Below are 60,948 nucleotides of genomic sequence, written 5' to 3' on the forward strand. Positions count from 1 at the left end.
AGTAACAACAAAGAGCAGCAAGAACGGATGGTGCTTTGGGTATCAATGTTCAGGACAATTATAACGGGAGGTATGACAATCCAGGGAGAAGTACAGACTAACACACTCAAAATGCTGGAGGAACTCGGCAAGTTAGGCAGCATCTATGGAAAGGAATAAACAGTTGATGTTTCGGGCTGAGATACTTTATCTGGACAGTACTGATGGAAGTGCCTCGGCACGAAACGTAGACTGTTTATTCCTTTCCATAGATGCTGCTTGAACTTGCTGAGTTCCTCCAGCATTTCGTGTGTGTTACTTTGGATTTCCAGCATCTACAGAATCTCTTGTGTTTATGAAAAGTAGTAAGTGCGAATGATTAGGAAAATGAAGTTTTAACGACCTAGAAGTAATAATGGATAATACAGTAATTTTCTTTTATGCGGCTTTAGCAATTTAAAAATACATTTATTACCACACATTATCTATGGTCAGAGTGACTGAGCTGGCTCCCAGGCTTTGTGGATGTTGCTTTGTAAACCACCATTTGAACCAGCCTATGAGTAGGACTTTCATTTGAGCAAGCCAAGAGAACAGGGAGAGTGGAGCCTAGACCTAATGGAAATGAGTGGACGGGGACACACACACACACACACACACACGCTGAGCTGAGCTGAATGCAGTTTATGCTCTATCCATTTGAGAAAATAACACTTGGGTACTAAATGCAGGACAATAAAAGTGCATAATATCCTCATAAATGTATCTCTCATCTAGTTTGAAGGACAATTCATTGCCAGCTGCTGCTAAATGTCAGAATGTGATATGAACCTGATCTGAAATGGATATTTCACGTACAGTGTGGCCTTCTAATAACAAGCTGAAGGTGGGCAATAACATTATCATGGTTAATAGCAGTATAAAGGAACGTGGTCTTTAAAAAGCGACTCAGGTAAAGCCAAGATCCATTTAGTTCCTTAAACAAGAACAATGTCAGAACAAGATTTACTTGTAAAGGAGAGCCTGGCTATTGGTCTCGTTAATTGTTGGGCTGATCAGATTCAAAGTTGCTTGTCGGCCCCTGTGAAATACAGTGAGTATGATGCACACAATACATTCACAAATAAGCTCAGTCTTTAAATAAAACCAACAAAACCCCACTCACAAACAGCCATGGGAGATTCTAACCATTCGCTTCTGCCCCTAATCCCCAGCTAATACTAAGCACAGGAAGAATGAAAGGGGCTTCCCATACGTACAGCTGGGAGGAACCACCCTGTTGAATAAGGTTGTCAACATGTCTTTCTCATTGTCCATTCTCTGACATCCTACTCAACAAGGCTTCTGACATATCACCCCATGCAGTCTCCTAGACATTAGCTGGCCTGTAGGGCCTTCTATTGGTTTGTTGCAAATGATATTAATTTCATACATTGAAATTGTAGCAGTGGAAGCCAGCTATCCATCATCACATGTTCACCCACAAATTGGACAGCTGACATTTTCCAAACGTGTTAGCAATCAGAAAGAGAACATCTGCTTTTAGAAATGAACGTGGAACCTCGTGGTCCCTGCATCTCAGCAGTTTACCTTATTTAAATATTTTTTTTAGAGCTACTGCTCGGAACAGGCTCTTTGAGCTACACTGCCAGCAACCTCCAATATAACCCTAGCCTAATTATGGGACAATTTATAATAACCAAATAATCCACTAACCAATACATCCTTCAACTGGGGAGGAAACCAGAGCACCTGGAAGAAACTACACATTCCAGGGGGAGGATATACAAACTTCTACAAATCACTTGATGAATTCCCAAACACCAAATCTTCTCCCTCAGTGTAACCTAGCCACTGTTCACTCATTTCACAACATGTTAAGTCTTGAATCAGGCACATAGGGTATACTTCGGGCACAGTTCCACCATAACAATCAGACCTCATTCAATATCCTGGCCGCAGTCTGTGTGATTAAGTAGAATTAGTTGCAGGGCCAGTCCAGCATCCATTTTGGTTCATAACACTTAGGCACTACATGCAAGACAATAAAAATATCAACATCCTTCTGGCAAATTAATCTCAACTGGCCGAAAGGCCAGTCTACTTCCACCCGCTGGTAAATGAACAGGGTCATTTATGAAACGAGTCTGAACTGAGTATGGCTTTTAGTAATGGCGTACTGCAGTGCTGACTAGATTCCTACGATGACAGGACCAGCAACACAAGGGAAGTTCCACCTACTGGAAATTATGCTTTTAATAACAGATGTATTGCGGTGCTGACTAGATTCTTACAATAACAGGACCAGCAATACATGCGCAGTTCACCCACCTATTGGAAATGATGCTGTAAGTTCTTCAAAACTTTACTTCCTCAAATTAGAAGGAACAACTTTTTCCACACAGAAAGTTGCTAATGTTGAATAAATGGAGTTCACATTCCAGTTTCTATTGAGGCCCAAACGACACCCCACAGAGACTCTGCTCCAGATCTCTGGAGGCACTAAGGCCCGACTCTGCACTAATAGAACGGAGATCTTTTTCTATATTTGCCAGATGCACTGGGTTCTGCTCCTCGTTCACTGACCCACCGGGATGCTGTTCTATAATCCTGAAACTGAGATCCCGCTCTCTGTCTTTATTCTCAGTGAAACTCCCACTCCAGAGTATCTGAAGTGCAGAGTCTTTGTGGATCCACAGAGACTTGGCACTTTATGCACACCATCGCTCCCAGTAGACAAGACTGGTGATACAGGACAGGCATTGTTTCATAACCATCAGGACTCAAGCATCTTGTTTTGTCTTCCCACTTCCTTTACACAAAAATCACCCAAAACTTAACTTCTGATAAGCAGAGAATACCCTTCGCCAAACTGTGCGCACACCACAAACACTCCAAACAATGAGCTGGAATAAAACCGATAGCGTGTGATCAGTGTAGGGATTTAATGAGGGCCTGGCACACTTAATTACAGTAACACAAGCTCAGACCTTGCTTAGATCTACTGCAAACTAAGAAGCTGATACACGGCACTCAGGAAGGGCACAGTTCCTCGTTGAATCAGGACAGTTGAGAAGAGGCGAAAGATATCACCGAAGAAGAAAAACAAGTCCCTCTTAGCACCAGAGACTCACAGGTAACCCCATCTCAGAGAAAGATTATAGGAGTCCCAGTCTGCGAGCAGAGGCAGGGTACCCGCGGTAGGTTTATACCTTACTCCTGAATATAGGCTTGGCCCCCGGGCCGCAGTATTCATTGTAGATGAGCTTGAAGAGGAACAGGTGGAACAGGGTGATGAGTGACGCCACACTGAACCAGAAGAGGAAGGGCAGCCCTGGATACTGTTCGGCCATGTGATCCTCATGGGCAAGGATTGCCTTCAGGTGCAACGTGTGCCTCAGCGCCTGCAGGTGAGTCAAATCGGTTGAAATGTACAACAAGGGAGTGATTGGCCGAGTCACCATGACAGGAAAGACGTGCCCCTTAAGTTCAGCAGTCAGCTCCACCGGGTCGTTCATGCAGCCTGCCTCACAGCCATAGAGTTTGACTTGCTGCTCCTGAGGTTTGACCGAGACGTGGAGGAACGGCTTGTCGTCTCCGTCCAGCAACACCGCCAGGTTGATCAGGTCCTTGTTGTAATGAATCCCTCGCAGCAGGTAGCTGTTGTGCAGAACCGAGGGGTCAGCCTGGAACTGGAGGTGGTTTTCGGTGAACTGGAGCCCCCCGAAGCTCATCACCATGCCTTGCATCATGCCGTGGGCGCCGGCGGCCACCAGACTCTTGCAGCCTCGCTTCTGCAAGGTGAGCTGCCACAGGCTGGACAGCTGCAGCAAGTGGGCCACGTCGGAGGTCTGCTCGGGCCACAGGTTCTCCGCGTGCATCGTGGCGTGGCCGCTGAAGCAATGATCGGCATAGTTCAGGCTGGCTTCCAGCCTCTCCCGTTCCTCAGCCCCACTCTGCAGGTCCAGCAGGGGGGCCGGCGACGTAGAAAGGACGTAGAAGAGCGTCCTGTTCACAATCACGCTGGAGGGAGTGTGCGAGTCCGTAATCTTCTTCATCTCCACGCCTGCAAAAGAAAGAGGCAGCTCATCACAGATATTTCAATGTTATCGGGCTACACTGACTACTACGACAGCTGAATTTCTCACACAGCATGACCCAATCTAGAAGAAGCAAGAGGAAAGAGGAGAAATTGAAAAAGTGGAAGCAAGGGGGACGGAAGAGAACAAAACCAGAGGGAAAAACAAAAAGATGGCAGGGGCTGTGAATACATTGATGCCCCAAGTCCAGGTATATGCCAGTTCTGGGAAAATCTATGCAGAAATATACTCTACCTTCAACTCAATCCCAAACAATAAAGTTCATGCACAACCATCGAGGGTTCTTTAAGTGTAGGCCTTAAATATTCTAACAAGCCCCCTCAAAGGAGGGCCTCCACCTCAACACCCTGGCCAGCAGTCCAAAGACGCTGGTGGAACTGTACCAGCCCAGCTGAAACTTTCTGGGTCGGTGCTGTCTGGAGGTGAATCGTCAAATGATGACGTGAACCTATTGCATCACGAGTCACATTTATTCCGGGAGGAAGCAGGACAGCTCTCCGCCAATGGGGGCATCCAATCTAAACCGTGGGGATGGGAGAGCTGTCTGGGTTGGAGAGTCTCTCAGGGTGTGGGTTGGGAAGAGGAAGAGCACAGACTGGTGCAGGGAAGGATGTGACAGGCCTTGGTTTAAATTATAGGAAAGGTAGGAACCAGAAGCCTAGGCATTGGTTTTCCAAGCTTCACATCTTTGCACCAATCTAATTCTGAGCTTGTAATGGTAGAGCAGACTTGATGGGCCAAATGGACTAATTCTGCTCCTGTGGTCGTAGTGTTTTTCCAGCCCTGGTTCCACATGACAAGTCCAATACAAATATCATTGTATTGCTCCTTCCATTGAAGCCAGACTGATTGGTCAATCAGAGAACTTCCCTGTATGGGTCAGAGTTATAGTGCCTTGAGAAAGTATTCAGCCTCCAACCCTTTGTTTAACAAGTGTTACAACCAAGGATTTTGTGAATCATATGCTCCTTTTTTCACAGTAGAGCCCAAAAACCAGGAAAAATTGTAAAGCATGAAAAACTGAAATGAAACAGTTCAAAAGTATTCATCCCCTTTGCTCAACCCATTGTTGAGCCACCTCTCACAACTATTACAGCTAGTCTTTTTGGATAAGTCTCTATTAGCTTTGCACAATGTGAACGATCAGGTTTTGTCACTAGATTCTGGAATGGTTCCAGAGAACCCCATAGCATGGTGCACAGTATAGGATTTACACCACATGTACTGCTTAGTGCTGAGGCCAAAAAGTTCCACTTTAGTCTCATCCAACCACAAAACCTTCTTCCACATCTTTACGGTATAGTCTAAGTCTATGCTTTACAAAGTCTTCAAGGGCAAGGACAGGCATTTTTTTTAAGCTGTACGTGTGGCTTAAATCTACTACTGCGCATCAGCCAGGTGAAATACGGTGGAAGAAGCATCATGCAACATCTCGTATACCGTCTGGGTAGTCTCCAGCCCCTTGGTATGAACATTGAATTCTCCAACTTCTGGTAATTCCCTCCTTCTCCCTTCCCCCATCCCACTTTCACTCTGCCTCCTCTCCAGCTGCCTATCACCTACCTCATGGTTCCGCCTCCTTCTACTACCCATTGTGTTTTCCCCTTACATTCCTTCTTCACCTTTCCTGTCTTTCCCCTCCCCCACCCCTTGATCTTTCCTCTGATTGGTTTTTCACCCTCCCCCCACCTTCTTTATGGGGCCCCTGCCCACTCCCTCTTCAGTCCTGACAAAGGGTCTCGGCCCGAAACATTGACTGCTCATTTCAATGCCCGACCTGCTGAGTTCCTCCAGTTTGTTTGTACATGTTGATTTGACCACAGCATCTGCAGTGTACTTTGTGTTTATCAGGCTTTGGGGATGTTTTGCAGCAGCAGAGATTGGAAATCCGGTCAGGATCGATGGAAAGATGAATGCTGCTAAATACAGGGTGATCCTGGCTATCTTCTACCAGAAAGCTTAAACTGGGAAGGCAGCTCATCTTTCAGCAGGACAACGACCCAAAGCACACTGCCAGAGCAACTTCAACCAGAGTGGCTTCAACCAAAGAATATTGATATTCTTGAATGGTCCAGTCAGAGTCCTAACCATAACCCGATCAAACGCCTCTGGCAAGACCTCGAGGTTGCTGTGCACTGCCACTCCCCAACTAACCTGGCACAGCTTGAGCAATGGGCAAATCTTGCTCCATCGCCTTGTGCAAAGCTAATTGAGATTTATCCAAACAGAGATATGGTTCAACTAAGTACTGAGCAAAGGGGGATAAATAGCTTTGAACTGCTGACATTTCAGTTTCAGAAATTTGAGTTTTTCATGCTTTATAATTTTCACTTTTTTTTTGGGCTGTACTGTGGGGAAAACAAAAGAGATGCATAGGTTTCACAAATTTTAAAAATCTCAGTTAAATTGATCAAAATCCCTGGTTGTAATACTCATTTATGTGAACAAAGGGTTGGAGGTTGAATACTTTTTAATGGCACCATATTAATGAATTCCAATAGGAATAAACCAACTTGATTAAAACTGTTCTCAGCAAAAGGGCCTCTTTTTTTTATCCAAAAATAAATTACTGGAGAAGAGATGGAATTAGACTAAAGCATCGCAGGGCATGGCCAATTCTGGTCCCTTTTCTCTGTTCCAGGGCAACATTGCAGATTAGGTGCCTGGCAATGAATTATTGAAGCTGTCACAGTGCAGCCTACCTGAGTTCATTAAATCGCCCCACACCTTCTGGTGCTCTTGGTAGAGTACTTCTGCTCCCAGTCTCAGCAACTCCGACATTTCTGTTTTTGCTGCCCTCCGCAGTTTACTGAACGACTCTTCCACCTTTGTCAAGTCCACCAACTCAAGGGTGTAAACCACTGAAAGCACGTGTTCTGTAAATTCAGACTTTGCAGCCACTTGCAGCTTGGGTGCCACTTTCTCCGTGGCCACAACCACCAGAATGGTTTCCCTCTTCTCTGTCAGTACTCTGCCGGCTAAGAGAACAAATTCCTGGTTGTTCTGCTTCTCCAGGCTGGAGGAGAATTTGCTTCCCGTGACGGGTGGTGCGCTGACTTCCAAGACGACCGACCTGTCACTAGGGTTGGAGATGTGAATCCGCTGCAAGATCAAGTGGGGCCGGCTCCGATGAACAATCACATCTTCACGAAGGGTGACACACTCCCAGGAATTGTGCGATGACCCAGTTTGGATGCACTGTAGTAAGTGAACCATTCCCTCCTGGAACTGGATGAGCGCAGCTCTAGACATTGAGCGAACGTTAAGTGATTTCAGAGACACCAGAGGTACATAGTCTGTTAGGTGAACAGCTACAACACCCGAAGAGGCAGGAGACGATGCCACCCAAAGCTGATTAGAGACAGCATCCACGATTAAATGACCATTACCAACCACAGCTGGGCCAGATAACTGTCCTGGGCTATTTCCATCAATATGACTGATCATGGCATTGCCATGGTCCACAGCTAACTTCCATTCTTGGATTTCTTTCTGAAGACAAGCGTCTGTCACTGTCTTGGGATCTGTTGAACTGGGAAACAGCTTGAATCCACCTTCTGAACTCAGGTACCAGTAAAAGATTAGCAGGACCACAAGACCTGCCAGCATCCTCCTAGCCCAACTGCTAGACAGCAGCATTGGTAGCCCCTTCAAACGCTGCTGCAACCACATCTTGAGGCTGCTAGTTCCTTCCCTTTGCCCTATCCCTTCCAGCCTCCAATCAAAACTATCCACTACTCCACCGTCTCTGTGATATCTTCCTGTCAGCTCTCAGGAGAGAATATATATGAAAAATACATCAATAAACCTATTTTTGTTTTCTCATTTTAATTTCCCCTCAACTCCACATGACAATTATGTTCCACTTTTAAGGACACCCTAATAATGCCAGTTACAGTATTACCATCCCTTTACTCTCTTCTTAAAATAATTTAAGTGCTTTCTCTGGATTAGTAGGTCGAAGAGAACGTGCCCTTGGTTATTTACACCTACTGCGATTTAAGCCCTGATCTACTCCCCCTTCCATATATTGCATGTACAAGAGAAAGTCTGCTTTTCCCCTGTCCTTCTCCCTCTTCTCTCCTTTCCCGGCTCAACCCCACTCTCAATAAATCTCCATCTGAGTTGCCCTCAGCGTTTAACTGTGTCTCTTTCTCACTCTCGTCTCCAATATCTCAATACCACCTATACCCACTCGACCTCGCTATTTAAACTGTCTCAGCGAAACTATCAGATTTCACCTCGAATTCTATTCACTTCTGTTCCCCTTCCTGCTCCTGTTACTCTCGAAGAAACAATGTCGTCAGTCGGATTTACTGCCATCGGTGAGATTCACGCGGAAGTGCCGCGATATGGCCGATGGTTTGCGACAGCAGTTCTCGAGAGCGAATCGGAGGCCGGATGAAAACCGAGCGCGGTGACCTCACCGCCAGGCCCCGCCCCCGCACGCAAGCCCCGCCCACATGAAGTTATCCCGCTGGTCCGCTGTGGGAGTGTGTTCTCTCCGGGCCGGTACCAGGTACCTTTAAAACAAAAGGATAGGGATTTTCGGACAAACTGATACAGGTTCTTGAATAAAATGTTGAGTTTTACTGTGTGCCGCGCTTCCGGTCACAGGACGGTGACCAGAGACAAAGTGCAGTGTCTAATTTAAACGAGAGTGACAACGGTGGAACTGAAATCCGTGATTCGACTGTTAACTTCAAAACATAACTCATCCCATGCTATCTCTCACAACTTTTGACTTCCAGTTTATCCAGAGATCTATCGATACCCAGCCTTAATATTCTGTGCTGCCGAGTAAACATGATTTTATGTTCTGCAGTATTCCTAGGATTTTTAACCCTTTGGAAGAAATGTTCCCTATATTCAGTCGTAAATTCAGCACCTATTATTCTGACCTGGAGCTTTAGGCTCTTCAGACGAAGAAACGACCTCCCGTCTTCTATCCTTTCAATGCTCTTCATGTTTTTAAATATATCCAGAGCGCATCTATGTGGTGTGCAATCTGCTTTTTGGGCAGCCTACATGTTATTTCATGAAACACAGCGTTAATAAGACCAAATTTAATGCTTCTTACGAACTGTGCTTGGGAAGGTCTTAGCTGGTAATTAAATTAAGAAGGTATTAGTAAATTGGATGAATGGACAAAACTGTTACAAATGGATTATAGTGTTAGCAAATGTGAGGATTTGGATTAAAATATGTAGAACAAAGTATATAATGAAATGCTAATATCGCTGCAAAGAACTTAAAGGATTTGTGTACGCAGATAATTAAAATAAGGTGGGCAGGTGCAGAAGGTGATAAAAAAAAGTTTAATATACTGGAAATAGAAAATAGAGTACCAATATAAAATAAAAGCCCTCTTAGGCCAGACATGGAGCACCGTGTAGATGTAACACAGTAACACCAGGAAGTCTAGCCTCAGGACAGAGTGGTGTCCATTTAAAATAGAGATGCAGAGAAATTTCTTTAGCCAGAGGGTGGTGAATTTGTTACCACAGGCAGCTGTGGAGGCCAGGTCGTTGGGTGTATTTAAGCAGAGTTTGATAGTTTCTTGATTGGACACGACATCAAAGGTTACTGGGAGAAGGTCAGGGAGTGGGGCTGAGCAGGGGGGAAAGGCCTCAGCCATGATTGAATATTGGAGCAGACTTGATGGGCCAAATAGACTAATTCTGCTCCTATGTTTTATGGTCTGCAAGGGTTAAATTATAAGGTGCTGCCAATGGCACCACCTTCTTGACCATTTGAGATTAATTAAGAGTCTGATTTAGGCCAGTTAGAAGAGTGGGCTAAAGATGGCAGATGGAGTTTAATGCTGATAAGTGTGAGGTGCTACATTTTGGTAGGACTAATCAAAATAGGATATACATGGTAAATGGTAGGGCATTGAGGAATGCAGTAGAACAGAGTGATCTAGGAATAATGGTGCATAGTTCCCTGAAGGTGGAATTTCATGTGGATAGGGTGGTGAAGAAAGCTTTCGGTATGCTGTCCTTTATAAATCAGAGCATTGAGTATAGGAGTTGGGATGTAATGTTAAAATTGTACAAGGCATTGGTAAGGCCAAATTTGGAGTATTGTGTACAGTTCTGGTCACCGAATTATAGGAAAGATGTCAACAAAATAGAGACAGTACAGAGAAGATTTACTAGAATGTTACCTGGGTTTCAGCACCTAAGTTACAGAGAAAGGTTGAACAAGTCAGATCTTTATTCTTTGGAGTGGAGAAGGTTAAGGGGGGACTTGATAGAGGTATTTAAAATTATGAGGGGGATAGATAGAGTTGATGTGGATAGGCTTTTTCCATTGAGAGTAGGGGAGATTCAAATAAGAGGACATCAGTTGAGAGGGGGCAAAAGCATAGGGGTAACATGAGGGGGAACTTCTTTACTCAGAGAGTGGTAGCTGTGTGGAAGGAGCTTCCAGTAGAAGCGGTAGAGGCAGGTTTGATATATCATTTAAAGTAAAATTGGGTAGATATATGGACAGGAAAGGAATGGAGGGTTATGGGCTGAGTGCAGGTCGGTGGGACTAGGTGAGAGTAAGTGTTCAGCACGGACTAGAAGGGCCGAGATGACCTGTTTCCGTGCTGTAATTGTTATATGTTTATAAACAACAGTGGAGCTGAACTTCGTGCATCAGCATCTGATCAATTGGTAATCTCAACCATATAATACAGCCCATGCCCTTCTCCATAACTTTTTATTCACAATATATCCAGAGATCCATTGACTCCCAGCTTTAACAGCAGCATTATTATCGTCCTGGTGCATATTATCATCCCTCATTTAATGTAAACTCACCTGACTTCCTATCACATCCCCTCTCTTCTGCTTTTCTCTGTCTCTTAGTGGTTTACAGTTCTGGTGAAAGAACATCGCCCTGAACAAGTGACGGTTATTCTTTCTGCTGATGGCTGCCTGGGCATCTGATGAGCATTTCCACCAGTTTCTGGTTTCGCTTTAAATTGTGAAGAATGACTCTGCAGACAAAGATCAGAGACATCAAGCATAGGTTTATTAAGAGAGGTTACTTCTGACTAACTTCACTGAATTTCATTAGAAGGTAACAAGGAGAGTTAATGAGGGCAAAGTGTCTGATGTAGTCCACGTAGTACGTCTTTGAAAGGCTTAGGATGACACAATAATGTGAGGATGCTGAGTGGCGCAGTGCAATAAAAAGGGCCTTGGGATACATCATATATCTATAAATCCTTAAAAGTAGCAGGATAAGTCAACAGAGTTGTTAAATATATAGAGGATGCATTCCTTTAAGGCCAAGGGAAATACTGTAAGAATAGGGAAAAATACCCTGGAATTGTATACAACATTGATAAACACAGAACATAGAAATCTACAGCACATTACAGGCCCTTCGGCCCACAATGTTGTGCCGACCATGAAACCTACTTGAGAATCTGCCTAGAATTTCCCTATGGTGTAGCCCTCTATTTTTCTAAGCTCTGTGTACCTATCTTAAAAGACCCTATTGTATCTACTTCCACCACTGCTGCCTGCAGTGCATACTTTGTGTGAAAAACTTAACCCTGATGTGGAAGCTATGGAGAGGGTGCAGAGGAGATTTACCAGGATGTTGCCTGGTTTGGAGAGCAAGTCATATGAAGCAAGGTTTGCAGAGCTGGGACTTTTCTCTTTGGAGTGTAGATGAGAGGGGACTTGATAGAGGTCTACAAGATTATGAGAGGCATAGATAGGGTGGATAGTCAGTACCTGTTTCCCAGGGCACCAATAGCAAACACCAGAGGGCATATGTACAAAATTAAGGGAGGGAAGTTTGGGGGAGACATAATGGGTAAGTTTTTTACACAGAGGGTTGTGAGTGCCTGGAATGACTTGCCAGGGATGGTGGTGGAGGCTAAAACATTAGGGGTATTTAAGGTCCTCTTGGACAGACACATGAATGAAAGAAAAATGGAGGGTTATGGGGTAGTGTGGGTTTAGTACTTTTTTAAAGGATTATATGGGTCAGCACAACATGGAGGGTTGAAGGGCCTGTACTGTGCTGTAGTGTTCTATGAATATCCCCTTGGTACCTATTTCCAAGCACTTTAAAACTATGCCCCCTTGTATTAGCCATTTCAGCCCTGGGAAAAAGCCTCTGGCCATCCACACGATCAATGCCTCATCATCTTATACATCTATAATCAGGTCACCTCTCATCCTCCTTCGCTCCAAGGAGAAAAGGCCGAGTTCACTGAACCTATTCTCACAAGGCATGCTCTCCAATCCAGGCAACATCCTTGTAAATCTGCTCTGCACTCTCTCTGTAGTATCCAAAATGATCAGAACACAAATTCTGTTTTGCAATCCTGGCCCCCAATCAGAGGGAAAGTATGGTTGTACTGGAGAGGATGAGATTTACATAAATATTGCCAGGAATGGAAAATTGTGGGCATAATGAAATACCTGATGTGGCAGAATTGTTTTCTTTGGACGGTGGAAAGTGTGGGGAGAAATGACTGGTGCTGTAAAATTCTGAGTGGTTTAGATATGGAACATTACACAGATGTGTTTCCTTAAGCAGAGGGGTCAAAAAGCAAGATCTTTAAAGACTGGTAGAAGGATTACGGGGATGGTGAAAATAAAGAATTTGCTTGGGGTCTGGAACTCAATCTAAAAGGGTGTGTCCGAGCCAAAAATCTTTTTCTATCTGCATTGTTGCACGTTGATTGTGTTTATTATGGTAGTTAGTCATGTGGGTGGGGTGAGGCAAAAGGGAAGGGCTTAGTTACATATTCGTGCTTTATTCTGGTTGGTTTAGAACAGGGGACCGCTTAATTACATTGGAAATCGCTCAACTCCACTTAACTTCGATTGTCCGCTTAAGTATGTTTAATATCGCTAGTTTTAGTTTCAATATTGTTTGTTTCGTTGCTTGCTAATAAAGGATCAAGTACAGCTCTTGGACATTTTTATTGGATTGGATCAGGGTGACTCCCAGCGCTTGGTCTCGAGCCACAGCGTTGGTTTGTTTGGGTACCCGCTCAGGGTGGGAGAGGGAGAAGTTCCCGCTGTAGAAAAAAATTCCTGAGCTGGAAGACCAGCTGAAGTTGGATCTAGGCTGAATGGTCTCCTGTGTTGTCAGTTTTTGGCATTATATGGAAGAGTGGTAGAACTCCGTCACTCATGCTAAAAGCAGTTGATCCCAGATTAATTGTTTGTCTTAAATCTGCGTTTTGTATTGAAGGTAAAATCGAAGCATAGACTAGTCTTGGATTCACGAAATTGGGGAGCAATCTGGAAGGACTGAACGGTTTTCACTTGCTCCCATTTTCCTAGAATACCTGTGTTAATCCTGTTAAGGTTAATTACAGGTAAATTTGGATATTTTGATTTGGGGAATTCTCGAGGTTCAGCAAAGCCGTAATAGGGGTTAGTTAACACCCCATGCTATGGGCGCGTGTCACTTTCAAAGCCTGTCTAGAATCAGCAGTCTCTATCGAGGAATTTGTCTGCGAGTCTGTAAACATGTTCGCTGGGCATGCCCCGTCCATCTGTGCAGAGGCTGGGAGTGAGTACGTGCGCGGGGTCAGCCGCACGGTTCCCCGTGGAGGAGGGGCTGGCCCGGCTCGGCGCGATGATGTGATGGGAGGGGGCGGTTGCTGCATCCTCGGCTAGGTAGAGCGACAAGAAAGAAGCAGGAAAGAGAAAGAGGGAGGAAGGAAGGAAGGAAGGAGTGCGCGCAGGGCAGGAGTGAAGGCGGCGATGGGTCACACTTGCAGAGTTTGCCGGCTGATTCTGACCCTGCCGGTTCTAACTCTGATTTCATTCTCCCAGTTCTCCGGTTGCAGCGGTGAATCCAGGAAAGGTCCGATCCCGAAAGGTAATGGGTTAGGGAGAGGTGAGAGAGTGTGGGCTTGGAGAAACTGGGGGAAGAGTCAGATTTGAGGGTGGTGGTGGAAATTGGGGAGGCGGGGACCAGGGAGGTCTGAGCGGGAGTCTGGAGTGCTTAATGGAAACTTGAAGAGTCCGTAGGTCGGAGTCGGTGGGGGAAGGGAAGAGCAGAGGGAGATTGGAGGGGTGTAGGGATGCGGGTACAGATGTGAAGTTTTCCATTTCAACGCGAGGGGTGTAGTCCCTCTGTAGCTGTCTGGGTTTACTGACGTCCTTTTTGGAGGGTGGTGGTGCTGACGTGGAGGGGGGCGGGTTGGGGGGTGTGAATGGGTGGGCCCCGGCAACACGGTGTAGCCGACAGCCAACGCTAGAACCGCTGGATTTGTGGATTTTGGGATCCGTGTCTTCACTCTTAATCCGGTTTTCACTCTTCACTGCCCCCAGTCTCCCGAGGTCCAGGCCCGAATTCTTCACATTCTTTCCTCGTCTTTGACTCGGCGAAACGGCGATTCCACTCCCGGTTGGTCGCACCAAAACGATGTCTTCACAATATGTCGTATAAACCCAATCCGTTTAACTAAAGTCTTCCCAATATATCAAGGCATTAATTAAACAGACTGAGAAAACATTCATTAAAATTCTGTTTCTGTAGAAAATGACGTTTTCTTTTCTGCCAGTTGGATGTAAGTCTCCAGGCAGCCAGACTTGCTCAGATGGCAATTAGTTTTAAAGAATGACAATTTTAAAAGTAATGAAAGAGAATGGGAAATATATCAAATGGGCAGTAATATGCCCTTGTGAACAGACGTGTGGTTTCTGAGCTCTTCCATCAAGGTGGCTGAATCCTGGGGGCAAAAGAGTCTAATTTTAAAAAAGCCTCCTGTCATCAGAGGAAGTCAGTAGATCTGGAGCCCGGACTATGAGACATTCACTACTCTTGAGAATTTTTCACTGTTGTTTGTTACACCATTGAATGAATTCATGAACACCATTGTTCAGTCTGGTGTACAGACAGAAAGCAGATATTCTGCAGGGAGTTGCATTTCAGGATTTGGTATTGCTGCACAGCCAGCAATTGTTTTCATCCCTAATTATCTTCAAAGAGTTGGTGGTGCATTGCTTTAGATGTTCTAGTGAAGGACCTCCTGCGATGTGTTGGGTAAGAAGTTCCAGGACTTTGACAAAGTAACTGTGATGGACTAGCAATATGCTTGCAAGTCAGGATGGTGTGAGTCTTTGAGGGGAGTTGGTACGTGGGCCTGCCCTCTTTCATAATAGATTGATGGCATACTCAGTCAAGTCCTGCTTGATGTTGAAGGCGTCATTCTCATATTGCCTCCAGAATTCAGCTCTTTGTTCTGTGTGTGGACCAAGGTTTAAAATGCAGTCCAAAGCCAAGGGATCTTCGCAAAACACTGAGTAGGTTACCAGTGGTGAAACTCTTCTTAGAGGCACACTTGGTGATGGCTTCCGTCAATATGCTGATGATTGAGACAAGACTGATTGGGTATCAGTTACTGTAGATAGAAGGGAATTGTCCTGCGTGTTGTGACCGGTGTCGGATAGATTCCAGGGTTGTAACTATATAGCAACATCTTGGCTGAAGCTGCAACTAGTTGTGTTAATGGACCATGTTAAGGATCTGGAGCTGCAGCTTGCTGACCTTTGAGTCATGAGGAGGTGACGGATAGGAGCTACAGGAAGGTAATCAACCCTCAGTTGCAAGAAACAAATCTGGGTGACTGTCGGGAGAGGGAATGGGAATAGACAGGTGAAGCAGAGTACTCCTGTGGCCTCTTCCCTCAATAACAAGTATACCTCTTTGATACTGTTTGGAGGGAAATGACTTACCAGGGGAAGCTGATCTCTGGCACTGAGTCTGTCTCTGTGGCTCAGAAGGGAAAGTGGGGGGGGGGGGGGAAGAGGAAGAGTGCCAAGGTGGAAGGAGGAGCAGAGAGCAGATTGTGTAGACATGAAAGATACACCTGGTTAACATGTTGTCTCCCAGGTGCCAGGCTCAGGGATGTCTTGGATCACAGCATTCTTAAAAGGGAGTGGGTGAACAGCTGGAAATCGTGGTACATATTGGTACTAATGTCATGAGTAGGAAAAGGGAGGAGGTCTGGATTGGGTGATACATAATGACGCAGATTTGATTAGGGAGTTTAAGGTAAAAGAAACCATAGGAGACTGTGATTATAATATAAAAGAATTCACTATGCAGTTTGAGATGTATCAATGTTACAGTGGAGTAAAGGGAATTACAGAGGCACGAGAGAGAAGCTGGCCAAACATGATTGGGAGGGGACACCAGCAGGAATGATGACAGAACAGCAATGACTGGAGTTTCTGGAGGCAGTTCAGAAGGTGCAGGATAGATACATCCAAAGATGAAGAAGTATTCCAAAAGGAGGGTGATGCAACTGTGGCGGACAAGGGAAGTCAACGGCAGCATAAAAGCAAAAGAGAAGCCATACAATATAGCAAAATTTAGAGGGAGGTCAGAGCTTTTTAAAAACCAACAGAAGATGACTAAAAAGCCATTACAGGAGAAAAGATTAAATATGAAAGTAAAATAGCCATTAATATTAAAGAGGATACAAAAAAGTTTTTTTCATTTATAGTGTGCAAAGAGTAAAAGAGAGATGAGAGTGGATATCAGACCACTGGAAAATGACACAGGAGAGGTAGTAACAGGGGACAAAGAAATGATCGATGAAGTAATAAATATATTGCATCAATCTTCACTGTGGACAACACTAGCAGTATGCCAGAAATGTGGGAGAGTTGGAGGGAAGAAGTGAGTGTGGTTGCTATCACTAAGGAGATGGTGCTTGGGAAGCTGAAAGGTCTGAAGGTAGATGGACTACACCCTAAAGTTCTGAAGAGATTGTGGAAGCATTAGAAATGATCTTTCAAGAATCATTAGATTCTGTAATGGTTCCGGAGGACTGGAAAATTGCAAATGTCACTCCACTCTTTAAGAAGGGAGGGAGACAGAAGAACAGAAATTATAGGCCAGTTAGTCTAACTTCAGTGATTGGAACGATGTTGGAATCTTTTAGTAAGGATGTGGTTTCAGGGTGCTTGGAGGCACTTGACAGAATAGGCTAAAGTTGGCATGGTTTTCTTAATAGAATATCTTGCCTGAGAAATCCGTTGGAATTCTTTGAGGAAATAACAGGCAGGATAGACAAAGGAGAGTTGTGAACATTGTTTATTTGGCTTTTCAGAAGACCTTTGACAAGGTGCCACACATGAGGCTGCTTAACAAGATAAGAGCCTTTGGTATTACAGGGAAGATAATAGCATGGTTAGGAGATTGGCTGACTGGCAGGTGGCAAAGAGTGGGAATAAAGGGGCCTTTTCTGGATGGCTGCAAGTGACTAGTGTTCTACAGGGGTCGGTGTTGGGACCGCTTCTTTTCACGTCATATGTTAACAATTTGGATGAAGGAATTGATGGCTTTGTGGCCAAGTTTGCAGACAATACAAAGATAGGTGGAGGGGCAGGTAGTGTTGAGGAAGCAGGGTGTTTGTAAAAGGATTTATACAGATTGGAAGAATGGGCAAAGAAGTGGCAGATGGAATATAATGTATGGAAAAGATAGATAGATACTTTATTGATCCCGAAGGAAATTACAGTGTCACAGTAGTATAAGTGCACAGATTTACAAATATTAGAAGAGATGTAAGAAGGGATAAAAAAAATAAGTTACTTCAAAGAGTGTAACAGGAGGGAGTCATCACTTCCCCTGCTGTAGGTTGATTCATTAAAGAACCTGATGGCCGAGGGTAAGAATGACCTCATATAGCACCCTTTGGAGCAATGCAGTTGCCTGAACCTTTTACTAAAAGTGCTCCTCTGTTCAGCCAAGGTGGCATGCAGAGGGTGAGGAACAGTGTCCAGTTTGGCTCTTATAACAGAGCCAGCCTTGCTAATCAGTTTATTGAGCCTGTTGGCATTTCCTGTGTTGATGCCATTGCCCCAGCACACCACTGCATAGAAGATTGTGCTGGCAGCAACAGACAGGTAGAACATGTGAAGGAAAGGCCATCAGACTCCTCAGGAAGTAGAGGCAACTCTGGCCCTTCTTGAGCACAACCTCTATGTTTGTGCTCCACTTAAGTCTGTCATCCAGATGCAGCTCTAGGTACTTGTAGGTATTCATCACATCCACATCCTCACCATCAATAGTAACAGGGAACAGTGCAGCTCAGTCTTCCTTAAGTCCATCACCATCTCCTTTGTCTTACTGATGTTGAGCTGCAGATGATTCAGCTTGCACCATTTCACAAAGTCCTCCACCAGGGTCCTGTATTCATCTTCCCATCCTCCCTTTATACACCCAGTGATTGCTGAATCATCAGAGTATTTCTGCAGATGACATGACTCAATGTTGTATCTAAATTCCAAGGTATACAGAGTAAGCAGGAAGGGAGGCAATACAGTCCCCTGTCGGGCCCCAGTGTTGCTTATAGCCATGTCCGACACAACTCTAAAGCCACACAAACTGTGGTCAGGTGGTTCATTATCCAGGATACAATGGAAGTGCCAAACCTCCATTGAACAGAGCTTTTTCCCCAGCAGTGGGGGCTGTATGGGTATTGAAAGCTCTTGAGAAATCAAAAAAGTCATGACCCTCACAGTGCTGCCCTGCTTATCCAAATGAGAGTAGGCTCTGTTCAGCAGGTAGATGACAGTATCGTTGACTCCAGTGTGCTCTTGGTTGGCAAACTGCAGGAGATCGAGGGCTAATCTGACCAGGGGTCAGAGTTGAGACAGGACCACCCTCTCTAGGGTTCTCATGATGTGTGAGTTCAGGGCCGCTGGATGGTAGTCTTTCAAGACTTTTGGTTTGCCCTTCTTGGGTACCTGGACCACACATGAGTTTCCCATGCAGTCGGGACACACACGGTCATGCACTTTGGTAGAAGGAATATGGATATTAACTATTATGTAAGTGGGGAGAAATTCATGGAGTCCTCATTCGGGATTCCCTAAATGTTAACTTGAAGGTTGAGTCAATGGTTAGGAAGGCAAATGCAAAGTTAGCATTAATTTCGAGAGGACTAGAATGCAAAAGTAAGGATGTAATACTGAGGATTTGTTAGACGGTGGTCAGACCGCATTTGAAGTACTGTGAACAGTTTTGGGCCCCTTATTTAAGAAAAGATGTGCTGGCTTTGGAGATGATCCAGAGGAGATTCACGGGAATGAGCCCAAGAATGAAAGGGTTAATATATGAAGAGTGTTTGATGGCTCTGGGCCTGTACTCGCTAGAGTTTAGAAGAAGGGGGGGGGGGAAATCTTATTGAAACCTATCGACCATTGAAAGGCCTAGTGGATGCGGAGAGGATGTTTCCTATAGTGGGGGAGTCTAGGACCAGAGGACACAGATAGAGTGGTTGCGGAGAGGATGTTTCCTATAGTGGGGGAGTCTAGGACCAGAGGACACAGATAGAGTGGATGTGGAGAGGATGTTTCCTATAGAGGGGGAGTCTAGGACCAGAGGACACAGATAGAGTGGTTGCGGAGAGGATGTTTCCTATAGTGGGGGAGTCTAGGACCAGAGAACACAGATAGAGTGGATGCGGAGAGGATGTTTCCTATAGTGGGGGAGTCTAGGACCAGAGGACACAGATAGAGTGGATGCGGAGAGGATGTTTCCTATAGTGGGGGAGTCTGGGACCAGAGGACACAGTTAGAGTGGATGTGGAGAGGATGTTTCCTATAGTGGGGGAGTCTAGGACCAGAGGGTACATCCATTTAATACAGAGATAAGCAAAAACGTCTTTAGCCAGAGGGTGGTGAATCTATGGAATTCATTGTCTCAGATGGCTGTGCGGGCCAAGCCATTGAGTATATTTAAAGTGCAAGTTGATAGGTTCTTGTTTAATCAGGGTGACAAAGGTTACAGGGAGAAGGCAGGAGAATGAGGTTGAGAGGGATGATAATCAGCCACGATGGAATGGTGGAGCAGACTTGATGGGCTGAATGGCCTAATTCTGCTCTTATGTCTTATGGTCTAACTGATATTGTCAACTACTGTAGTGTTTGCTGTATTCAGTGTTCTCTGCTGTTTTCTAATATTACATGAAGTGAATCAAACTTACTGAAGATTGGATGGAGTTTGTCAGCTTGGGTCTGAATTAGTCTCTTCCTAATCAAAAGGCCTGCTTGCAGCAGAGCGACAGGGGCTTCGGCAGTCTCGAGCAAGCTGAGGAGGTCTGTTTGCTGGGCGACAGGCCTGTTGTGATCTCCAGCAGTGTGAGAGGGCCTGTTGGTCGATGTGTTGCAGGCTGAGGGGACAGCTCACTGCTCTACAACACTGCTGGGGCATGCTCTGTTGTTCGACGGTCACAGTAGGAAGGACTGGTGTTGGGAGAGTGCCAGCTGTGCGTTGGTCGGGGTGCGCAATGCAATGAGGAGGGTGCCGATTGGAGCTTGGAGTCAATCTGACTACAATGGGAGTGGTGTGGAGAGCACATCGGCCCTGCATTGTTACGTGTTTTTGCAGTTGCGTGAGAGATGTGTCCTGTGATTTGAGATACTGACCATAGTGGGGATGTTAGTTAGTTTGCAGTGGGGACGGTCAAAGAACAGGCTGCGAGTCAGGAAGCAGGGTACATGGGGGAGGGTATTAGGAGTTGTAACTCTTAAATAACCAGACTGTTTCATTGCCTCTTGCAGAGAATCTCTTGGTTTTCACTGTTGCCACCAAGGAAACGGATGGATTCAAGCGCTTCATTAGATCTGCAAACCACTTCAATTACACGGTTAAGGTGATGCAATTTGTAACTGAAAGTTCAACTGCCAATGAAAGTAGCCCAAATGTTGTCAGGGGCTTGACTTTATTTTTGCTGCATGTTTCCCTATCAAACTAACTCCTGTAGTTATTGAACTTAATCTTATAATTTAACCCAGCAGCGTTACTGGTGTTAATTTCAAATCCGAGGTTCAACAAACTGACCGTGCTCCAGCCAGTGACTGAGATGCAGTCTGGTGCTTTGCTGTGACAGGAGTTTTTGGGTTCTTCATTGCTTGATCAATCCTGACTTTGAACATTGGGATCTGTCAGTTTCAGTGAGTTGTTTGCTCATGATTCGGAGTGATTTAACTTTATAAGTGCATTAGAAAGGAGGTAGGATGCAATCCTTTGAACAATATGGCCAATTATCAGGATACAAGATCAACATAGATAAAACCCAACTACTTTCATGTAACTATAGCCCACCAAGAGAAATTGAAAGTAGATATCCTTGGGCAAGGCAAACAGAGTCTGTCAAATATTTGGGCATCATTATGCCAAAAGATTTGGCAACACTATCAGAATGCAATTATCAGCCTATATATAAAAAAATTAAGGAAGATATAACAAGGTGGAACCTAATTCCTTTTTTTGGTCTCTGTTTTTTTGAATCTACTAAAATAAATATACTGCCCAGACTATTATGTCTTGTTCAGACCCGACCAATAGAGATGAACAAAAATCAGTTTAGTGAATGGAACAAGATGCTATCAAGATATATATCTAGCAAGGTAAAAGCCCTAGAGTTCATCTCAAAACTTAGCAATTGACCAAGGAAAAGGGGGTTGGGGCCTACCTTCTCTTAGAGATTATTATTTTGCAGCACAGTTGAGAGCTGTGATATGCTGGTGTAACCCATCATATGACGCTCAATGGAAAAACATTGAAAAGAGGATACTTCCCATGACCATACAGGCAAATTTGGCTGATAACAACCTACAAAATTACATAAATACTATTGATAACCCATGGGTGAAATGGACTCTTAAAATATGGAAAACCATTATAAAAGAATATAAACTAGAGAGAGACATTGTAATTCTTAAATGCTGTGCATATGACTCAGATTTTACATTGAATAAACTGGATACTAGATTTAAGGACTGGACAGCTAAAGGAATAACAGCTATTTGCAATATAATGAAAGAAGGAACATTGTTCAGTTTTGAAATGCTCAAAGAGAAACACTTGTTAGAAAAATAAGACTTTTTATTGGTATTTACAGATGAGACAGTATGTTAATAAGACAGTTAAAAATGTAACCAAGGCAAGTACATGCCTGATAGAACTATTTAGAAAAGCATATAATTCAGATAACGGTAGTAGAATCACTTCAAGCGTGTATAAGGGGTTGTCAAATCTTAAAACACATTCGACTTCATACATTAAAACAAAATGGGAGAAGGAAGGAGGGATAATTGTATCTGAGGAAGAATGGACAATAATATGGAGGTATCAATGGAAGTGTACCAGTTCACTGAAATGGAGGGAGTTTGGATGGAAAAACTTGATAAGATATTTTATTACACCCTCTTAGAAACCCCTTTATGATAGTAACATCCCTGTTTGCTGGAGAAGTTGTGGGAATCAAAATGGAAACCATTATCATATTTTCTGGGAATGCCCTGTTATCAAAGACTATTGGAGTGGGATACATAATGCCCTACAAGATATCTTTAAATGTGAAATACCATTAGAGAGTAAGACCATATATTCTGTATTTTGGGCATATACCTCAAGAATGGTTGAAAAGAGATAAATATTTAATAAATATACTGCTGGTGGCTGGTAAAAAGGTCCTTACCAGGGAGTAGTTATCACAGGAGAGCCCAACTTTAAATGTATGGATGGAAGTTACAATGGACATTTACAAAATGGAGAAGGTAACTGCATCTATTAATTATAAGTTGGATCAATTTGATTCATACTGGGGAAAAATGGTTTAACTACATAACACCTCATAGGCCTGATTTTATTCTCACAAGTCAATGAATATACTATAAAAAAAAGATCACTCCCTACTCTGTACATAGTTTTCTTATTTTGATTGTTCTTTCTCTCCTTTCTATAAGTGTATACCTCAGATAATTATTATGTGGAGATTTGAGACAAATATGATTATATGATATATATATATATATATATATAAATATGTGCAGTATCTGAAATGCATCTTATGGAAATGTTTGATGATAAACTTCAATAAAAAATAAATCACAAAAAAAAGAAAGGAGGTAGGGGTAGACAAACCAACTCCTTAAACCTGATTGTGGCTAGTCTGCTACATTTATGTCATCTTCTGCCCTTTCGCAGTTTCCCAAGACTCTCCAATATCCTTAAATCTATTGATCTCCGTTTTGAATGCTGTTGATGATCAAGTCTCCAAACCTCTCTATGGGATAGAGAATTTCAAAGATTAACCACCCTTTGAATGAACAATTCTCTCTACAATAAACCTATCCACTATTCTGAGACTGTGACACCCTATTTCTATACTCCTCTCTCAAGGGAATATCGTCCATAATCTATCTTGTGGGCTCCTGCAGGATTTAGTGTGTTTAACTTGCGTCACCTTTCGCTCTAAACTCCAGAGGGAAAAGGTCTAGCCTGTTGAGTCTCCATAAAGTACTGACCTACTGTCTGAGGAATCAATCTCGTGAAACTTCACTGAACCCTCTCATTACAAATGTGTCTTTTTTTAGGTAAGGGGGCCAAAATTGCTCACTGTACACCATGTGTGGTCTCAGTATGGCTATAGATAATTGTAGTAAAATATCCTTACTCCTCCAATAAAAGCCAACGTGCTATTTGACTTCCCAATTGCCTCCTACACCTGCATTCCAGAGCCTTAGCTTGTTGTTGGGCTATTTAAAAAGTACAAATGGACTGTGGGAAATTTCTTGATGATTTCACCTCTTGGTCTGTTTTTGTATTTTTAAAGTATTTTATTTTACACCAAGAATGGAAAAAATGAATTCTAAAAAATTAATATGTTGTTTTCTCCAATTACGGTGTGCCCCAGTTGTTACTGTGCCCAGTAGCTGCAGAAAACTCAGAAGAATTGTGCATTATTTCTTTAAGGACACTTGACTCACATATAGCCCGAGCAGAGGGGCGGGTTGTGAAGTTAGACGGGCCTCTCAATAGCTTGTTGCTCAGACCTGTGAATGGCTGCCTTGGTCAGGCACAAGAGCCGGGTGTTGAACTTCGTGGAAATGATTACAACTCTCAGAAAATCAGTTCTTTCAATTTCCCTCCCCAAACTGAGAGCCATGAATAATAATTGCACGGAAAGCTAATAGTCTTCAAGGATGATGGGTAACAGGCTCACACAAATGCTCTAGCCAGCCTTGGCAGAGCACCCAGCCCCTGCACCTAATAGGGAGGCCATTTCATCCCCGGCAGTTTTTTTGGGGGGGGCGTGTGAAGATGGGTGTTTATTTTGTATTTACGTTGTTTCTCTTTTTCCAGGTGTTGGGTCTGGGGGAGGATTGGAGTGGTGGAGATGTGACTCGTACTGCAGGAGGAGGGCAGAAGGTTCGTTTTCTGAAGGAAGCCTTGAAAGAGCACGCGGATGCAAAGGACCTCGTCATTCTGTTTGTGGACAGGTACGGCTGGCTAGTGTGGGCTTCCTTCGTCCTCTTCCTCCTTCAGGCCGAAATAAATGGTTCCGTACCACCATTTCTAAGATGAACAGGGAATTACCACCGGTGTCCTAGGTGAAATAAGACACCTTAACTGGCGTCGCTAGAGCCAATTATCTACTGTTGTGTATTTTCACTACCTGCTCACACACTCTGTGTCCAAGTTGTCTGCCATGTTTCATACTAAGCAACACTAAGAATACAAAAATAAACTTAGCGTAAAGGTCTATTAGATGTCCTAATCATGTGAAAGACACTGATGGATTACACAATTTCAAGGATCAACAGATAAGAATCAACACCATATTACATGCCCATTAGGAATTTGCAGGGACATATCCATCAGGATGTGACAACATTAAACAATAATAAAGAATTATATAAAAAGTTCGAAGTAAGTTTATTATCAAAGTACATATACGTTGCTATATACAACCATTTTCTTGCAGACATGCGCAGTAAATCCAAGAAACACAGTCAATGAAAGACACAATATGTGAGGACACAAACAACTATTGTGCAAAAGACAATGGAATAAACATTAAATATCATGAACATGAGATGAAGAGTCCTTGAAAGTGAATCCATCAGTTGTGATGGGGCAAATGAAGTTATCCCCTTTAGTTCAACAGCCTGATGGTTGAGGGATAATAACAGTTCTTAAACCTGGTGGTGTAGGACCTGAGGTTCTTGTACCTCCTTCCTGATGGCAGCAAGGTGAAGAGAGCGTGGCCTGGATTGTGGGGTAGCATTGGTTCTTGATTATGGATGCTGCTTTCCTGTGACGGTGACATGTAGATGGGCTCCGTGGTGGGAAAGGCTTTAGTCACGATGGTCTGGGCTGAGCATTTAGATGTTAAAGTATAGATATGGAATAAAATTGCATAAATATTTAAATACAAGCATGTATTTACAATGTAAACAACAGTATAAAAAGTGGTTAAAATTGTTCATAGTGCAGATAGAGGGGGTGACTAACTAAAATGGTTGATCAGATTAACTGACTGAGGGAAAGGAAACTTTGAAGATGGTGTGAAGTTTTTGTTTTACTTGCCCTCTTTGCTGTTTGCTCTTGCAGCTATGATGTGATATTTGCTTCAGGCCCCAAAGAGTTACTGAAGAAGTTTCAGCAGACAAAGCACAGTTTGGTCTTCGCTGCTGAAGTCTTTATCTGGCCCAATCGTCACCTCGAGGTCAAGTATCCCCACGTGCATGATGGTAAACGGTTTCTCAATTCTGGAGGTGGGTTCACTGTTTGTGTTTTATAGAGTTTTGCTTCTGGGTGAAAGGGCAGTGTATAAGATTTTATTTGTCCCCTTGTTTGTGTAATATTTAAAGCAGCTTATGGTACATCTGTGTTGTTCTCTGTAAAAACAACTTGTGAATGTGTAGAAATAAGTCTGCATGTACTCATTTTCACATGCATATACAGTACTTGTGCAGAAGTCTTGTTTACGTTAAGTGCCATTGAGCCATTGTTGACTCATGGTGACCCTATGGATAGTTGCCCTAAATGAGTTTTCATCATTGCAAAGGCAGCTCATTGTAGATAATGTTGTGTTCATAGCTGTCCTTATTCTGTCCATCCATCTGATTGGTGGCCTTCCTCTTTCCATCGTCCTTCCACCTTGCCGAGCATGACATTCTTTACCAGGGAGCTGTTTCTTCGCATGATGTGCCCAAAGTCTGATAAGTAGAGTCTTGTCCTTCAAGCCTCCAGAGAGAGAGAGACTTGGTTTGATCTCATTGAGGACCAATTCGTTTCTTCTGTGAGAGGTCCACGAGATGCATAGTATTTTTCTCCAGCACCACAGTTCAGAGGTGTTGATTCGCTTCCTATCCTTCTTTGCTGTCCAGCTTCCACATCCATATAATGTTGTTGAGAATGCTACTGCCTGCACAAGTCGAATCTTTGTATGTAGAGATAGATTCCTGTTCCCAAGGATCTTCTCTAAATCCTTCACGGCGGCTCTGCCAACGGCGATTCTTCATTGGATTTCTTGACTGCTTACTGCTTCACTGTTAACCATTGATCCAAGTGAATTGAAGCTGTCGACCACTCCACTTTCCTTTCCATCGCGAATGAAGCTGATTGTGCTGCCATCAGTCATTATCTCAGTCTTCAGGTTAAGGTGCAAACCCATCTTGAGGTTATGTTCCTTGATGTTGGTTCGCAGTTGCTTTCGGTCTTAGTTTTCAGCCAGTATTGTCGTGTCAAAGGTTATTGATGATTCTGCCACCAACTCACACTCCTCGATTCAACTCATATTCTCCTGCTCCTCTGAAGATTTGTTTGGTGTACAAATTAAACAGGCAGAGGGAGAGAATGCAGCCTTGTCATACCCCTTTATGGATACTGTTTTTCCTTGTTCCATTTGTACTGCTACTTGATTGATATAAAGATTGCACATAAGGACGATCAGATATTCTGGTACAGCCATGTGTCTTAACGTGATCCATAGTTTGTCATGATCGATGCAGTCGAAAGCCTTGCTGTAATCAGTAAAGCACATATCGATGTCCTTCTGGTGTTCTTTTGTCTTCTTGAGAATCCATTTCACATCCCTAATGATGTCAATTGTTCCACTTCCTTTCCTGAAACTGGCTTGAACTGCCGGAAGCTCCTGCTGTAAATAAGGTTGAAGTGTTTTCTAAATGATCTTTAGTAAAATCTTGCTGGCGTGAGGAATGGGAAATGAGGAATGAGGATTGTACTGTGGCGACCCACTTTCTGCGCAGGCGAACCGGCTCACAAGTAGCCAGCACGCGGGGGGAGACTTTGGTAATGCACCTCTGACGTCATTTCCGCCTGGAGAGGGTGGGCGCTAGGGATTTAAATGCCAGCGCCGCAAAGTTTGAATAAACTAGTCTCAAAATGACTGCATGTCGTTATTTCAGCGCTGTGTGTAGCACATCGCTACATTGGTGACCCCGGCGGTCCAAACGGGATTTGGACCAAAGATGATCGACTCTTCATCTGTTCACGCAGTTTCGCTAAAATTGCCGACTTTCTGGACGCTGCGACCATGCGTGTGGTTTAGCCAAGCAGAAGCCCAGTTTCAGATTCAGCAGATATCCTCTGATTCCACGCGTTACTACCACATGGTGAGCTCCCTTGACCAGGAGACGGCCGCCCAGGTTGCGGATTTCATACAGTTTCCCCTGGAAGAAGGCAAGTATGAAGCATTCAAAGCGCTGCTCATTGGGACCTTTGGCCTCTCACAGCGTGTGAATGGGGTGCCCGCCTGCTTCACCTGGACGGTTTGGGAGACAGACTGCTGTCAGCATTGATGAACGAAATGCTGTCCGTGGCTCATGTTTGAGCAAGCATTCCTAGAGCAGCTGCCCGAGGACATACATCTGCTGCTGGCCGACACAGATTTCAGCGACCCCCGGAAGGTGGCGGCCCGGGCAGACGTGGTGTGGAAAGCCAAGAGGGAGAGTGTGGTGTCCGTCGGTCAGATTACCAGGCCACGCGCCCAATAGCAGACCAGACCAGGCCCGGCGGGGGGCGCACATAACACAGAGGCAGGAGAGAGGAGGCCAGTGAACTGTAGTGTTTCTACCACCAGCGGTGGGGCACAAAAGCCCGCAGTTGTCGCCCGCCCTGGAAGGGCCAGGGCCAGCTGCCGCTAATGACTATGGCGGCTGGCCACCAGGACAGCCTCTTGTACGTCTGGGACAAACAATCGGGACACCGCTTCTTGGTCGACACCAGAGCAGAGATCAGCGTCTTGCCCCTAATGGGGTATGACACCCACAACAGGAAGCCAGGACCCACCCTGAGGGCCGCAAATGGCTGCACGATATGGACCTATGGCACCCGCACAGTGCAGCTGAAGTTCACGTGGGACTTCACACTGGCCGCGGTGGCCCAACCACTCCTGGGGGCAGACTTCTTGTGAGCTCACAGACTGCTGGTCGACTTGCAAGGGAAAAGACTGGTACATCCCGAGACTTTCCAGACGTTCTCCCTGGGTGAAGCCAAGTTGCTGGCCCTACACCTGGACTCCATCACGCTGTCAGACAATAAATTCACCAGAATCCTGGCGGACTTTCCATCGATTCTGGCACCGCAGTTCACGGCAGCCATGCCCAGACACGGGGTACAGCACCACATTCCGACCAAGGGACCAACCCTCCACACCCGTGTACGAAGGCTCCCCCTGGAAAAGCTCCGCCTGGTGAAGGAGGAGTTCAAGAGGATGGAGGAATTGGGGATCGTACGGAGGTCCGACAGCCCATGGGCCTCCCCCCTGCACATGGTGCCCAAAGCAGCTGGGGGTTGGAGACCATGCGGCGACTACCGCAGACTGAACGAGGCTACGACACCGTACCGCTATCCCGTGCCGCACATACAGGACTTTGCAGCAAACCTGCACAGGGCAAGAATCTTTTCCAAAGTAGAACTCGTCCGGGGATACCATCAAATCCCGGTGCACCCTGAAGACATCCCCAAAACAGCACTCATCACCCCGTTCAGCCTGTTCGAGTTCCTCCGAATGCCGTTCGGCCCGAAGAATGCCGCACAGACGTTCCAGCGGCTAATGGACGCGGTGGGACGTGACCTGGACTTTGCGGTCATCTATCTGGATGATATCCTTATAGCCAGCAGCTGTCGTCAGGAGCATCCGTCCCACCTCCGCCAGCTCTACTCCCGCCTGAGTGATTTTGGCCTCACGATCAACCCAGCCAAATGCCAGTTTGGTCTCGATACCATCGACTTCCTGGGCCACAGGATTACCAAAGACGGGGCAACACCTCTGCCCACCAAAGTAGACGCGATCCACCACTTTGCCCGGCCCAACACAGTTAAAGGCCTGCAGGAGTTTGTTGGTATAGTGAACTTCTACCACCATTTCCTCCCCTCAGCAGCCCGTATCATTCGCCCTTTGTTCACCCTGATGTCGGGTAAAGGCAAGGACATTACTTGGGACGAGGAGGCCGCGGCCGCTTTTGTTAAAGCCAAGGAAGCCTTGGCAGATGCCGTGATGCTGGTGCACCCCAGAACGGACGTTCCAACTGCCCTCACGGTGGACACATCCGACACAGCAGTTGGTGGGGTGCTGGAGCAGCTCATCAAGGGGCGCTGGCAACCCATGGAGTACTTCAGCAAGCGCCTACAACCACCCAAACTCTAGTACAGTGCTTTTGACCAGGAGCTGTTGGCAATGTATCTGGCAATCTGGCATTTCAGGTACGTCTTAGAAGGCAGGCCGTTCACCGCATTCACGGACCACAAACCGTTGACCTTCGCATTCACGAAGGTGTCCGATCCCTGATCGGCTTGCCAGCAGTGACATCTGTCCTACATATCCGAGTACACGACGGACATCCAGCATGTCTCGGGAAAGGACAACGTCGTGGCGGACGCACTCTCCAGACCAGCTGTCCAGGCCCTGTCCCTGGGGGTGGACTATGCAGCACTGGCGGAGGCGCAGCAGGCAGACGACGAGATGCCCAGCTACAGGACCGCAGTCTCGGGTTTGCAGCTGCAGGACTTCCTCGTAGGCCCAGGTGAGAGGACCCTCCTGTGCGACGTGGCTACCGGCCAACCTCGCCCCATCGTCCCGGCAGCCTGGAGGCGGTGAGTTTTCGACTCCATACACGGTTTGGCGCACCCATCTATCAGGACAACCATCCAGCTGGTCACCAGCAAGTTCGCGTGGCACGGACTTCGCAAGCAGGTCAGTGAATGGGCCAGAACATGTGCGCAGTGCCAAACAGCCAAGGTGCAGCGGCACACTAAAGCCCCACCGCAGCAGTTCGAACCCACCCACCGGAGGTTCAACCGCATTCATGTGGATATCGTGGGCCCCCTACCAGTGTCCCGAGGAGCACAGTACCTCCTAACTATGGTAGACCGATTCACGACGTGGACAGCAGTGGTCCTGCTCACCGACACATCTGCCGATTCCTGCGCCCGAGCACTGATCGCAACCTGGGTAGCACGCTTCGGGGTACTGACCCACACTACCTCCGACAGAGGCGCCCAGTTCACCTGCAGCCTGTTGGGAACTCAGCTACACCACACAACTGCCTACCACCCACAGTCGAACGGACTGGTGGAACGCTTCCACCGTCACTTGAAGTCGGCTGAGAGGCCATCTTTGAATTCTGGTGGAATACTCTGAAGGTCATATTTTGGTACTTTGGTGAAGGCTTTCACTTCCTCAACTTTGAGCTTGTATATTCGTGGTCGGTGGTCTGAGTCACAGTCAGCTCCAGGTGTTATTTTTGTCGACATCATAGAATGTTTCCATCACTGACTTCTCAGATATAATCTATTTGGTTTCTGTGTAATCCTTTGGGAGAGGTTGTATAGCCTGCACTTGTGTAGTTGGAAAAATGCCTTTGAGATGAACAAGTTGTTGGTTTTGCTGTTATTTCTGGTACCTAGCACATATTTCTCAACTTCTTGACTATCGTTTCCACTCACAACTTTTGTGATCCAAGCTCCCATGTCTATCAGTGTATCTTGTTTGCACTGTTACGAATGTGCCGCAACTCTGAGGGGCCGAAGGATACAAAGTCGCCCCCTCCTTTCTGAGAATCGCAAGATCGCTATTAATTCGGGTCTGGGACCCAGGAAGTGAGAGAGAATCCACAAGGTTTGGAATGTGTCCTGGCCTCAGCGAAACAAAACCACTGATAACGGCCATTGTCTCTTGGAGACGGAATTGTGTATTGAGTACTGTACTCTTCATTGAAGCCCCTCAGGGACAACCAGAGTGGGCTGGTTGAGGGATTGCATCATCCCAACCTGATTGATATCTGAGACCCCGTGAGTAAGGATAAAAGAGGGTCTGGGGAACAACCCCTTTAGATGCACCAGGAGAAACGCTAGAAATTCCGTGACAGCGTTTAAAAGCGACAGCCGGTGGGGGCTCGTGTGCGTCCTTCCCTTGCCTGGGATTGGCGGGCTCGCCACGGAAGTACGGCTTAGCTAAAGAAGAGGCCACGAGTGAACGGCCACACCAACGAGACTCCGACGGATCGAAATCATCAAAGGAAAGCCGGCAAGTATTTCTCCCAAAACTCTCTCTCTCTCGAACCATTACAAACCCAGCTGTCCCCAAAGACTGCAGCCTGCATGAACCGAGTGACTGTTATATTTCCATCGGACAATACATTATCCCCTGGACAACAATAGAGCTATTTCTTATTGATTATTATTATACCTGCACTTTTAGTTTTAGTATTGATGACATATATTATCTGTATATTTGCTTTGATATTTTTGTGTATTTTTACTAATAAATACTGTTAAAAATAGTACCATCAGACTTCAACGGACCTCTCTATCTTTGCTGGTAAGTGACCCAGTTACGGGGTTCGTAACAGCACATTCCATCAAGTTCAGCCTGCATTTGCTGATAGAACTGATCTAATCATCTTCCTCCGCATCTGTTGGTGGTGCATAATTTGTACAATGGTAATGTTGATAGATCTTCCTTATAGACAAGTTGAGATTAGGCAACCTCTAACTACATTGTATTTCAATGTGGTTCCAGCTGGTTTCTTCTTGACGATAATGTGACACTGCTCCTCCTGTACACTTCCAGCATTGTATATCCAGTGTTGATTGGACTGATTATATCCCATACCAGTCCACTTCAGCTTGGTAATTCCAAGTAGATCAACTTGCAGGCATTCCATTTCATCTTTCACTATCTCTGGCTTTCTCTGAATCATACTGCGAACATTCCATGTACCTAAAATCAGCATGTCTTTGCAGTCTCTGACCCTCATTTCGTGCCCAGGAACATCAGCAATTGGAAGTTCCGAAGGCTTTACTCCATCTGCATCTTACATCTCGGTCTTTCTCTGGAAAGCTCTTCCGCAGTAGCTTGTTGAGTGTCTTCTGACCTGGGGGTGGGGCTGTCTTATCTTCCAGCCCTACAGCAGTTTTTTGTTTTCGTTTTACTGTAGTTATCCATAGGGTTTTCACGACGAGGTACGGTCTTTCTTCCACACAGATGCTGCTGCTGCCCAGGTGGGTGGTTTGTCTTGAGGCTGATTTATACTACGCCGTAGGCCTGATTTTCACTTTTATGTAGGCTCTACACTGTAGCGAGCATGTGTTGGTGTGCGCCAAAACGCTAGTTGGCAGTGGGGTTTCTGAGCCACTGTATTGAGTTTCTTCGTGAGAGACATGGATGAGGAAATGCATTTCAAGCATTTTCACGTGTCATCTGTTTCGCATGGGTGTACAGACATGGCGGAGAAGAAGCAACCGGAAATGCGTAAGGGGAAATGTGATGCTGCCAAGCGGACCAATCACAGTTGTTGCGGTCTGCGTTGCAGCGATGCTTGAGTTTTTTTGGGGAGGTGCATGCCACCCTACAGCGTAGGGTACGTGGTACCTACACATACATGTGGCGCAGAAGTATAAATCAGGCTTTAATCTGACACCTGAGCTGAGATCCATCCATCATGGGAGACCCTGCCAGTAGATGGCCTTGCTGTCAGCATCATTGGTGCCCACAGCCCCTCATGGCACAACTAGCTAACAAACCATGTGAAAGGTCTTGGGCGTATATGTATATATACATATACATATACGAGGGGTGATTGATAAGCTCGTGGCCTAGGGTAGAAGGAGATGAGTTATACAGCTCTCGTTACATGCACATGCAGGTCAACTCTTTGAGTGATTATGCAGAAAGTTTGAAATTAATAACTCATCTCTGTCTACCTCACGCCATGAACTTATCAATCACCCATGCTGTGGACACTTTCTGGAGGTCCAAGATCTGTATGCTGCATGACTGCTGGACTAAGTGTGTAAATGAGTGTAAATGTAGGAGGGGACTATGTTGCAAAATAAAAATGCTAGGTTTTCTAAAATTGACTCCTACCTTAGGCCATGAACTTACCAATCACCCCTCGTATATATAGAGCTAGGGTGCACGGTAATGTTGTAATTTTATATATTGCACTGACTGCTGTCGCAAAATAAAACCATGACATGTGAATCTGATTATAATATGGATGTCTGTTGTGGACTGAGAGTGGGAAGAGGGCAGGGAGAGGGGGATCATGGTTGGGAAAAGGAGAAAGGAGAGGGGAGGGAGAGGGGAATCATGGTTGGGAAAAGGAGAGGAGAGGGAGAGGGGGATCATGGTTGGGAAAAGGGGAGGGGAGGGAGAGGGAAGCATCAGAGAGGCATTCTGTGAAGATCAACAAACCAATTGTTTGGAATCGAATGACCTTGCCTAGTGTCTAAGGGCTAGGTGTGTCTGCACCCATTCCACTCCTCAAGCCCTACCCACCCCTGGCACTCCTCTGCCACCTGTCTCACGCCCCTCCCACAGTGCTCCACCCTCACCATTCCCAACATCCTTAGCTCCCGCCAGATTTACAAACTCTCTACCCGCTCCACATTGACAAACACAGTACTGTGCAAAAGTCTTAGGCACCCCAGCTATACATATGTGCATAAGACTTTTTGCACGATACAGTATATATGAAAATGTATTGGTTCATGTCTATCTATCTTCATGTGTATTCACGAATATTTATAACTCTACCACAGCACTTTGTTCTAGTTCCTCTATAAATTCACTTGTGAGAAGGGGAGAATTACAGTACAAGGATAACATGCAACTTCATTTCTTTTCTGGGAATTTCAGGATTTATTGGCTTTGCTCCTAATGTTTACAAACTTGTGGAACCCTGGGACCTGCAGGACAAAGATGATGATCAGCTCTTTTACACAAAAATATACCTGGATCCAAAGAAGAGGGTGAGAACCAGTGTTCCCTCTAACTTTTTTGTAGACTAACTGTTGCTCTGAGTGGGAAATTTTCACATGGCCTGAAAACTGCATGGCTCTTTAAAGTTTTTTTTGTAACTTGCATGCTATAAATACTTAGAATGAAAATTGACAAATACTTATGATTTTATTCATTAATTAAAACGTATAAAGAAATGCTGTAAAAAAAAGAGGAATTTTTTCATGTTTCATAAACTTTTTCTCATCTGTCTTTATTAAAAATCCATTGTTTGTAAACACTATCCAGATTAGTTTTGCACCCAGATGAAAGATGCATCTTTAATCCTCTTTAGATCATCAGAGTGTTTCAGTTCTAGTCTGTTTGTGGATTTACATTTGATTGAATTCTTAAGACTGAATCCAAGTTTGCAGTCAGCACAAGAGCTTTGAAATATTCCAACAAAGTCAACAAGAATTGAAAGTCCTTCAAATTCATCTCTTTTCAGCACACAGTTCAACATTTCAGTGAATGTCTTAATTGAACCAGTCTTAACTTTCTCAGAAGTAACAGATTTAATATCGCGGCATTGCTATGATATTTTTGAGGCAACACTTTTGTTGTAGTTCATCATAGTAGCTGAGTATTCCTTTAGTCAGTTGTACAACCTTCTGTTCTCCAAATTCAGAATTGGCTGTGTTTGCAATAACAACAGGGTCACAAGCTTGCCATTCTCTTAACTCATCTGTTATCCAAGTGATAACACACATGTTGAATGAATTGAATAATAGGTGCTGTATTGACATCAAATTCTATAGATGCAAGCAGATCTTTTACTTTGTCACTTCCAATAAACTGTATCGCCAAGCCCTACTGTCTTCCATTCTTTCGAAATCTATGTTAATATAATTGTTTACCCTGCAATTAATGTGTTAAAGGAATATAATCCATAAATTGCATTCTGTGTTTATTGTTACAATTTGTCAGTGTTGTAACTTGAAACATTGACAATGTAAATACATTGAAGCTCTAAAATGTTTCAAAGCAAAAGTTGTGGTATGTTTATTATTTTGAACTTAAGAAATAGGAGCAGGAGTCGGCCATCTGGCCCATCGAGCCTGCCCCACCATTCAATAAGATCATGGCTGATCTGTCCATAAACTCAGCTCTATCTTCCTGCAACACTTAGGTTTTTACATAGTAAGAGAATTATCTAAATGTTTCTTAAATATATTTAGTGAGGAAGCCTCAAACTGCTTCCCTGGGCAGAGAATTCCACAGATTCACCACTCTCTGGGAGAAACAATTTCTCCTCATCTCTGTCTGAAATCTTCTCCCCTGAATCTTGAGGCAATGTCCCCTAGTTCTAGTCTCACCTACCAGTGGAGACAACTTTCCTACTTCTATCTTATCTACCTTTATGGATTACATTCATGAACACATTAATTGCAGGGTATTTTGCAATTATACTAACATAGCTTTGAAAATTATATTAATATTATATAAAAGAAAATTCGATCTGCTTATAACAAAGGCTATGGGTGCAGGAACATTCCTGTTACTGTGTGGTCGCACAACTAAGAGGAAATAGTGGCTGGAACTAAAGGGACTGAATATCGAATTCAATGGGTAATTGTGGAAAAGTGTCAAAAGTCTAGAGGCAGTAACTCTCTTTACCCGTAATGCAATATCTTCCTGTGCTCACTTACCATCTTTCCAATTTTTCTCCAGGCGAGTTTGAATATTACCCTTGATCACAGGTGTCGGATCTTCCAGAATTTGAATGGAGCGTTAGGTAGGTGAGGGTTGGAATTCTGACCCCGTTTTTTCGTGTTCATGGCATTAGCCATTGGTGAACTTAAGCAGTCTGAAGACATCTTGCCCTCTTGTTGATTGTGATACAAAAGTTAGGATTCAGTGGACAGATAGGATTTGGAAAGGCTGCCAGTGAGAACTGGGACTGCAGCTGTCACTGACTGTGGTGCACTCTATCCTCTCAGTATTTAGAAGGTAAAACATACTGGGGACATTGGTTGTCTCCTTAGGGACAGATCTGAGTACAGACAAATTGCTTTGTTTTGGTTATCTTTTTGACAGTTTTGCCCCTTTTGTTTTAATCTTCCAAGATACTATCTTCTTTCATTCTATTAATTTTTTAAAGAATGTGGGCATTACTGGCAAGGCCAGTATTGTTTGTCCATGGCTGATCTCCTCTGAGGAGATGGGGATGAATGCTGCACTGTGTTAGACCATAAGATGTAGGAGCAGATTTGGGACATTCGGACCATTGAGTCAGCTCCACAGTTACATCACGGGCGATTCATATTTACATTATTGAGACACAGCGTGGAATAGGCCCTTCCAGCCCTTTGGGCCGTCTTGCCCAGCAACCCACTGATTTAACCCTAGGCCAATCACGGGACAATTTACAATGACCAATTAACCTACCAACTGCTGCGTCTTTGGACTGTGGGAGGAAACCCACACAGCCACTAGGAGAACGGACAAGCTCCTAACAGGTGGGAATTAGGTCAGTCTGACCCACCATTCCATCGTGACTGATATATTATCCCTCTTAACCCCATTCTCCCACCTTCTTCCCATGGCCTTTGACACCTTTACTAACCAACCTCTTCTTTAAATTTATGCAATGACTTGGCCTCCACAGGCGGAGGTGGCAGTCCTCATGGCGAAGGTCTCACTCTTAGTCCCATTGGGTAGGGGGTTCCAAGGTTCGGGAGTAATGATGTTGAGGGAATGGTGATACATTTTCAAGTTAGAATGCTGTCTGACTTGAAGGAGAACTTGCAGCGGATAATATTTCCATGCTCTTGTCCATCTTGGCAGTAGATTCCACAAGTTTGGGTGGGGGGAACTTCGTTCATTAAGCAGCCATCTTGAGATTTTAGTTGGTACTCATCGCTTCACAGTTGGCTCTCGGCGAGGAAAGTGTATGATAGAATAGTAGAAATGTAACTTCAATGGAATTTTTTTCTTAAGCCTGAAGTTTTTACTTCATGTTTTCATCTTGCAGTTTACCTTTAGTTCTTATCTCCCATGCTCTTTCTCATGTTGTCTTTGTCTTTGATTGGCAGATGAAGTGGTTCTGAAATTTGAGGAAGCTCAAGTGAGAGCACGTAACCTGGTGTACGATTCTCTGCCGGTCATCATCCATGGCAACGGGCCCACCAAGGTAGGGACGGGGCTGAGGTTGTGATATTTACTACTGATCTGAAGGCCATTTGGTCTCTCTGGTGTAAGTCTAGCATCTTCATCTGTGGCATCCAATTATTAATATGTTTAGACTTTTTCTATAGGTTATTTATTGTCCATGACTAAGATGAAGGCAGTGCGACTAGAGATTGAACTCATTGTCACTGGGGACAGTACTGAAATAGGAAGCGTACCATGCAGATAGTTTATCTTCTGCTCTCTACTAAACCTCCCAGACGACCACAACCTTGTCATTGGGTTTGGAGGCTTGTGCGCCTCAAAGACCCAGAAAGCTACATGGAGTCGGGGCTTCATGTGTTGCAACATTTTGGTCGGGTCACCCCACGCCAAACAGGTCAAAGGGTAGAGGCCAGACTAAGAGTGGTCCACCGGTCCTCCAGGTTTGGGGTTCAACTCAGACTGGTAAAGCAAAATTGTTACGGAAACAGCAATGACGAAAACTTCTACATTTAAGTGTGAAGGTATTCCTGAGTCTCCACCTGGGACTTGCATGACTGATGGGAGTGAAAACCGAGGGGAAGCTACTGACATGATGAAGGAAACCCTGACCACTGCCAGAGATGGAGGACCTTCATTGCTGCCCTAAGTGCAGGTGGCGTAAGGGGCAGTAAGTTTCTACCAGAGAGAAAGTGAGAGCAGAAGATTAATACATCATTTAACTGGGGAAAAAATGCCTGACAAACTTTAGATTATTAAAGATCTGGCTCCAAATGGATTACTCTAGTGGGGAATAGAAACTTGGATGACAGGAAAGGTACTAGTCTTCACAAAATAATGCCACTGGACTGCTGAGCAATAAATAATGCTCCAACCTTTGAAAAGGAGATGGAATTATTCCAGTGAACCATAGACAATATATTTGGCTTAATTATTTTCAGAAGATAACACAACAAAACACCTAAAGAAAGAGAATGTGTTAAACAATGATCGTGTCTGATTTCCAAATGGAGGATCTTGGATATAAATAAGGTTGAAAGAGTACAGAGAAAACTGACAAGGATGTTGCCGGGTCTGGAGGACCTGAATTATATGGAAAGATTGAATAGATGAGGACTTTATTCCTTGGAACGAAGAAAGTTGAGAGAAGATTCGATAGAGGTGTTCAAAATTGAGGGGTGTAGATAAGGTAAATGCAAGCAGGCTTTATCCACTGAGGTTGGATGGGGCTATAACTGGAGGTCATGGGTGAAAAGGGAAAAGTTTAAGGGGAACATAAGGGAAAACGTCTTCATGCAGAAGGCCACGAGAGTGTGGAATGAGCTTGCAGTGCAAGTGGTGCTTGGATCAGTGTGTGTGTGGATGGTAGGGGTAGGGAGGACTGTGGTCCAGGTGTAAGTCGATGGGAGTAGGCAGTTTAAATGGCTCAGCACAGACTAGATGGGCCAAAGGGCCTGCTTCTGTGCTGTACTTATCTATGACTCTATAAATAACTTCATTAGATATCCATAGAATAATAGCACAGACTAGACTAGTGCAGAGGATTTGATATATTTGGACGTTTAGAATTGCACAAAAGGAGTAACATATGGGAAATTTACCAGGTTGGGAATCATGAGCTGGGTAGTGGAACGTTGTGAAGGATGGCTCCCGAAACTTCTCAGACTTGTGGAGTCAGAAGTAGTGCCACATTCTATCTGTCTAAGCAACACTGATACACTGTAGATAATTTAGACGAGGATTGAGGATATAGGGGTCAAGGTTTTCAGATAATAAATTAGGATTAAAGTATAATTAGTAATTAGAAAGAGCCACGAAAAGTAGGAGGATTGTTAAATGGGTGAATCAATGCTAAGTGTAGCCCTTTTATAGTGAAATAGTTCATTTTAGTCGGACATCTTTGGACAAAAGATAAATGGGACTGATTTTTCAAAGAACCAAGTACAGGTCTGAGTTGGTGAATGAGCTCTCTCCTTCTTGCAAGATCTGTGTAATTCTATAAATGATAGCAGTAACTTCCCTATCTCTCGATTTTCTGTCATATATCTTTGCAGTGTTTCTTTACTTTGTTCAAATTTTGAGTTTATTGTCGTTCAACGATAAACACATTATACTGTTAAACGAAACAGCACTCCTCCGGATCAAGGTGCCCAACACACAACGTGTAGCTCACACACCATACATAATATCAATACAAATAAATTAACAAATAATAAATAAGATATATTCCAGAAGATTGACATTTAGACGAGATTGGCATTGATGCAATTAACTAATGATGTCTGTTTCTTCCTCTTTGTTCTCTCATTTACTGTTTCTGTCATTTTCTCTGGCAGTCATTTACCCTCTATTATTCCTTATCTGCTCCTTGCCCTGATGCACTCACTCTGTTCCTTTCGCTTTCACTCTTTCTTTTTCTTTCACTCTTTCTTTTTCTTTCACTCTTTCTTTTTCTTTCTCTCTTTTTCTTTCACTCTTTTTCTTTCACTCTTTCTTTTTCTTTCACTCTCTTTTTCTTTCACTTTTTCTTTCACTCTTTTTCTTTCACTCTTTCTTTTTCTTTCACTCTCTTTTTCTTTCTTTTCCTTTCAATCTCTTTCTTTTTCTTTCACTGTGTCTTTTACTTTCTCTCTGTTGCCAATTCACTGGGATGTCACTGTTCCTGCCTGTCGTTCAGGCACTCTCCCCACACCTCTCACTTGCTCATTTGCTCTGTCCTTCTCAGACTATTTTTAATTGTTTTTTTTTACATTTAAGATGCAGCTGAACTATTTAGGGAACTACATTCCGAAGGTTTGGACCTTTGAAACTGGCTGCACAGAATGTGATAAAGACAACATAAGTTTGCCAGAAAAGGTGAGGTTTTTGGAGGGCTGGTGTACAAGGTAAGGGGCATTATGTAATGTGCTGTTCTTGTACTAGTAATGTGGAACATTGCTTATTCACACAACCTTTAATGCATTTTGGCTGTCAATCCCTTACTGGCCTGGAGAAGGAGCTGCTGAGCTATATTCTTGAATTGCTGCTGTCCTGGTGAAGGCAGTTCCTGAGTTTAGGCCCAGTGATGAAGAAGGCCAGCAATTTATTTCCCATGTTAAAATGGTGTGCAACTTGGTCGAGAGCCTACAAGGAGTGGTGTTCTCAGGCACCTGTTGACCTTGTCCTTGCTGGTCGAGGTTGTCGGTCTGAACGTGCCAACAGAGTAGCTGGCCCGATTTATTTCAAGTGGCTCAAATGGTTCCGTTTATTATCAGAGAAAGTCTACAATACGCAACCTGAAATGCTTGTCTTCACAGATATCCGCGACAAACAGAGAAACCCCAAAAGGATGACTGACGGAAAAGCATTAGAACCTCAAAGCCCTCTCTCTCCACTCCCCCTGCACTAGCAAGGGGCGAGGATCGGCATCTTCCCCTCCCACACGTTTCACCAAAAAATTGTCAGTGCCCGCCACCCACCAAGCAACAGCAAAGCATCCAAAGACAGACCGTGATCTGCAGTCAAGAGAAATTATTGTTCATCTGGCAGTTTGACCCACTCTCCTTCCCCCTCCCGAGGTGAGGGAGGGAACTATTTGTGTGCATGGGCTCCTGCTGCAAAAAGCCAGCTGGGACAAAGAATATTTCCCCCACTTCATTGTATCCACTTTGCTCGGTCCAGAGCCTGATCACATAAAATCAAACCCAGAACAGAACACTTAGTGCTCTGACCTTGTACCCTGGTGTCCTGACACGCACTTGGGACCAGCAGGCCAGTTTGTCAACTATTTTGAAACTTTGTGACCAATTCTGTGACTTTTCTCCTGTTTTTATTCAGGGCAACAAATTTCCCACTGTCCTCGTTGGGATCTTCATTGAGCAGCCCACTCCCTTTGTAGGGGATTTCTTTGAGCGTTTAGCGAACTTGAACTTCCCAAAGGAAAACCTTCAAATCTTCATCCACAATACAGTGAGTGTGGGTGCGGCAGGGATAAAGGGAGGCTGGAATGAGCGGATGAGGGTTGTGGGTGGTCTGGATGGGTGGCTGTACTGACTTATCTTTTAGTTAGTTACTCTACTGCCAGTGCCTATGAACTGCTAGAGCAAGATTAGTTCCAGAACACTTTCAAATAGAGGCCAGTGAAGGCGACTGATATCCTAATGAGTTCAAAGTCTGACCTTTAGGAGAAATAACTAGAGTAGGGTTGTCTGATTTTGATTTGTTCTGAGACATTCTTTCCTTGTTAATAGCAACCTGAGTATGAGAAGTATGTGTGGCAGTTCGTAGAGGAATATGGGATCAAGTATCAGAATGTGAAAGTGATTGGCCCAGAGGAGGAGATTGGCAATGCAGATGCTCGCAACATGGGACTGTGAGTAACAAACAGTGTGGGGAGAAACCCAGAGTCTTGTGCCCTTTAGGATTTGAAGGCTGTCTACTCAGGCCTGGCTCCAGAAGCCCAAACCCGCGTCCAGACTATCGTGCACGCCGCCAAACGCGTCCTCTGTTCTGAGCGAGTGAGGCACTCGAGGTACTGACTTTTCAAAGTGATGTCTCGCTGAGGCTCTGCCTGCCTTCTCAAGCAGATGCAATTAATTTTCGAGCTCTTTGGAAACGATAGAAATTTTCCTCACTGTCCTGGGACGTGCTTATCCAACACATGTTCTGAATATTTTTGGTTTGATGTTTCCAAGAACACGCCTTGGACAAATTTGCTGCTATGCTTCCCATACGACATTAACGCTTATGCACCCTGACGTAAGCCGGTAGTCCAAAGGTTACTTGGGATGTGTCAGAATCATTTTAGGGGCTATGGAAGTGTGAATTTTTTTGTGGCAAGTTTTACCCTAACTGTGCACAAGTGAATGAGAGAGTACTTATTTCCTTGGGGCATGAATCTGTGTGATTTGTTGGTTTATGTGTATATGTAGGTGTGTGTGTTTGCATGGTATTACTGGATGGACGTCTTCATTTGTGTCCTTTTGTACATGTGTTGAATGGAAGATGTTTGAAATCAGCTGAAAGGCAACAAGCTGCAGAGGCCAGGAATCAGGAATGCAACAGGAAAGTGCTGGAAGAACTTCAGTTATTAGCAAAGTATGTATGCAGTACGCAACTCTGAGATTCTTCTTCAGATAGCCACCAAACAAAGAAAAAACATGGAAGCCAGTTCAGAGAGAAACAGTGAGCTCAGCCCCCCCAGACGAAAAAGGATGGCAACACGACCATCAACCCTAAACCACCCACCCCTGCACGAAATACAACAAGAACATCAACCCCCAACACACACGCGCACACACACACACACACACACACACACACACACACACACACACACACAACCCCCCCCCCCCCCGAGAAAGAATGGCCACAAACACAGAATATAAAGTCTGTAAGACTGGAAAAAACAAGTCTATACTTAGCAGGTCAGGCAACCTTTGTGAAGAGGCAAAAAAACAACAGAGGAGGTTTTGGAGGCCCACAGCTTAGAGGACAAGTCCAATTCTCTAAATTGGAAAGAAGTCATGAGCGAATTGTTGTTTCACCTACAGGTACATGGGGATCCCTAGATGGTGGGAAGTGAAGGACACGTGTGGCTTCTCATGTAGATGCAAGGAAAGTGGCTAGGTGTTTACCAGGTCATCATTAGAGGGAATGGTTGCTCAGGCACTGAAGTGGAAGGGGGAGGGCAAGGGAGTGGCATTTTGTTAAGAGAGGTGGACATAATTGAGGAATTTCTGTTGGACGTGGAGGCTGTTAGGATAAAGGGTGTGGACCAGGGAAGGAGAGAAGGGGGGGGGGTATGAATAAGTGAAAGCTGAAACAACAATGACAGAAATAAAGCTGCAGTTAAGGAAGAATGTTCTTAAAGTGATGTTCATGGGTTCAATGTCCATTTCAGAATCTGAAGGCAGATGGGAAGAAGCCGTTCCTGAATCGCTTAGTGCATACCTTCAGACTTCTGTAGCTCCTTCCTGATAGTATCAATGAGAAGAGGGTATGTCCTGGGTGATGGGGGTCCTTGATATGGACGCTGTCTTTCTGAGACACCACTCCTTGGAAGATGATTCACGTTTTCTGCTTTTCTTGTTATCAATGTTGTGTTTGAACATGATGTTCCAACTGTGCAAAGTGGAATTGCAATTTGCCCAGTAGATATTATAAATAACTGTGATTATTTCCCTGTCTCCCTCAGTGATATGTGCCGTCAAGATGTGATATGTGATTATTACTTCAGTGTTGACATCGAAGTTGTGCTGCAGAACCGTGACATCCTGAAGCTTCTTATTGAACAGAACAGGTCAGGTCAAACTTTTCGCAATCTTTATCTGTTCCAGGAAGGCTCCAAATTAAAGATGTTATCCTTCAGATTGAAGTACCTGATTTTATTGCTTATCTAGTCTACCAAACCATATTTTAAATAATTTTGAGAGTCAATAAAACTGTATAATGGCCAATTTCAAATTTCTGAAAATGAAGCTTTAGATACAACTTTATAGTCCTCAAAATTCTGTTGCAGCAAAGTATGTGGAAATATTAACGGAGAATACCAAAGGGAAAAAAAAAGGTGTCAGTAAATTCAAGATATTTAATTCTCATAATTAGAAGACTGGAATACAGAGGCAGAGGATACAATGCCAAGGATCCTGCCTTAGAAATTACATACAGGTTATGCAAAGAGTGTAAACTAAATATACCAGAATGATACCAGGGCTCCGAGGGTTATAATTCGGTTTGGAACCTAGAGGGTCAAAGACTAAATATAGATTGTTTTTGGAATTAATTGGTGAGGAAGAAAGAGTAGAAGTTTCATTGGTAGGGAATCTAGGAGATGAGACATTACGAAGTCAGAAGGAAAGTTAAGAAGCCAACCTTCAAACAAAAGATAGTGGGAGTGTGGGATTCTCATTTTAAAAAAAATGATGCTTATTAAAAATATGAACCGAGAAGAATTTTGCCAGATTGTCATAATAAGGAACATATCCAAGAAGTACTAACATCAGGATCTGCCAAGACCATACAGAATAGTGCAAGAAACTGTTGGAAAGCAACTCTGGGACTTCTCAGAATTATTTGGAATTCTGATTATTTTGCTATCGGTCTTTTTGATCTGAGATAATGATAAATAGGTTTATATTCCATGGAATAGTGGTGAATTGACAAACATCTGAAAACTTGAACCTTAACCAGATGAAGCAGATTAATAATGAATTGATTTATAAACACAGAACATTCAGATTAAATTAGTAAAGAATCACAAGCCATATTTCCTTAGATGCAGGAAATTATTTAAACCAAAAGCTGAGGAATTCTAAACCTGTTCCGGTGCAGAAGTGGTTGTCCTCATTATAATTGTCACTGGCAATTTTGGACTTTGCAGATCAATACTGGCTCCACTGGTCAGTCGTCGCAAGAAGCTGTGGTCTAACTTCTGGGGGGCAATGAGCGTTGACGGATATTATGCCCGGTCAGAAGATTATGTGGATATTGTTGATCGGCGGAGAATGTGAGCATCATCTTTTCAACTTGTATTCAGATTCTGCACACTCTCATACAACTTGCCTTTTGTTAACTAACTTGTGAATGGTCCAGAGTGACTCCTTTCCACATGTGTCTTTGTTCACAACATCTGCTTCGTGTACATTAGTTGTAAATTGGGTAATATTTTGTTTTCATAGAATGAATTTAATAATGGATCCATAAGACATAGGAACAGAAATGGACCACTTGGCCCGTCAAGCTTGCTTCACCATTCAGTCATGGCTTATTCATTTTTCCTCTCAACTTCACTCCTGCCTTCTCCCTGTAATTTTTCCCACTCTTACTAATGAAGAACCTATCAACGTCTGTTTAAGTATACCCAAAAGTCTTGGCCTCCACAGCTGTCTGTGGCAATCAATTACAGATTACCACCCTCTGGCTAAGTAAATTCCTCCTCATCTCTGTTCTAAAGGGACAAATTTGTATTCTGAGCCCTCAGGTCCTAGACTCCACCACAACAGGAAACATCCTCTCCACGTCCACTCTATCTAGGCCTTTCAATATTTGGTAGGTTCAAATGAGATCCTCCACTCAATCTTCTAAACTCCAGGGAACATGGGCCCAGAATCATCAACCACTTTTCATCCGATAACCCTTTTGTTCTCAAGGTAATTCTTCTAAATGTCCACTGGACCCTCTCCAATACTAGCACATCCTTTCTTAGATATGGGGTCCAAAGCGGCTCACCGTACTCCAAATGCAGTCTGGCCGATACCTTATAAAGTCTCAGCATTATGTCCTTGGTTTTTAAACTCCAGTTCACTGGATATGAATGCTAACATTGCTTTGGCCTTCATTGTTACCGACTCAACCTGCAAGTTAACCTTTAGGGAATCTTGCACCCCCAAGTCCCTCTGCCGATCCAATTTCTGAATTCACTCCTCATTTGGAAAATAGACTATGCTTTTATTCCTTCTACCAAAGTGCATGACTGTGCATTTCAACACACTGTATTCTACCTGTCAGCTCTTTGCCCGTTCCCTTAATCTGTCCAAGTCCTTTTGCAGACTCCCTGCTTTTTCAACACTACTCACCCCTCCACCTATCTTCGTATCATCTGCAAATTGTCCTCAAAGCTATCAATTCCATCACCCAGATCATTAACATACCGTGCCTTGTAAAAAGCATTCAGCCCCCAACTCTGTTCACATATATCAGTACCATAAACTCGGGATTTTGATCGACTTAGCTGATCATTTTTATTAGTGAATCACATGCTCCTTTTTTTTCACAGTTGGGCCCAAAAAACGGAAAATTGTAAAGCATGAAAAACTAAAAATTCAAAAACTGAAATGTCAGCAGTTCAGAAGTATTCATCCCCCTCTGTTCAGTACTTAGTTGAGTTCAGTTATTACCGCCAGTGGTCTTTTTGGATAAGTCTCTATTTGCTTTGCACAACGTGATGGAGCAAGATTTTCCCACTCTTCCTTGCAAAGTTGTTCAAACTGAGCCAGGTTAGTTGGGGAACGGCAGTGCACAGCAATCTTGAGGTTGTGCCAGAGATGTTTGATCAGATTAAGATCAGGACACTCGGTCTTCTTCATTTGAAGCCACTCCATGACTGGTCTGGCAGTGTGCTTTGAGTCATTGTCCTGCTGAAAGATGAACTTCCTCCCCGGTTTGTTTTCTGGCAGAGGCTAGCAGGTTCTTATCCAGGATCCCTCTGTATTTAGCAGCATTCATCTTCCCATCAATCCTGACCAGATTTCCAGTCCAGGCATCTCCACAGCATGATGCCTCCTCTACCATTCTCTACAGCAGGAATTATGTTACCTGGCTGATGCACAGTATTAGACTTATGTCACATGTACTGCTTAGTGCTGAGGCCAAAATGTTCCACTTTAGTCTCATACAACCACAAAACCTTCTTCCACATCTTTACAGTATCTTCTAAGTGATGGGTTTTTTTTTTAGCCAGAGCTTCTTCCTTGCCACTCCTCCGTAATTACCCTTTTTTTGTGCAAGGCCTTAGAGATTGTGAGCTATGAACTTCATCTCCAGTTGTAGCCACTGACTTCTATTGCTCACTCAGAGTGACTGTTGGTGTCACAGTCGCCTCTCTTACAAGTGCCACTCTTCTCCAGTGACTAAGTTTAGAGGGGTGGCCTGACCTAGGCAGTTTGGTCATGGTTTCCCACTTCTCCCACTTTTTCCACAATGGACTGTACTGAGCTCTGAGGTATGTTCAGTGCCTTTGAGATGGTCTTGTACCCTTCCTAGGATTTGTGCTTCTCTTTTATCGTTTCCCTGACTTGCCTTGAATGCTCTTTTGTCCTCATTTTGGTTTGTTTTGTTGAAAATCTACCATAATGTTGGACCTTCCAGAGAGAGGGTATTTATTCAGGTGATCCTCCAATTTTCTGCATCAACAAAGTGGCTGAGTTAGTAAGGTAATATACAGTGTTGTGCCTGAGGAAAGTTAGCATAGTAATTCAAATGGGATGTGTCCTTTGTAAGCCTCGGAAATTTGGTTTTTAATTCTTAGCAAATTGTTAACCGGTTTTGCAATTTTTCTTTTGATTTGACATGATGCACAATGTTTTGTAGATTAGCTCAAAATATCCTACTTCAAAATATATTAAATTTAGAAAATAAGACAGTAAAATGTGAAAATAGTTGTGGGGGCTGAATACTTCTTCAATGCAGTCTATAATCTGAAAGGTAATGGAGTCAACACTGACCCCTGTGGAATACCGCTAGCCACCAGACACCAACTAGAAAATGCTCCATTTATTCCCACTCTTTGCCTTCTGCCTGTCATCTTTACATGTTCTCTTGTTTAGCAGTCTCCCATGTGGCACCTTGTCAAAAGCCTTCTTAATCCAAGTTAACAACATCCTCTGACACTGTCCATCCTGCCTGTTATTTCCTCAAAGAATTCCAACAGATTTGTCAGATATGATTTCCCCTTAAGGAAACCAAGCTGACTTCGGCCTATAATGTCATGTGCCTCTAAGCACTTTTCTAGTTATATTGGTCCAGTGAGGAAGGGATTTGGAGGGAATTGACCCAACTGTAAACTGATCCACAAAAAAGTTACCATGAAATTGTGAGCAAAGTATTTGTCCATGTAAAGTCCCAAGTGGAGTCACGCTAATAACATTCTACTCTCATTCTTAGTTTGGTAAAAACACCCACCTTGTCCTGCGACTGGCTCTGTGTGAGGCGGTAACACTTGATGTGCAGTAGTTTCTAGTTTTCTGCAGTATGAGTGCAAGAAAGTAGATTTAGGATGCACATCAGCCATGAATTCAAGGTTTAGTAGATACAATGGGCTCCCTGTTTCTATGTTCCTTTATTTAACTTGTCCAAGAAAGTTTGCATTGCAGCTGGAATGAATCCAATCTGAGTGTTCCTCTTTGAACAAAGACCTAGTGCTTTCCCGACGTAGATGACATACAAGCCTGTTCTCAGGATGCCAGCTGGGTACGGGTGACGATTTTAGCCAATGTTTCATTGACAAACTCCATCACCTTCATCAAGGGTGATGCCCGGGCACCTCTAGTTCAGTGATAGACATACTCAACTCCCGTCATCTGTCACTCCTGATTGATTACTCCTCAGCAGGTTTCTGCTGTCCCACCTTGTTTAAGATTGTATTCCAGTTCTTACTTAGAGTGCGACATTTGTCTTTTTTAAAATTCTTATTCTCTGGTCTTATTTCAGTGGCTTCCTTTACCAGGTGGTTCCAAAAGCCACTGGCACGGTGCAGTAGTTTTTGTGCCGTTGAAGTTAATCCTGTGTCGTTGCTATGTAATGTTCTGCTACTGCCGATTTCTTCAGGTAATCCAAGCGGATGCACCTCCTGTGCTCCTTACCTCCACGGTGCTCCCCGTCTGCACTCTTTGAGTTTGGCAGAGGAATATTCTTACCTCGGGATCCTGGGCTGGTTTGTAACCCAGGTTCCAGTGGAGAACAGATGTTTGGACACGCCCTGCATGGCAATTTTGCTACCGAGCAATGGAACAGTTTCCTTGCGGGGCAACCACGAACCCCTCAAAAGCACTGTTGCCCATCTCCGAGGCTCCGGGCATGCACGGTGCCAAACTGGAACTGATGTAGGATACGATGCTTGTGCTCTTCTCTGTGTGGACTGCAAGCTGCAACTGTGTAGAATTTAAATTGCTTCCTTGTGGTGTTTTCTATGTAGAGGTGTGTGGAATGTCCCCTATATCTCCAGCGTGTACCTGATCCAGGGCACCTTGCTCCGGACAGATTTGACTGATGAAGATCTTTATCACAGCAAGAAGCTGGACACAGACATGGCTTTCTGTCACAACATCAGAGAGCAGGTGAGAGTCCCAGCTTACCACAGCAACGAGAATTTCCTTCCTTACCAAGAATGATGAAGCTGCAAGAATGTAACAGATGATAATTGATGCTGTGATTGCTGATGAAGTGTATGACGTTTTGATACCCCTCAGTTTCGATATTAATCCACTCGTTGTTTCTTCAGGGAATCTTCATGTATGTCACCAACAGGCACGAGTTTGGACACATTCTCTCTGTGGCAAACTGTCACACTGGTAACCTCCACAACGACCTCTGGCAGATCTCTGAAAACCAACAGGTACATTAATGGGAGGGACTCGAAGAAAGAGAGTTTGGCAGGGCACAGACATTTGACTTTCGTATGGATTAATGGGACTGGCTGGTGAATGTTGTGGCTGGTTTAATATTGATGCCCCATAAATTGTGGGCCTGAGTCCTTAAGATCAGTAACTTTTGGCGTGGGTAGTTGGTTTCCAGCAGGCCCTGTTGTTGAGAGAAATGGGGAACAAGCGTATGGAACTTGTGGCTACTTGTAGAACAGGGCCACAGAGAAAGAAACAATAGTTTGGAGCATTGAGCTGTAATTATTGTAGTATTTAGGTAATTTGTTTTTAAAGATAAAATTTAAAATGAATTTTGTGGAAATGCATCTTCCTCCTGCGTTAGTTTTGGACAGATGTGCTCATGATGTAGCCGCATACCAAGAGCACACTGACCTAGGTCAGTAAATGTCAGGAGAAGGAACAATGAACAGGACATAGGAGACATGGTGTCGCTTTCACGTCTCTCTCTCTCTCTCTGTTACGTTGCAGGATTGGGAGGAAAAGTACATCCATCCCAATTGGAGCAAAATCTTCAGAGAGAAAATCTTCTTACAGGTAAGAAGACTGAAGTTTTTGCTAAATGTGGTATAAGGAGTCCAAATTGGGAACTCTTCCCATTCCAATTAAGGTGATAAAGTAATTGGAAGCTACTGACACTATGAAGGAAGCCATGTACACTGACAGAGATAGAAGACCTTCATTGCTGGAGTTGGGGGTGGGGGGTTGGGGGGGAGAGAGAAGGAAAAAAAAGTAACTGTGAAGTGTGATCTCCTCTGGAGAAACTGAGTTCAGTGTAAGTCACTGTCCCCCATCTGCTCCAACATTGACACTTCACATCTTCTCCTACCTCCAGTTTATCACGTTGCAAATAGTATCATTCTGGTCTTCATAAAATTCAGTACGGCATGATGATAGTGTGCAAAGCTTTGGGTGGAGCAGTAGTCTCCAACAGCATGTGTTATAGTTAACCTGTGTAGTACTGGGTTTACATTCCAACATTGAAGAGACTTTGCCCTGCGAATATCAAATGCTGAATAGCCATTGATATTCCACATGTTTTGGAATCCATGCGCATGGTAATGTGGAAGTTGCAGCAAGGCAAGGGTTAAAATAATTTGCAAGCAAGGGTAGTACACAAATAATGTGCAGTCGACAGCGGCATAGATTTGAAGAGCATAGCTTCCCTTTGCTTGGGGCCAGAAAATTTTGACGTATCAGGGATGTAAAATGAAGGATCCTAGAATGAAACTTGCTTTTCTAATTCCGAAATATTATTAGTGTTTAGCATGTAGATTTTACGGGTTAGTTAAATCGGTGTTATTGTAGTGTGATTATGCAAATAAAGATTTTAACCACAAGGTTATCAATTTGTCAATATCTGTATCCAACTAGTCAATTGCTGTGTAAAAATGGCATTTCTTTGATCAAACATTTAGTGACGTGGGCCGCGTGATTCCCCTCGTGCACATGCAAATAAAGTGTGATTGAGGAACGAATGCGTGTTTTTTTCAAGAGTCCGGTTAATCACCGATGACAGTAGCACAATCAGGTTTTATATCACTGGCGTACATCATGAAATTTGGTGTCCCTGCAACAGCAGTACTTTGCCATACATGATAATAGAGGGAAAAATGTGAATTATAATAAGTATATATAATATTAAGTAGTTAAATGAAATAAGTAGCGCAAACATAAAAATAAAGAAAAAGTAGTGAGGTAGTGTTCATGGGTTGAATGTCCATTGAGAAATCAGGTTGCAGAGGGGAAGAAGCGGTTTCTGAATCATTGAGCTTCAGGCTTCTGTACTTCCATTGAGAAAAGGACATGTCCTGGGGGTCCTTAATACTGGATGCCACCTTTTTGAAGCACCGCTCCTTGGAAATGTTCTGGATACTACGGAGGCTAGTGCCCCAGATGGAGCTGACTAAGTTTACAACTTTCTACAGCTTATTTTGATCCTATGCAGTCGCCCTCCCCCCCCGCCCCCACCGCCCCTATATCAGCCAGTTGGAATGCTCTCCACGGTACATCGGTAGAAATTTGAGTGTCTTTAGTGGCAAACCAAATCTCCTCAAACCCTTAGTTAAATATAGCCGCCTTTGTAGCTGCATCAATATGTTGGGCCCAGAATAGATCCTCAGAGATATTGATACCCAGGAACTTGAAATTACTCACTCTTTCCACTTCTGATCTCTTTATGAGGATTGTTGTGTGTTCTGTTTCTGAAGTCCACAATTTGGCCTTACTGACGCTAATGGCAAGGTTGTTGCTGTGACACCACTCAACTAGCTGATCTGTCTCACTCCTGTACACCCTCTCATCACTATCTCAGATTCTGCCAACAATAGTTATGTCATCAGCAACTTTATAGATGGCATTTGAGCTATGCCCAGTCACACAGTCATGGGTGTAAATACTCTAGCTACAATAAAGTCTTGTCAATACTGTCCGGCTCCGTACCGTAGTGAAGATAGGATTAATAAATGGGTGATGGAGTGGGTGCCGTGGGCATGAGGATACATTCACCTGTATGGTACAGATTCAAGGCAGTACACTTGTTTTGTGATGTTTTACAGCCTTGTCCAGATGTTTACTGGTTCCCTATTTTTACTGAACGAGCCTGCGATGACCTCGTTGAGGAGATGGAAAATTATGGGCAATGGTCAACTGGAGGCAATGAGGTGAGTGGACCAGCAATCAAGGATGAGGTGACTGTGAGTATCTGAACGTGACTCCGAAATGTTCCCAATGTCATTTTCTTCTCTGTCTCAGGACATACGTATTCAGGGTGGATATGAAAATGTGCCAACAATCGACATCCACATGAATCAGATTGGATATGAGAAACAATGGCAGAGGTTTTTAAGAGAATACATTGCACCTTTAACAGAAAGGTTCTACCCAGGATACTACACGAAGGTCAGTTTTACTGCCCTATTGTGGTCCTCCTTTTGGGTTGGGTGCTTGTTTGCTGCTCCAATACTTGGTGACATTGCCGTCAGAGTCCCATCTGTTTAAATGCAGAAGGCAACCACGTTACCGGATATTGACTGTCAAGTTGAGATCTGCAACTGAAAGTAGGGGTGCAGAAGAGGTTGGAGCTGCAGCACAGGGATCGCAGATGGTGGGGGTGGAGGGGAGATTACAGAGAGTAGGAGGAATAAGATCAAAAGTGTGCAAGCAGTGTTGAAAATGTTAACACTGACATCTTGTTGAACCTGGTACTAACAAACATGGCTAATGGGTGAGCAGACCTCAGTACAGTGGATAAACTGACATGTGGAGAGTGGAAGAGGGGAGGCTGGCCTGGGAGGATATTTGGAATATTCTGGAAATAAGAAGGATGAGATCAAGTTGCATCAAGAGAGCTGAGGCAGAGGCTGTCATGGAGGTGAAAGCGGGGGTAGTATTGTGGTCCAAAGTTAAGCTTAGATCAGATATTGACCTGGTTGCCATCTCTCTGCTTCAATCTGGTAGGCAGCTGGGACCTCCAACAAGGGATGACATTGTTGTAGGAATTGAAGTCAGTGGCTTTGGTCGTCATGGTATTCTTAACAGACAGACATACTTGATCCCGAGGGAAATTGGGTTTTGTTACAGCCGCTCCAACCAAGAATAGTGAAGAAATATAGCAATAAAAAAAACAGAAATAATTAAATAATAATAAGTTAATCATGCCAAGTGGAAATAAGTCCAGGACCAGCCTATTGGCTCAGAGTGTCTGACACTCCGAGGGAGGAGTTGTAAAGTTTGATGGCCACAGGCAGGAATGACTTCCTATGACGCTAAGTGTTACATCTCAGTGGAATGAGTCTCTGGCTGAATGTACTCCTGTGCCTAACCAGTACATTATGGAGTGGATGGGAGACATTGTCCAAGATGGCATGCAACTTGGACAGCATCCTCTTTTTAGACACCACAGTCAGAGAGTCCAGTTCCACCCCTACAACATCACTGGCGTTACGAATGAGTTTGTTGATTCTGTTGGTGTCTGCTACCCTCAGCCTGCTGCCCCAGCACACAACAGCAAACATGATAGCACTGGCCACCACAGCCTCGTAGAACATCCTCAGCATCGTCCGGCAGATGTTAAAAGACCTCAGTCTCCTCAGGAAATAGAGACGGCTCTGACCTTCTTGTAGACAGCCTCAGTGTTCTTTGACCAGTCCAGTTTATTGTCCATTCGTATCCCCAGGTATTTGTAATCCTCCACCTTGTCCACATTGACCCCTTGGATGGAAACAGGGGTCACCGGTGCCTTAGCCCTCCTCAGGTCCACCACCAGCTCCTTAGTCTTTTTCACATAAAGCTGCAAATGATTCTGCTCGCACCATGTAACAAAGTTTCCCACCGTAGCCCTGTACTCAGCCTCATCTCCTCTGCTGATGCATCCAACTATGGCAGAGTCATCAGAAAACTTCTGAAGATGGCAAGACTCTGTGTTGTAGCTGAAGTCCGAGGTGTAGATGGTGAAGAGAAAGGGAGACAGGACAGTCCCCTGTGGAGTCCCAGTGCTGCTGACCACTCTGTCTGACACACAGTGTTGCAAGCGCACGTACTGTGGTCTGCCAGCCAGGTAATCAATAATCCATGACACCAGGGAAGCATCCACCTGCATCACTGTCAGCTTCTCACCCAGCAGAGCAGGGCAGATGGTGTTGAACTCACTGGAGAAGTCAAAAAACATGACCCTCACAGTGTTCGCCAGCTTGTCCAGGTGGGCGTAGACATGATTCAGCAGGTAGACGATGGCGTCCTCAACTCCTAGTCGGGTCTGACAGGTGTATTGGAGGGGTCTAAGTGTGGCCTAACCATAGGCCGGAGCTGCTGTAGAACAAGTCTCTCCAGGGTCTTCGTGATGGTCTTAGGGTTTAGGGTCTTAACCCTAAAGATGCTGTTTAGCTGCCAGTTCCATGGCCAGATTCAGGTGATTAGAAATGCCCAGGCCTACGTTGGAAAGGACATGTTAGTTTCAGAGGCTGTACTCTCTCTGTATTGGTTGGGATGGTGGGGATTGATAGGCATGAAGGTCTTGAATCCTCTTAAAGGAAGAAGAGACGTCAGGAGTTTAGTTGTGGGGGTTTAGATTGGAGAAGAAATATTGAGAGCTTTTGCATTGATAGGGCAGAAGGGATTGGGTGTGATAGAAAGCAGAATTGTGTCCAGAATTAGTTAATGGGCTGCAAATGGGAGATTGCAGAGTTTAACTCTTGTTAAACCCTGCACGGATTATGGAGGCGGGAATTCGGGAGTCAGGGATTGAAGGTTCAAGGTGGTAGACCTTGAGTAGATGCAGAGGTCGGCTAGTGATTTGGAGGGGGAAGGCTTGATTGCAGGAATGGTAGAAGGATGAAAGCTCTGTATGGAATTAAGTCCACCTTGTCTTAGATATGCCGGACAGTGGGACAATATCGTCCAAGCTCACCCTCCAGTTCTCCAGATGGAGCATTACATGGAGATTGACATATCCAATACATCTCTGATGTGGAGACAGAAAGGTGCTCTCACACAGAAATGGCCTAGGGTGACATGAAACAACTTGGTAGTGGTTGGGATTAATGATTGAATTTCTAGGCAGGCATGCTTTCAGGTGTTGCAGAGGGGAGGCATGTGGGAACAGGCATAATATTAAAAGCTTCTTGGAAAGCAGATTGATAAGTGGCCTCTGCAGATGACACGGCATCACCAGCCTTAATGATAAAGCCTGCCTGAAGCTTTAAACATAGTGATGGCAATAAGTGAGGGGGTACCTGTTCCAGGAAAGCCTGGGATTGTCAAGTCAGTCAGCAACCAAGGGTATGAACTGCAGAACGGAGGCAGGGACATACAAATCTGTTTAAAGTTCCCGATCGTCCTCTTAAATGGTGTTTGTTTATAAATCTTGACTGTTGGACTGACTAACGTGCAGCAAAATAATTTCATTTTCAGTCTGCCTGTGACCCTAATTTTCCTTATCGGACATTTTACATACAGGCTGGGATGTTGAGGCCCAAGTTGAAAAAAATATATCAGGTGTTTTAATCATAAAATGCCTGATCTAGCCAGCCGTTTCTTCAAAATTTTTAGAACTAGAGAGAAAATAGTTGATAAGAAATGGAAGAAGCATTTCAATGCTGTTGTGGCTTTTCATTCTGGTTTTCTACTGTGGGTCAAGAGGTTCATTTTCAATCATCTGGGACACCCAATCAGTTAAAAGAATGATCAAAATCTCTTCTATATATCTATGCACACACGGGGTTTTTTTCTGTTTCCCAAGTGTATCTAAAGAGTGGTGATCTTCTGACCTCCCCAATAGCTCTGATGGAAAGTACCTGTGAACTTGGTTGGACTCAATTCTGGTGCCTTGTGCATGGATGATTGTAGTTTGTCAACATTCTCAGCACTGGAATAGAGAGCAGAGGAGAGAGAGAGAGAACATCTGTGAATCTGGCCAAAAAAAGACAGTGGGAAAGTAGTTGTTAAAATAATAAAGGAATTTATGGCCAGACTATTCCAGATTAGTAATACACTGAACAAGTAAATTAATAAACTTGCGATTAGGGACAGAGACCAAAAGGACTCAATAAAAGCCTATTATAAATTAAGTATAAAACTGTTATAACTGATGATTGTTGTCGCCATGGTTACTAATGTTGGTTTTGTTTCTTCCATGTTAAACTTTTGCTCTCAGGCCAACTCGTTTCTGAACTTTGTAGTGAGATACAAACCTGAGGAGCAGCCCTCGCTTGAACCCCACCATGATGCCTCAACCTTCACTGTTAACGTAGCTCTAAACAGGGCAGGAGTTGATTATGAGGTAAAACCAGTTCAGTCTCACTGGAATACATCAGGAGGAGTTGCCTGAGATGCTAGAGGAACCTGAGACCTAGGTACAGGAGAGGTGCAAGGCCTGGGCTGTCATGACAATGGAGATAACTGAGGCCCAGGTGCAGACACGACCTGGGAGCACAGGGCTTTGTAAGATGAGATTTAGTTCTTTCTACCCAGTACCTGCTCTTTAATGAATGCTGCATGATATTGCTTCACACCCCTCTTCTTTCTTGCAGGCGTTGTTTGACCTGGCCTTTGTAGTTAGATATAAACCTGATGAACAGCCATCTTTAATGCCACATCATGATGCTTCTACTTTTACTGTAAACATTGCACTCAACAAGGTTGGAGTTGACTATCAGGTAAGTTGTAAGTCGATGCTAGGGATGGACCAATCTGATTCACTCTGTACAAGTAAGGAGCATGTGTCACGGATTGCTCTACAGGAGCCTGCACTAGGACTTGAAGCATGGCTCTGAAATTTACACTGACATTTATTGTGTGGCTCCCTGCAAAATTCTCAAATCAGTGTTAAACTGATTCTCCCTCTTTGTTCTGGTCTTGCATGTTTAACTTTCCAAGGATGTGTTTGAGCTGTGGAATGTACCAAATTCAACAAGCGCATGGTTTTCTTAATCATTAATGTTCAGTGAGGACTGATGTTTGATTGTTCAACTAATGAGTGTCTTTACTACACTGGGAAAGCTAAGGACATGTCATGATTCAGGCCCATTAAAGGTTTAATGCTGGTGAACAGTCAATTGATAATGCATACTTCTTGATTTTCATAGGTAATTGTTAACATTTATTTGTGACACCCTCAATCTTCCTCACAGGGCTAACTGACTCACAACTTCTGTAACCAACTATGATTTTTTTTTGATGTTGGGTTCTGACCTGGAATGTGTCTGTGCAGCCACATATGTTATCTGTGAAAATAGCATTGTTTTGTGACCTTTTTTTACTTGTAATGTGCATTCAATTGCAGAGCTTCCTCTTCCATCCAGTTCTGCCCTTTTTCTGCCCTCTTCCATCTCCTACCACAATCCAAGTGGACTAAAGTTGATCAGATGAACTTTGCCCTTCTCCCAAGATGATACAGATTGTGAAGACTGAAAGGAATAAAGTATTGCTGGTTTTCATTCCAATATTAACAACTGTTATTTGATTTAGAATAGTTATGAAGCTGACTTTTGCCTTTCGAAGGAGGATGACGAGAGACCCCAGCTGTGATCTGTCCATATGACCCTTGGTGTGTCTCTGTCATTGTACCTGAACTTTGGGATGGCCCTCTAATTTTTCTTCCAAGTTAACTGAGGGATTACTGCAGGCAAATAATGTGGCCACTTCCCTTCACTATATGACACTCCAGGTTAAAAAAGAAAAGAAGCAGGGAAAAAAGGATGAGGTTCGCTTCTGTGAGCCAGAAGACAAAGACTTCTAAACTGAAGGTTAACTCCTCCATGTTACTTTGGAAATTGATGATCTGTTTAATAACTTATTTATAAGGACACTTTTCAATGTCAATGTTTTATAGCTTTTGGAAACTGCAAGTATCTGAAATATGAAGAGGGAATGAGCTGAGTTCATCTTTGGGTGTTATTGTTTTAGAGAAAGCCAACATTGTTCAGCTGACCTTTCCATGAATTTTCACCACATGCTGGGAAGAAGTTCAGCTACTAATTGATATTTCTACAGCTGATCAAATATCACTGATCCTTCTTTAAGGAGAAATTTGACTCTCAAGGTGGAATTACTATTCACTTCTAATTTAGACCAGTGTAGCTGAAGATCCTGCCTCCTTTCAGCCAACTATTTCCTACATTACCATTTGTACCCTTGGATATCTGTTCATGATTATTGTTAATTTATTAACTGTCTACATTTTTGAGATTAATTGAATTGAGGGTCCAAATACACATTTCCTCAGGTTTTCCTCTTGCTATTTGATTTCAGCCAGTTAGACTGCATCCAGATTTTATTTTGGCCTGTCCTGTGTTACTTACAGAACTAACTGTGAGTGTACAAGTTAGTTCTGTAAGGTTTTGCCTGTACGTTTTACTGTGTGTACACTGTGTACCACAGGACTGATTGTCCTAGCAGTGTATAACAGGAGTGAGCACTGGTATATTTCTTGTTATATTTCCTTATCCCCGTCTGCAACCAAGGTACTTTAACAGTACCACACACAAAATGCTGGTGGAATGCAGCAGGCCAGGCAGCATCTATAGGAAGAAGTACTACTCCTGACGAAGGGACTCGGCCCGAAACATCGACTGTACTTCTTCCTATAGATGCTGCTTGGCCTGCTGCGTTCCACCAGCATTTTGTGTGTTTGCATTTTGTGCTTGAATTTACAGCATCTGCAGATTTCCTCGTGTTTACTTTAATAGTACCCCAGTTTCAGTGACACCCGATCATTGTGCATTTTGCATTCGTTCTTAAGTGGTAGATGTTGCTATTAAAACTAACGATCATTCTGTCTTTTACAGGGAGGTGGCTGCAGGTTCCTCAGGTATAACTGTTCCATTCAAGCTCCTCGGAAGGGCTGGGCCCTCATGCACCCAGGAAGACTGACTCATTACCATGAGGGCCTTCCAACCACCAGTGGAACACGATACATTGCTGTCTCTTTTGTTGACCCTTAAAGTGCTTAGCGTCTGATTGCATGCAGTGGAAGCTGTTACAATGTCAGTTTGCAACAAACTTCAACCTATTGTTCTTTAAGATATTACAGCATGGACAGTTCACGTCCCTACTCTGTATATAATGGTTAATAAATTTCTCTAGGTGCTATGTTATAAGGGGTAGTTACATGCAGGTGCACTTGCCAGTTGTGCAAGTCCAGATCAGAATAATCAAATCCCAGGAAAATGACACATAACACAGATATAGGGGTCTACATCCTATAGTAACCTGACAGTATATGATAAGACCATAAGATATAGGAGCAGAATTAGGCTATTTGACCCATCGAGTCTGCTCTGCCATTTCATCATGGCTGATCCAATTTTTCTGTCGTCCAGTCTCCTGCCTTCTCCCCATATCCCTCCATGCCCTGACCAATCAAGGATCTTGGATTAAGATCAATGAAGTGGGAATTTTGGAGTCCACCACATCCGATTACTTATCATAGGGGTGGTAACCAGGAAATCCTGGAGCTATGAGATGACTCCATCCATTTATAACCATAGAGTGTGTAATTGTGGAGCCTGGGCCCATGCCATCGTATGATCAGTGAGTTCCTAACTTGGGGTATCCTGGAGGTATACAACTCCACCGTCCTATCATAACCAGAGGATATTAAATAGCAATTATGGAGGTATAGGCCATCTTTTGCATAGTAACTAGCAGATCTGAATCCAATAGATGCTGGAGGTACAGCTGCCATGACTCCATGCGATTTTGGTTTGAGTTGGGGGAGGGGAGGGATCAGTCAGATTCCAGCTGTGTGTCAGTCCTGGGTTTCAGTCTGTGCTGCTGAACCAGTGTGGTTGGAATGAAAGAGGAGTGAATATAACTGGGTGGACATGGCTTGACGGGATATCATTAGCTGTGGTATTTCAGTTTTCTGCTGATGTTTGTACTCTTACCATCCAGGGAGCAGCACCCCTAGAATTGGGATAGCAAACAAAAAGATTTGATTATCACGTTTTGCAGGAAGGGTTCGGCAGTGGATCTGCCTGCGCATTGCACTTACTTTGCAAATAACTGGTATCAAAGTTTGATTAAGCCAGTAGTACAAGAAATCATGAACTACCTCTTCACATAAATTTTGCAAGGATTACAAACATTGCCTCCTACAGCCACTGCTGCAATGTGTATAAAAGAAATAATTGCTTGTGAAATGAATGTTAGATGTGCATGGAGAAAGGCCAAGAAGTTAATCTGGTTCTCTTTCTGTATAAGCTGCCAAGCACCCTGTTAACAATCCATAATTAGAAGCTTTTTGGTGTTTACTGCCTCTAGATTCTCTGAACTATTGTTCAGCATTAATACGTTTTGAGAATATTTCAAGCATTGTGCATACACTATCAAATATTGTTTTTGCGTGCCGATCTCTAGCCTTGGCTTCATTTATTACAGTCAAAGACTTGTCAATCATTATTACCTTTTCTTCATTTTTGTTTCTGAAACCTCCCATCACAGAAATCAGTGGTTTTATCTCAAGCAGAAGATAAGTGTTGAAGGAATAGTTTCAGACTCCCGGCTTTGCACTAAAATGCCGGCACTGGTGTTCTGCTGTGCTGAGAGCTCCAGTATTCATTCATTAGCTGTGCTGGCAAAGCAGTTTGTGGGAGTTAGTAAGAGTTGTAACATCATTGGAAATCTTACAAATAAATGGAGACAGAGACAAATTGGATGGGGAAGCCATGAAGAGTGAAGGTGTTTGAACTCGTACAAACCAACAGTATTTAGGACTTCCCTCCTAATATCAGATTTTCTTGTTTCCATTTGTAGCGTATTTCAACTGAGACTTTTTACAGGATTGAAAAATGTAGGAGGCTTAAGCACCAGCCCTGGAAGTTGAAATTATCTGTCCTCAGCAGGCTATAAAAATTGGCCATGCACCCAAATCGCTGCAATAACGGAACCCTCTGAGGTTTAGGGCTAGAAGGTTCTTTCCAGGGAGATAAACAGATGGAAAGGAAAATCTGATAAATCGTGAGGCCCTAATCATCATTCATATAACGTCAAAATAAAAACTTTTATAGTAAAACATATTTGCTATTTATGT

At 43.9% G+C, this 60,948-nt stretch overlaps 2 protein-coding genes across 6 annotated transcripts in view; one reads left to right on the top strand and one right to left on the bottom strand.

Moving 5' to 3' along the window:
- kiaa2013 (KIAA2013 ortholog) overlaps window positions 1-8,390 on the bottom strand; it is an 8,922-nt gene extending 532 nt beyond the window's left edge. Inside the window, exons 1-2 of the mRNA XM_059952049.1 lie at window positions 6,782-8,390; window positions 3,192-4,045 (exon numbers count right to left, since the gene is read on the bottom strand). Of these exons, the coding sequence (XP_059808032.1) occupies window positions 3,192-4,045; window positions 6,782-7,751 (1,824 nt within the window). The 5' untranslated portion in view covers window positions 7,752-8,390. The remainder of the gene's footprint in view (window positions 1-3,191; window positions 4,046-6,781) is intronic.
- Window positions 8,391-13,643: 5,253 nt separating this feature from the next.
- Window positions 13,644-60,311, top strand: plod1a (procollagen-lysine, 2-oxoglutarate 5-dioxygenase 1a). Of its 5 annotated transcripts, XR_009508217.1 has the most exons (21): window positions 13,644-13,931; window positions 20,636-20,727; window positions 24,225-24,361; window positions 25,476-25,639; window positions 34,033-34,145; window positions 35,845-35,908; window positions 37,209-37,306; window positions 40,042-40,140; window positions 41,101-41,232; window positions 41,514-41,635; window positions 43,460-43,564; window positions 44,645-44,770; window positions 48,956-49,097; window positions 49,262-49,375; window positions 49,890-49,955; window positions 51,977-52,081; window positions 52,173-52,319; window positions 56,071-56,196; window positions 56,447-56,572; window positions 57,199-57,661; window positions 58,703-58,838. XR_009508217.1 is itself a non-coding variant. In XM_059952050.1 (20 exons), exons 1-20 carry the CDS (start codon window positions 13,814-13,816, stop codon window positions 58,856-58,858), a joined length of 2,352 nt encoding a protein of 783 aa, XP_059808033.1. In that variant the 5' UTR covers window positions 13,645-13,813; the 3' UTR covers window positions 58,859-60,311. The 5 variants fall into 5 exon arrangements, 3 of the variants coding, with proteins under 3 accessions (XP_059808033.1, XP_059808034.1, XP_059808035.1); XR_009508218.1 differs by lacking the exon at window positions 56,447-56,572 and having other exon boundaries at window positions 13,645-13,931; XM_059952050.1 differs by lacking the exon at window positions 57,199-57,661 and having other exon boundaries at window positions 13,645-13,931; window positions 58,703-60,311.
- The last annotated feature ends 637 nt before the right edge of the window (window positions 60,312-60,948 follow it).

The sequence above is a fragment of the Hypanus sabinus genome, chromosome 27 (assembly GCF_030144855.1).
Source record: "Hypanus sabinus isolate sHypSab1 chromosome 27, sHypSab1.hap1, whole genome shotgun sequence".
In the NCBI taxonomy this organism is placed as follows: Eukaryota; Metazoa; Chordata; class Chondrichthyes; order Myliobatiformes; family Dasyatidae; genus Hypanus; species Hypanus sabinus.

Bases quoted from the DNA above. Each gene is read 5' to 3' on its own strand.
- plod1a (XM_059952050.1), top strand. From the start codon at position 13,814: ATGGGTCACACTTGCAGAGTTTGCCGGCTGATTCTGACCCTGCCGGTT. The intron at 49,956-51,976 runs GTAAGAAGACTG...GATGTTTTACAG, and splicing joins GAGAGAAAATCTTCTTACAG to CCTTGTCCAGATGTTTACTG. The intron at 56,573-58,702 runs GTAAGTTGTAAG...TGTCTTTTACAG, and splicing joins AGGTTGGAGTTGACTATCAG to GGAGGTGGCTGCAGGTTCCT.